This window comes from Hyla sarda, chromosome 7, assembly GCF_029499605.1.
Source record: "Hyla sarda isolate aHylSar1 chromosome 7, aHylSar1.hap1, whole genome shotgun sequence".
Taxonomy (NCBI): Eukaryota; Metazoa; Chordata; class Amphibia; order Anura; family Hylidae; genus Hyla; species Hyla sarda.
The window spans coordinates 207884727-207956815 of NC_079195.1; the positions used below are offsets into that span (position 1 = coordinate 207884727).

General features: G+C 42.3%; 1 long non-coding RNA gene across 1 annotated transcript; it reads left to right on the forward strand.

Annotated features, from left to right (window-relative positions):
- The first annotated feature begins 27628 nt into the window (after positions 1-27628).
- Positions 27629-30848, forward strand: LOC130282362 (uncharacterized). The gene is made up of 4 exons (XR_008846359.1): positions 27629-27761; positions 27942-28031; positions 30108-30196; positions 30359-30848. It is a non-coding gene; the product is annotated as an uncharacterized LOC130282362 (long non-coding RNA).
- Positions 30849-72089: the final 41241 nt, after the last annotated feature.

The following is a 72089-nucleotide window of genomic DNA, read 5'->3' on the forward strand; positions in this document are numbered from 1 at the left end:
ATTAAAAAAAACTGTGTGCTGCTTTAAAGCTGTACTCTGGTGGAAAACAAAAGTTTTGAACTCAACTGGTGCCAGAATGTTACACATATTTGTAAATTACTTGTAATTAAAAATCTTAATCCTTCCAGTATTTATCAGCTGCTGTATGCTCCATAAGAAGTTGTGTATTTCTTTCCAGTCTGACCACAGTGCTCTCTGCTGTCTGTGTCAGGAACTGTCCAGAGTAGGAGCAAATCCCCATAGCAAACCTCTCCTGCTCTGGACAGTTCCTGACACAGACAGCAGAGAGCACTGTGGTCGGACTGGAAAGAAATACACAACTTTCTATGGAGCATACAGCAGCTGATAAGTACCGGAAGGATTCATATTTTTTTTATTAGAAGTAATTTACAAGTCTGTATAACTTTCTGGCACCAGTTGATTTGAAAACTTTTGTTTTCCACCGGAGTACCCCTTTAACTGGCAGCCAAATTTTCTGCTCAGCCAGTTATTGTAGGTGTTATGAGAATGAGGGCAGTGAGAATAAAGCACAAAACCTTAACTCCTGCCAAAGCTTCATCACTTTTTTTTAACCCCCCCCCCCATGAGAAAATCCAATGTACACCCTTGAGTGCAATGCGTTATTTTTATCATAGCATTCTAAAATTATTAATGCAAAAACATGACTTAGATGGAGGTTCTCATTAGATTTTTGGTTTTCTTTTTAGGTTTAGTTCTATTATTATTATTATATATATTTTTTTTTTTTTGTAGATTGTGTGATTCTAAAGCCATATGCATAGTAAGCATTATCTTTAATTGGACTATACCATACATATTTTTTTTCTAATTTGCAAAGAAATAACAAAAAAAAGTTTTAAAATACATGAAATTGTTTTAAACTAGGCGTTTAAGCGGCCCAAGATGATCTATGTGTCTTTTTAATTCATTTCCACCCACAATTCCATTTTGCAGACTTGTGTTTTATTGCTATCAAAATCCTTTTGGCAGCTAAAGTACTTTTGGACCTTACATAACAATTAATCTTGACTCGCTCTATGTATGAAATAGTAATATGTAATATGCTCTATATTTAACCACATCCAATGCTTATACAGAATATACAGTATAGATATCGAAGACAGATGTAAAGAGCCATGCATGGTCAAATCAATCAATCCCATTGTATCTGCCAGTTGTACGAGCAGCTCGGTAGACTGTATATGGTGTCCGATGCCTTCATGCAGCCAATGTTGACTTTAAATTTTTAAAAGGCCTCAATGCACTTAAATGTGGAACCCAGTGGTTTGGAATGTTGGAATTAAAAAAATTCCCAACTGGACCAGTACTTAGTTTACAAAAATCATCTAAAATTTTAGAAACATCAAGTATGGTAGTGTTAGGCCAGTGCTAGAAGCATTACTCAAGCTTATGATGCAGTCAAGGTGACTTGCAACAGTGATGGACCATGTCCAGTGAACACGCGTAATATACACGATTGGGACAAAAGCATTGGCACACCTACACATTATACCTACAGAAACTTTTAGGAGGATCTTATTCTAATCCTTAGGCAAACAGAGTTGCTTGCGTTCTTTACAGGTAAACAGTTTCCACTCTTCTGGGAAGACCTTCTGTGAGATTTTGGAGGTGAATATGGGAATTTTTGCTGATCCAGAAGAACACTTGGGAGGTAAGATGCTAATATTGGTTTTCTCCATTCTAGCTCATCCCAAAGGTGTTGGATGGGGATGAGGTTAGGACTCTGTGTGGGCCAGTGAAGGTCTTCCACACCATATCTACCAACCATGTTTTTTTTATGGCCCTTGCTTTGTGCATTCGGCACTAGTCATGATGGAACAGAAAAGGGGTTTCTGACTACCAAGAAGTGATAGGGGAAAGGATTGGGCATGTTTAATTTCAACACCCCATCCTTTTATTCTCATAAAAGATAAGCCATCTGATGTGAGGTCAGGAAAAATTTCTGTCGGCTGAACAAGCATGTAACTGTACAGATACCTTCATCCAGGATGAAGAGCAGGAGCGAAAAGGCAGAGACGGCACTCCAATAGTGCAGTTATCTTAAGAGTTAAGGATTTGAGCTAGATTTGTGGGAAATTAACTTTATGATGCTCACCTTATAGTGTTGTGCGGGCAGGCACAACACTGATATGCGCTTTGGTAAAATTGTTGAGTCGGGAGGTAACTGGACATCGGTCCCACTGTGCAAGCAGTGAAGTTATAGATGTGTTGATGCAGAACCTGGATAGCCCAGCAGGGTTAACCAGATGTCTGGAGAAAAATTCCGACTTGTGGCTGGATAGGCACACACCCGAGAATTCACACAGTTGACGGTGAAGAAGTATCTCTTTATTAGAGTACAGAACATCACGTTTCGAGGGGTCAACCCTCTTCGACAGGTTTATTGAGAGAAGTATTCATGCTATATAGTAGTAATGCACTTTTGGCTTAGTAGAAAACTAGGAAGAATCCACCCACTCAGCAAGCACGAAAAAAGTGTATATGCATATTCAAAACGCAAGGGGAGGTGTGGGACAAGACCCAAACAGCAATATCATTAGGTGAAGAATTGGAAATAAAAACCAATGTGAGCTTGAGTTGCAATGAAATCTTTGTAATTTATAAATCCCCAATCAGAAAAAAACACAACTGAGGGGAAAAAGGGGTATTCCAGTTTTATCAAATTGCATTTAAATAAAACTATCACTCCAAGATACGCAACTTATTAATATAGTGTAATCACAAATTGTACTTGCTTCAGCATGCTTTTGCTTAAATTAGCCCAGACAGGAAGTTGTGTAGTCCATTTATTGTCAGTATGATGCAGCTTTCTAGTAATGAATCTTGTCTCTGAGCTCATTTGTTTGCATTCACTTGTAGAAGAAAAATAAAACTTTATTTGAAAATGTAGGAAAGAATGAGGTGTGTTTACACCATGCAGCTTTGTGCAGAGCAATGCCACAGGCAGAGGAGCGGACAGGGAATGAATACAGACAGCAGTTTCTGGCTATCTGACTGTGTAAAGGTGCGTTCTGCAACTAAAAACATGCGCTACAGATCAGTTGTATAAAATGTGTGAGTAAACATACTCTGAGAGGAAATCTGCAGCAACTACTTGTGGGACAAAAGCAGGATTGCTATGGGAGGGGAATAGGCAGGGTTGGCAGAGCTGATAAAAAGCAATATATGATGGATATTGTAGTACTGAGCAACTGCTCAACCGGGAAGAAGTGAATAGTAATACTGGATGAAAGAACTAAAAACAACAAAATCATTTTGCCGTTAAGACACAAGGGGAGGTAGCAACCTTTACAACGTAGAACCCATTCTAGGGGTTCTATGTTGTAACTGGATAAAATGAGGTACATATCCACAAATTTGGCGCAATGCTATATGCTTCTGCAGCTATTATTATTATTATTTTTTTTTTTTTACCTAACATGGGGTTACCTCTTTAAAGGGGTACTCCGGTGAAAACCTTTTTTCTTTTAAATCAACTGGGGGCAGAAAGTTAAACATATTTGTAAATTACCTCTATTAAAAATCTTAATCCTTCCAGTGCTTATTAGCTGCTGAATGCTACAGAGGAAATTCCTTTCTTCTTGGAACACTGATGACATCACGAACACAGTGCTCTCTGCTGACATCTCTGTCCATTTTAGCAACCATGCATAGCAGATGTATGCTAAGGACAGCATGGTGGCTCAGTGGTTAGCACTGCTACCTTGCAGTGCTGGGGACTTGGGTTCAAATCCCACTAAGGACAACAATAAATAAAGCGTTATTATTATTATAATAATTATGTCAGCAGAGAGAACTGTGGTCGTGATGTCATCAGAGAGCATTCCAAAAAGAAAATAATTTCCTCTGTAGTATTCAGCAGCTAATAAGTACAGGAAGGATTAAGATTTTTTAATAGAAGTAATTTACAAATATGTTTAACTTTCTGCCACCAGTTGATTTAAAAGAAAAAAAGTTTTCACCGGAGTACCCCTTTAACAAATCATTCAAAATTATAGAAAACAACCAGTGGGTAACATTTATTTATTTATTATTTAGTTATTTATTTATTTATTAAATATTTATTTATTGACTTTTTTTATTATTTAATATGCATTTGCTGTATTTTTATTTATTTAATATATATGTATTTACTTTTTATTTATTTATTTATTTATTTAATGCTTATCTATTAAATCTTAACTTATAACTTGCAAATTACATGAACAATTGGTTTGCTTTAAGTGAAAGGAATAAAAAAATGGCAGCAGACACTTAAAATAAATGACTTAATCCTTTCAAATAATGTATGTATTAAAATTTTCATATTTATCCTTTTGGAAAGTTTTGTTATTTAACCTGTGTAGAACTCATAAAATAGAGATCTTCAAATGTTTCTCCTTCTTCTTTTTCAGTAGATAAGCTGACCTCTCTGATTTGGAAACGTTTCGTTGTAATGAAACCCCAAAAATTCATAATTTACAGCTCTCCTGGATCCGGAAGACATATTTATTTTCAGTAATTTCCCCAATTATATATCTATACCGGCCGTATGATGAAGTGCCAAGTCTCATGAGTGTGTCTGGAAAGTCAGAAATGTTTGTACAATGCAAACCTATGTCATGTAGGGAATTACTCAGACTAATAGATCTTTAATTGAAACCTTGTGAGGTCTAAAGGGTAAGGTTTTTTAAGATTTCATTTACAAGCCAAACTAGTAAAATTAGCTCTTCATAAACTTTTAAATGCCAGAGACCAGAACCTTATTGAAAAGAAAGTTGTTTACTATATTGGTCAAAGCGCTTAAAAAAACACCAAATAACTAATGATGCCCAAAATTATTTCAAAAGTAAAATAAAAAAATATAAATAAATAAATAAATAAAAAATTAGAGGGATCTACTCTCCTGGGCCTATTTACCACGCTCTGCTACGGATAATTTATGTAAGTTTCCTCTCGGTGACTCTGTAGGTATTTATCTTGCTGAGAAGTGTCTTTATTTACAGTTCGGAATGCGTTAAGCAATATTTCCAAGACGTTTGGGACTTGACTTGTCTCTTCCCCAGGATTATCGCTCATGAAATTCTTCACTATAAATGGAGAGTATGAGGTGGGAGAATCGGCCAAATGTTCCGTACATATTCTGAAGTGGTTCGCAATCAAGGGAAATAAGACTTATTACACTGCAAACACAAAATTAAGTGGGTGACTAGGAAATTTAGTGTAAAGTGGTACACTAGGTTGCAGACAAACGCGGACTCTTTGCCCGGTTGAAGGAACATCTGTTGTCTTGACACAGACAGGCTATTATTGTGGAATAAATTGACACTTTACCAATTAAGTCACCAGAAACTATATGGTTAGAAACCAAAACAGTATGGAAATACTTAAATAAAGCTTCACTATCTAGTAAACAAAGTTTTTTTTCAGTATGAGAGTCTTTGACATGAAGACACATCACAAGGGTACATCAGTGTTGATCGAGGAGCTAACTCTACCACTAGAGCTCACTCTACCACGAAGTCCAGCTCCTTTGTAAAACCCAAGACGTTGTCGCAAAACTGAGGTCCTCCAAATGTTGCAAAACTACAACTTCCTGCATGCCCGGACAGCCGTTGGCTATCCGGGCATGCAAGAAGTTGTAGTTTTGCAACAACTTGAGATCCACAGTTTGGAGACCACTGGTCTACAGCTATCTTTCCTGTTCTTCCCTTAAAGGGGTACTCCTCTATAAAACATTTTTTTTTAAATCAACTTTGGAAATTACTTCTATTAAAAAAAAATCTTAATCCTTCCAGTACTTTTTAGGGGCTGTATACTACAGAGGAAATGCTTTTCTTTTTGGATTTCTCTTCTGTCATGACCACAATGCTCTCTGCTGACCTCTACTGTCCATAATAGGAACTGTCCAGAGCAGGAAAAAGTCCCCAGAGCAAACCATATGCTGCTCTGGACAGTTCCTAAAATGGACAGCAGAGGTCAGCAGAGAGCACTGTGGTCGTGACAGAAGAGAAATCCAAAAAGAAAATGTTCTGGTACCAGTTGATTTAAAAAAAAAAAAAGTTGAGTGCCCCTTTAAAGGGGTACTTAACTAGAGCCAGAAAGTTAAACAGATTTTTGAATTACATCTATTTAAAAATCTTAATCCTTCCAGTACTTCTCAGCTGCTGTATACTACAGAGGAAGTTGTGTAGTTCTTTGCTGTCTCAGTAGGAGGATTATGGCACTCTCTGTATAGGTGTGGGTGCACAGGGTCCCAATTGTATTATACAAAGAAATAACGTGTCACTCCACTTGCAGTGAGAAGTTGTGAGATATTTATTTGGCAATCCAAAATGAAAGGTAATGTTTCGGTCAATTTAGACCTCCATCAGACCAAATTGCTGTGGAGTAAGAAAAGGTTAAGGATGCAATACAGTCAAACACCGTGTCCACAGGTGTATGGTATAGACTTTGGTCGCTATACCATATACCTTTGGACACGATGCTTGACCATATTGCATCCTTAACCTCTTTCTCCACAGTAATCTGGTCTGATGATGGTCTATATTGACCGAAACTTTACCTTTAATTTGGGATTGCTAAATTAAAATCTTTTCACTGCAAGTGGAGTGCCACATTATTTCTTTATTTGTTCTTTCCAGTCTCACCACAGTGCTCTCTGATGCCATCTCTGTCTTTGTCAGGAACTGTCCAGAGCAGGAGAGGTTTGCTATGGGGATTTGCTCCTGCTCTGGACAGTTCCTGACATGGACAGAGGTGTCAGCAGAGAGCACTGTGGTCAGACTGGAAAAGAACTACACAACTTCCTCTGTAATATACAGCAGCTGATAAGTACTGTAAGGATTAAGATTTTTAAATTGAAGTAATTTACAAATCTGTATAACTTTCTGGCACCAGTTAATTTGTTTTTTTTTTTTCCACCAGAGTACCCCTTTAATTAGGGATATTAGAAATGGCCAAATGTGCATGTGTTTTCAATGTTTTCAATGGATGAGCAGTAGTTACTGGCTACCAGACAGCTATGATGGCTTATCTCTTTGAGAACCAAAGAGTCAGGAAGTTAAAATAGAATGTGCCCAACCCTTCTCTTCTGTAACATCTTGTGTCACCGGAAAGTATGCCAGTCCAACAGAAGTCTATAGGTTCAAAAGTTTAGGTACAACTCTTGACTCAAGTGCATGGGTATCATTACCTAAATGTGCCTGCAATCATCAGATTGACGACTGTTACACAGCTTAAGGCCCGACAAGTACCAGCATGGGATTCTAGCAGGCAATCCATTGAAAGTCATTGGTTTGACCTTATTGGCTTGGCTTCCACAAATGTGTAAGCCCATTGAGCGATGTTCCAAATACTTAATTTCCACCAAGAGAAACCTTCTGAGATGTTTAAAATCAGAACGCTTCATACATTTTCTGCAATAGACCTGAATAGATGTTCTGCTGCCTTAAACAATTTGGTCCTTGAGTTCCATTCCACAAAAGGACAACACCTTCATACAGATGTATGTTCCACACATGGTTGTTTGGGTTTCTTCAAATTCCCTTTCAAGCCAAATCATTTCAAGGTGGTTCCAAGGGTCAACATTAAGACTTATCCAGTATACCAGTGATCTCCAAACTGTAGCCCTCAAAATGTTGCAAAACCACAACTAGAAACACTGTAGTTTTGCCTTATCTCCATAAACAGAGCAGGCAGCTCCATAGACAGTGAATGGACAAGTGGGGCACATGCCCAACTCGCCGCTCCATTCAAAACAAATGGGCCCTTGTCTTGAAATCATGGGACTCCAGGTATCAAACCCCCTGTGATCTAACACTTATCCCATAAAAAGTGGTTTTAAAGCTTTGGTTAACTGGTGCCCCAGGGAACCCTGGATTATTAAAAGAATAGTTTAAAGACCTAAGCCATAGACTGAGGATAAGGGAGAAGTGTTGTAACACAGAATGCCATTTAAAGGTAGGCCAGCACAAGGTAGACCTCCTAGTTATAATCAGAATGATTGGTTTGGGATTAAGTATTGCAGTTCCCTCACTCTCCACAGTCCATACCACTGTTTCTGGTGCTTCAACCTGAGTCGTTCTTTGAGCAAGCTCCTTTGGATAGCGGATAAGATGTCTGATCGTGGGGGTCCCCCTGTTTAGAGCGTCAAGTACAACGCTGGAGGCTTGTGATGTCATAGCCATGTCCCCTCAATGCAAGTCTTTGGGAGGGGGCTTGACCCTCCCATAGGCTTGCATTGAGGGGGCATGGCCATGATGTAACGAGCCTCCGTCCAACATTGCCAGTCATCCGGCACGGACCCCCGTGATCAGACATCTTAGCCCCTATCCTTTGGATAGGGGATAAGATGTCCAAGGGCAGCATACCCCTTTAAGTCAAGAATTGCAGAGAAGGGACAATGAACACAGTTGCCCCTTGTGCCATGTATTGATGGGATCCTAAAGGTGGAGTTGGCTATCAAAATAAAATGCCAGTAAATCCCTTTACTAAATATTACACAAAAATATTACATCTGAAAGATTGCCTAACAACCAAAAATAGCTTTGTTTCCCTTATCTTATCGATGATCCAATGTTTTGTAAATGTCTCATAAATGTCCTACATTGGGTCTGTTGTAACATTCAGAGATTTGGGATGAGAAGTATTCAGCAGTTCAGAAAAAAGTTCAAAAGTTTAAGCAACGCACTCAGCATGTCTGACTTTATACATAAGCCCGGTACTCAATCATGTCATGGATGTGCAGATACCTCGGGTTAGTTCTGTTACTATCATTTATTTATTAAGAGACGTATATATTTGTGCAAGAGGATAAATAGTGAAAATTCCTAATCCTTACAAAACCTCATGCTGCAGAAGACAATGCATAGAATTTGGCAATCTAAATTTTTTTTTTACAAAATATACAATGTCAATCTAATGAGTGGGATGAGTGGACAGTAAATAATGGAATGGAATATAACACTGGCTCTGTAACTTGGGTCAGAGACAGAGCTAGGCATAATTTTACTAGGGAGAAAAAATATATAACAGCTGCCACTTCCACTACAATGTTATACTTAGTTGTAGTTCATCAATCAAGTCATCAGATTTTCCTGGCCTGTCACTGGCGCTGAGTGCTGGTTCTGCTCTCTTCCATCATGCAAATAGAATTGACAATGAAAATACTAAGGGCCATTTCTTTAAGACTAAGTATGAGTACCTACACTTGTTTTTAAGTACTTACCAATACCAATTACTGATACTTTTTTTTAATGTCATGTGACAGCAGATTAGGCTCTAAACTTTGTGAAGCCTTTAGGCGAAAGTCGATCATGAGCCCCTCACTGACACTCATAATTAAGATATACCACTGGTAGTTAGGTAGGAGCCACCTGTAGTTAAGTAGGGAATCCCTCCTATTATGTTCTGGCCCCCTGGTAGATAGGTAGGTAGGGAAACCACACCTTTTAGGTAAAAGCCCCCAGTAGTTAATCAAGTAGGTAGGTAACCTCCTATTAGGTATATGCCCCCATTAATTTTCCTCAATAAGTCTTCTCCAAAAGAAAATAATACAAATTTCACTCACCTTACCTTCATTCCTGCACTGAGGCCTTTGCATCCTCTGATCTGTTGGTGGTGCAGGACCTTCTCCTGCGCTCCATTATCTGGATTGGTGGAGGACCTGCAGCATGTCGAAATTATGTAATGTAAACCAATCCAGAGGACAAAGGGAATTCTGAAAAGAAGCAGCTATTGCTGGGTGATTCAATCATAAGAAGTGTGGAGCTTAAGGAAAATGGTTTTGTGAGCTGTCTCCCTCGTGCTACTGCTAGAAGAGATGGAAGACGTGGATGTTCTTGTCCATCTAGGGACAAATGACCTGGCTTGCAGTGAAGTTTCTGAGGTGAAGGAATCTTTTATCACACTTGGTAATGATATACAGTATTTAGCAGCCACTGTTTCATTTTCTGAAGTTCTGCCTTTGCGTAACATTCAGAATGATAGGCAGAGACGCATTAAGGAGTTCAACTTATGGCTTAGTAAATGGTGTCAAGAGCAAGGATTTGGCTTTGTGTCTCATGATAGCTCTACTTGGAATAGAAAGGAACTGTACAAAAAAGATGGTTTGCATCTTTCTCTCAAAGGAACGAATGTACTCAGTGAACAATTTCAAGAATTTGCTAAGGGGTATTTAAACTAGCAAAGGGGGGGGGGCAAAAGAGTGAAAATCCATGAATCCAATTGCCCCCCGAAACAATGCCAGAACAAATCAGTAGCACAGAGGTTAAGAAATGACAAGCTCGGAGTCCTGCACAATGAACTTGGGACAATAATGGCATCTGAGAATGTAGATTTAGCGGCTGTTACTGAGACATGGTTTAATGAAAGTAATGACTGGGACATAACCATACCAGGCTACTCTTTATACAGAAGAGACAGAGAAGGCAAGAAAGGAAGAGGAGTGGCCCTGTATGTGAAAGATAGCATAAAATCTAACCTAATACAAGTTAGAGAGGCCAACATAGAGTCAGTTTGGGTTACGTTGCCATTTGGTAATCATGCAGTAGCTCGTGTATTTGTGATATATAGACCACCTGGCCAAGTTAAAGAATTAGATGATCTACTAGTTGAGGAAATAGGTAAAATGACAATGAAAAGAGAGGTTATCATTATGGAAGACTTCAATCTTCCGGATATAAACTGGAAAACCAAAATACCTATTTCTGCCAGGAGTACATATATTTTAAATTCCCTACTGGGATTATCTCTACAAGAAGTGGTTAAGGCGCCAACCCAGAGGGAGGCCATTTTGTATTTTTTATTCACAAATGGGGATTTATTAAACCAACAAACACTTAATAGATAGGGGGAAAGAAATAGGGGGGCGACATATAAACCCTCATACACTATCTCTTTAATTACTGTAATGACCCCCAAAGTGTAGCAGCATGTACTAAGACTCCCACTGAAACTATACACATAAAAAGAAAATTGGAGTCATATCAAATTAATTATAAACTATATTGCAAAAATTCATAAAAACAGGCACATAATGTGCAAAGGAGGAACATAACAACACATGGGAAAAGCAAAACACTGCCCTGGAACCTGCGCTGTCACAAATGGGGATTTAGTACATGATGTTATTGTAGGCGAAAACTTGGGATCTATTGAACACCAGTATGGTTTAATATAAGAACAGTGAAGGAGTCACACCACACAAAAACAAAAGTTTTAGATTTTAGAAAAACATACTTTTCAAAAATGAGATTAGTCATAAATGAGTCCCTATCAGACTGGAACGGATTACAGGGAGTCCAGGAGAAATGGGACTACTTAAAAGATGCACTATTGAAGGCAACAGAAAATTACATTAGACTTGTCAGTAAAAGCAGAAAAAGGAAGGGACCACTGTGGTACTCAGCAGAAGTGGCCAAAATCACAAAAAAACTAAAAGCTAGCATTTAGTAATTATAAAAAAAAAAAACAGAGCAATGAATATAGGGAATCTACAAGATTAGACAGAAAGAGGCCAAGCAAGAACTTCTAAAGCGCAGGCAGAAGAATAACTAGCTCAGTCTGTGAAAAAAGGGGATAAGACATTCTTCAGATATATAAATGAAAAAAGGAAATTAAAGCAAGTAATAACTAAAGGTATGTAGAAGAGAAAAAAGGGCTAGCGGACTGCCTTAATGAATACTTCTGTTCAGTTTTTACAGATGAAAAAGAAGGAAAAGGACCTCCATTAGGGAGGAAGACTAATGAATCGTTTGATGCATAGGTCTTTACAGAGGAAGAGGTTCTACATTTTCTGTTTAAAAGTGAAGACAAATAAGTCACAGGGGCCTAATGGGACACACCCAAAATTATTAAAAGATCTTAGTAGTGAGCTAGCAAAACCGTTAACAGATTTAGTTAACCAATCACTGGTAAAATGAGTTGTCCTGGAAGATTGGAAATTCGCAAATGTACCCATTCACAAGAAAGGTAGTAGGGAGGAATCAAGCAACTATAGGCCAGTAAGTCTGACATCAATAGTGGGGAAATTAATGGAAACCCTACTAAAGGATAGGAATGTGGAACATCTAAAATCCCATGTTTGCAAGATTAAACAACATGGTTTTACTTCATGGAGATCATGTCAAACAAATCTTATTGATTTTTTTGACTGGGTGACTAAAATAATAGATGGCGGAGGGGCAGTAGACATCGCATATCTAGATTTTAGTAAGGCTTTTGACACTGTCCCACATAGAAGACTTATCAATAAACTACAGTCATTGAGCTTGGACTTCCATATTGTTGAGTGGATTAGGCAGTGGCTGAATGACAAACAGAGTTGTAGTTAATGGAGAATATTCAGAGCAAGTGGGGACCTCAAGCATCTGTACTTGGACCAATTTTGTTTAATATCTTCATTAGTGATATTGCAAAAGGTCTCAATGGTAAGGTGTGTCTTTTTGCTGATGACACAAAGATATGTAACAGGGTTGAGGCTATGCCAAATGGAAAAGGATTTAGGCAAACTAGAATAGTAAGAACTCTGGCAAATGAAATTTAATGTGGATAAGTGCAAGATAATGCACCTGGGGCGTAAAAACCCTCGGGCAGAATATAGAATATGTGACACAGTCCTGACCTCAGTATCTGAGGAAAGGGATTTAGGAGTAATTATTTCAGAAGACTTAAAGGTAAGAAGACAATGCAATAGAGCAGCAGAAAATGCTAGCAGAATGCTTGGATGTATAGGGAGAGGTATAAGTAGAAGAAAGAGAGAAGTTCTCATGCTGCTGTACAGAACACTGGTGAGACCTCACTTAGAGTATTGTGCGCAGTACTGGAGGCCGTATCTCCAAAAGGATATAGATACTCTAGAGAGAGTTTAGAGAAGATACTAAACTAGTACATGGATTGCAGGATAAAACTTACCAGGAAAGGTTAAAGGACCTTAACATGTATAGAAGAAAGAAGAGACAGAGGGGATATGATAGAGACTTTTAAATACATAAAGGGAATCAACACTGTAAAGGAGGAGAGGAGATTTAAAAGAAAAAAAACTACCACAAGAGGACATTGTTTTAAACTAGAGGGACAAAGGTGTAAAAATAATATCAGGAAGTATTACTTTACTGAGAGAGTAGTGGATTCATGGAATAGCCTTACTGCAGAAGTGGTCGCTGCAAATACAGTGAAGGAGTTTAAGCATGCATGGGATAGGCATAAGGCTATCCTTCATATAAGATAGGGCCAGGGACTATTGATAGTATTCAGATTATTAGGCAGACTAGATGGGCCAAATGGTTCTTATCTGCCGACACATTCTATGTTTCTACGCTTCTATCTCTAGAAAGAGTCCTGGTTGTTCAAACCCTCTTCCATTTAGGAATTCTGAAGACCAGTCACAAACTTTCTTGCCTCTGATCCAGTGGCAACCCCATCCTCTGTGCAGTGTTGCTGGGATCCTAGCTTTGTTGTCCCAATAATCAGCCCAGGTGATGTCAGGGCAGGAGGCTGGAAGGGCTGCCCAATCAGGCTCAGTGCCAGTGTCCCAGCCCTCCATTAAAATAGGCATCTGCTGACCATAGCTGGTATACCTGTCTTCACATGGTTTCCAGTGCCTTATTACTGTGATCTGGACTCTTCAGCTTGGACTTCTGTCCCATGCTTTTACCTACTTTGATGTGCCTTTCTGAAACTCTTCTGATTCTGACTGCTGACTCTCTCACTATTCTCCGGTCTACGAATCAGTCTTTCTGACTGTCCCAGAAAAGTGTAAGCCCCATGCCCTTAGTGAGTGTAGGGACCATCTACAGATGCCAGTTAATGCATATCATTCAAGTATTTAGGGACAGTGAGGTGCTTTCAGCCTAGGACTGCACTGCTTTCCACCCCAACCCCATTTATTACAAGGCCACTGTGCTCTTGGGAACTTTCACTGCCGCAGAATTCTTTTGTGTTTTCTCCAGATCTCAACTACCAGATAATCCTGTCTCAGTGCTCTACAGGCAGCTCTTTCCTTCTCAAGGCTTCATTATTGATTGCATATGGACAGGGCTATGTCTTTCCAAATCATTTCTAATCATCTGAATTTACCTCAGGTGACTCCAAGTAAGGTGCAGAAACATCTTATGAGATGATCAAGAGAAATGGGAGACCCCAGAGCTAAATTTCTGTTGTCATAGCAAAGGGTCTGTATACTTACGTCAATGCAAAATTTTGCCTTTTTCTTTTCGAAAATTTTGCCTTTTTCTTTTCGAAAATTTTGTAAATAAATTCTAAAATTACATTTTCACATTCTCATTGTGGGGTATTGAGTGCAGTATGATGGGGGAAAACAAGATATTTTATTGGATTTATAATCTCTTTTCCTAATGAAGTTTGGTTATAGTTTTGGCATGTGATTGTTACTTGGAATTTTTAAATTTTAGGTTTCGTTAGTATCCCCTGTGTTTCATTGTTACAATGTTTTGGAGCCAACTTTTGTAAGTAGAATATACTTTGTAACAGTGATGTAAAAACGAATGATCCAATAAAATGTTCCAGTTTCTAAGACTAAACAAAATTTAAACTTGACTAAGAAATATCTTTCAGTGCAAAGGTGGTAAAGTAAAAGTATTAGCCCCCCATCCTCTGGCAACATAAAGGGAAATTCAAAAGCTTTGTTTTTGGAAACATTAAAAGGGTGAATTGAAACCTTGCGGCTCATGAGGCAACCGAATATGACTTCTCTCTTGCTATGGACCCAAAACAAACATTTTCACAATAATTTTCCAGTATCAAAGTAATATTTTTTTTTGTGAAAGACAGATGAATACTTTACACCCCTGAAATAACTTTCCTGTGCCAAGCATGTGCACTGCACATAGTTTTAACACCTCCGATAATAATTTAGAAGTGCACGTCTCTCACGGTTTTCTCAGCTTTCCTCTGAAAACATTATCATGTCGATGCTACTATTTTGCTTTCATATTGTTACCAATCTGTGTTTAATTCTCCGCGCCAGCTTGACACTTTAACCTCCTTCATACGCCCGTTCCTCCGTTGAATTGATTAAGAAATTACTCTTTTAAGTTCTCAGAAAGAGCTAAAAACTGCCCAAAAAACACAGTCACACAATACGAAGGGGGAAAACCGATACGATCTTTAAAAAAAAAAAAAAAGAAAATAGTGAAAAAAAAATATTAAATCTCGGTCGGCCAGAAGACATCTGCTAGATACAAAAATAAATACAATATACTGGAAAAGAATCAGATAGCTCGTAAACGTCAACCTTCTATGGAGAAGAATTTGGTTTCTTCGCATTTTTGCTGTCACTCCGACTGAAGAAGAACTATCATTTTATCCAAGGTTTGGTTACCGCATCTGGAACGAATTGTGGAAGGGGAGAGGAGAGAGAAGTAAGATGGCTTACAGAAAGAAACATAACCTTAAAATAATTATTCCTTAAATCATTAATACAATGAATATGCCATGTGGACGGATCAAAAGTGAAATACGGCCCGGCTATCAATTAAACCCCTGTTGTACATCAACGTGTTTTCTCAGCTCATTTGTAAGTCCTGCCAGCTTACATCAATTTTTTTTCCGGCCTGTGTAAACCATTCAGCACTTTTCTCTCTCCGCTACTTTATGCAGGACTTGTCTGTTTTGTAATGGAAAGGAACATTTATGGTCGACTCCCCCCACCTCCTCAAATGAAAACCTCTGAATGAAAAAAGCAGAGAGAGAGAGAAAAAATGCTAAAAAAAAATACATATATAGTTTGGGCGGAATTGCTCATTTATTTTTGTTATGATTATCGATGGCCTGTTCAGCATTTTGGGGCAATTTTTTGTCACAACAGGTAAAAAAGTTAAATAAAATATAATGTAATGACTTTCTATATTACACATTCAATACCGCACAGGTTATAACTGCCAGGGGCCGTAGGCCTTAAAAAGTAATTGATTGATGACTTAAAAGGTTGAGCTTTATAGGTATTTTATGTTTTTCTTTTCTTTTTTTCTTTTAACCTTAAACACTTTTATTTTACAAGATGATGGGTGGTATATATGTTTCAGAAAGCACTTTACCTCACAGCTTGCTGGAGTGTTTTAATGGACTAACACAGATGTTTTTCTTCACCGCTTAACTCGCAGGAAAACAATGTAGCAAAAACAGACAGGGGTTTTGCAGAGGGAATAAGTCCACATTTTGTTATGAGCTACACATGGGTCTGATGTTAGTGCGTATAAATAGACGCTTACCAGTTTCTGGTTTAATAACAGGGGTTAGAGCATTTTATACAACTACAGGAAGTTAAGAGAAGAAGAAGGGACCTGAGATGCCACAATGCCCCAATAAACCTCCCTTAACTTGTTATCCGGTGTATTTACTTTGGAAGGCTCTAGCATTTAGCATGAACACCATATGTATGAAGGATCCAACCCTACAAAGTCTCCAAACATTTCCTTTATCTTCCTAGAAGAGTGAACAATGGTAGGTCAATCCAGTTGTTTAGTGATGAGAGCTTTACCAGTTTGTGTACATAACATTGAGGGAAGTCCTCAATACACTGCTTCCCAGCCAGTGGTTTACATAGAAGAAAAATGGCCTCCATTATGGTGTATGTTTAGCCATGGGATGGAGGGGCCTAGTTTCTTTATATCATACTCTTTCCATGACCCATTGATCATTTTCCCATTGCCGAGTCAATGTAGTTCATATGGATAAGAGAGTGAACCCCGGTTATCGCCAACTAATGAGGACTGAACCAATATGGGCCAGACACTGTCCTTACAAGAGCCCTGTAAGGCACCTGTAGTAGTGGTGGGTCCACTTTTTCTGTAACCCAAAGTTGCTGACTTAACCGAATGTGGGGTCTAAGGAATTATGCAGACTTTGTGTGTTAAGCCTTCCATAGAGGTGTGGACATAAAGAAGTTGTCTAGAGGTCAAATATTTTTACATATGTCTCTCCTGGTCCTCTTGGCTACTTCCTGGTTCCTGTTGTCCACAAAAACTGCCCACTGAGCCAATCAATGGTTGAGGTGGGACAATATTATGGCCATTTATTGGCTGAGCGGGGCAGATCCTGTCTGGACAGTGGCTTGTTACGAACCAGAAGTAGCTAAGAGGGCTTGGACTCTTAAGGTGGTAGTTGAAGGGGATAGGGGTAGGTGAGTATACTTTCTTTTTTATTTTTAAACCACCAGACACATGTAAAAAAATGTTGGTCCCTGGACAACACCCTGAACTGCAGTAAACTCTCAGGTTTGTGGCATATGGATTAGTGTTGAGCGGCATAGGCCATATTCGAATTCGCGAATATTCGCGAATATATGGACGAATATTCGTCATATTCGCGAATATTCGCATATTTGTAATATACGCGTTTTATTTTCGTATATGCGAATATTCACGTATGTGAAAATTAACATATACGAAAATTCGCATATCCAAAAGATTAGCATAAGCAAAAATTCGCATATGCGAAACTTTGCGCACCGGTCTCACACAGTAGTATTAGAGCCTTCTTACACCACATAGGCTGGAAGCAGAGAGGGATGATCACTGTGATGTGTACTGTGAAAAAAATAAAAATAAAAAAAAATAAAAAAACGAATATTCGTAATTACGAATATATAGCGCTATATTCGCGAATATTCGCGAATTTGCGAATATGCGACATTCGCGAATAAAATTCGAATTGCGAATATTCGCGAGCAACACTAATATGGATTAGCCTGGGCTGGTGGGATTGATGGAGAAAACAAAGTGTAGTCAATAGGCATGGGTTGGCAACGTGAAGCCAGCAGAGGTAACAGTGAAGTATGCACGAGTAGTGTTGAGCGGCATAGGCCATATTCGAATTCGCGAATATTCGCGAATATATGGACGAATATTCGTCATATATTCGCGAATATTCGTATTTTCGTAATAACCTCATTTTATTTTCGCATATGCGAATATTCGTCCATTCGGAAATTAGCATAGGAGAAAATTCGCATATGTGAAAATTAGCATTTACAGATTTTCGCATATGCGAAAAGTCGCGCGCCAGTCTCACAGTAGTATTAGAGCCTTCTTTACACCACATAAGCTGGAAGCAGAGAGGGATGATCACTCTGATGTGTACTGTGGAAAAAAAAAGAAAAAAAAAAAAAAAAAACAATATTCGTAATTACGAATACATAGTGCTATATTCGCGAATTCGCGAATATGCGATATTCGCGAATTTTATTCGCATTGCGAATATTCGTGAGCAACACTATGCACGAGCAGTATTCAAGCCAAGGGCAATTCATAGTTCTGGAATTTGCAGCAATCCAGACTTTTTTCATTGTTTGGTAAAATACCCAGTAGTGTTGAGCGGCATAGGCCATATTCGAGTTTGCGATATTTCGCGAATTTATGGATGAATATTCGTCATATATTCGCTAAATTCGCATATCCGTAATATTCATGTTGTATTTTCGCATATGCAAACATTCGCATATGCGAAAATTAGCATAAACCATAATTAAAATAAGCAAAAGTTCGTATGTGCGAATATTCGCAAATGCGAAAATCAGCGTACACCAATATTCACATATACAAAAATTAGCTACTGCAGCCAAAATTCGCATATACGAAAATTAGCTGATGCAACCAAAATTCGTATATGCGAAAATTAGCGTAAACCATAATTAACATAAGCAAAATTAGCAAATGCGAAAATCAGCATAAACCAATATTCGCATATTCGAAAATTAGCAAATGCGAAAATTAACATTAGCCAATATTCGCATATTCAAAAAAAATTGCAAATGCGAAAATTCGCACGCCAGTCTCACACAGTAGTATTAGAATCTTCTTTACACCACACAAGCTGGAAGCAGAGAGGAATGATCAATGTGATGTTTACTGTGAAAAAAAAAAAATTAAAAATAATAATAATATTCATAATTACGAATAAATAGTGCTATATTCGCGAATTCGCGAATATGCGATATTCGCGAATAAAATTTGCATTGCGAATATTCGCGAGCAACACTAATACCCAGGAGTTTCTGCAGGGACGACACATCACAAGTACTATAAAGCAGTCTAGAGCAGTGGGGAGCAGAACAGCACTGTAGGGGGATCGGGACAGGTGGGCTGGCTTCCTTATCATTTTCACAGCACCCAGAGTCAATTAGAAATATGTTTGTGCCATCGAAATACTTCTTTAATAAAGATGATGTGACCTATTTATACTAAGTTTATGTGCCTTTACGTTTTCAGTCTATGAATAGTTTTTAAAACAAGTATTTTTAGTTTATTCCCTAGTTTTTTAACCCATCAATGTTTTTACTGCAGACCATAAACCTAATACATGCTTTCTACAGATATGAACCCTGAGCTTTGCCACAAGCATGACATAATAGACCAATTTACAACCCCCCCCCCCCCCAAAAAAAAAATAAAGAAGAAGAAAAAAAAAAAAAAGACCCCCTACAGGTAATCGGACACACAAGTCTGCATAGCTGGTAACCCTGTATATTATGTTTCTCAAGGAAACTGTCTAACAATTCTTTCTTAAATCTATCCGTAATTTCAACCATTACTGATTCCTATGGGAGGAGGTTCTGTAACGTTACAGTTCAGACACTAAAGTAACACTTTTGCTTTTTTGAAATGAGATCTCCCCTCTTTGAGTTCCAAGGATTGACCCTGTGCGGGGTCAACAAATAAGTTATCACATTTGTTCTGATAGGAACCATTTAGATATTTATATAAAGATATTCTATCAGCCCTCAGCCATCTCTTCCATAGAATAAATAAATTCACTTTGACAACTTTTCTATATAGATATTGGTCAGTGCTTCTCTGAAAAATAAATAAATAGAATTTACTGATAAAATAAAAAAACATAGTCATACTTCATTCTTAAAGGGGTACTCCCGTGGAAAACTGAAAAAAAAAAAAAAAAAAAAAACTGGTGCCAGAAAGTTAAACAGATTTGTAAATCCCTTCTATTAAAAAATCTTAATCCTTCCAGTACTTTTTAGGGGCAGTATACTACAGAGGAAATGTTTATCTTTTTAGATTTCTCTGATGTCATGACCACAGTGCTCTCTGCTGACCTCTGCTGTCCATTTTAGGAACTGTCCAGAGCAGGAGAAAATCCCCATAGCAAACATATGCTGCTTTGGACAGTTCCTAAAATGTACAGCAGAGGCCAGCAGAGAGCACTGTGGTCGTGACATCAGAGAAATCTTAAAAGATAAGCATTTATTCTGTAGTCTACAGCCCCTAAAAAGTACTGGAAGGATTAAGATTTTTTTTTAACAGAAGTAATTTACAAATCTGTTTAACTTTCTGGCACCAGTTGATTTAAAAAAAAAAAGTTTTCCACTGGAGTACCCCTTTAACTATTTATTCTCCATCAATTGTATTTGACCCTAAAATTGTCTGTTAGAACAAACTGTTGGTTGTTCAAAATGTTTAAGTGAAAACGGGAATTGGATTCACCTTACAGATTATAGAATCAGGTTTTTAATTAAATATTAACTTTCTTAATTGAATATTTTTCCCAGATTTTTCAGGTTATTGGATATTATTGTTCTCCAAAGGTTTACTCGGTGCTACAGAAAACTTTTTATCCCGCTCCAACATTTTAAATAACTTCTTATTTTTTTTAAACACAGCAGTTTTTTCAGAGACAAAACTAGAAGACGGTCCAGTAAAAAATAAATCATTCCATCATATTCAGATTAACCCCAGGCTTTCACACAGGTTTTTTTTTTTTTTATGAGTGTGAAACCACCCTTTAGGATTTTTTCACACATTTTTTAGCTTCTAAAAATTGTGTTTTCTTTCTTTTCCTGTGCTTTTTTCATGTTATTTGTTATTTTTGTCTATTTATTTATTTTGCTGCATTTTTGACTCCCAGATAACTTCTGGCCGCAGTATTTTTTTACAAAAACCCTGTATCTGTTTTTAGCCTCAAAGTCAAGAAATTTTTTCTTGTAGTGTACTTTTTTTTTCCTTTTGACATCCAACTAACATCTGACCATGGTGTTTTTAGATAAAAAGAAAAACACATATAGAAGTCTATGGAAGAAAATAAAAACACCATACCGTTAGTGTGCTGTGATTTTGAAAAGCTAACACGGAACCTAACAAAAGGCCAATAGTAAGAAGAAAAAAACATAAAATGTGATGTGGGTATGGCTTTTTTCTATTGAATCTGTCCGCAGAGCTTTTAGTCCAAAAACCACCACTTGGAGGTTTGTTTATAAAAATTCAATGTTTGCTTTCAGCCTTAAAGCGTACCTGTCATAGTGCAAAAAAAAAAAAGAAAAAAAGTGATATGTTACTCAGGACCCAATCCCAATCATGTGCATATAATTTTTATGTTTCTCAGACCTATATATCCAGAGATATAAGCATTTATCTGCTGGTGAGTTACTTTTTCATTGTGCAGGCTGGAGGGGGCGTGTCAGTCGGTCTCCCTCACAGGAGCAAGCCTGGGCAGTCAGCCAATCAGTACTCTCTACTCTGTAACCCTTTCCTCTCTGGTTTTATGCTGTGTCATGTGTCAGAGGAAGATACTTGGAGCTTGCCTGCAGTAATCAGAAGACATTATGGTGAATTCATAACAGGATAAAATGTATAAATATAAGAATAGATCTTTATAAAATTAGTGCAAGGATTTTTTAGATAAAAGTACAGCATTTTTATGAATACATGTTCTATCTGTTTTATCTTCTCCTAGTAAAGCTGGATGCTAATCAGCATAGTTGTCACTATGTGTGTCATTCATCTTTCACAGACTCCTGAATGTCTGATCAACTTCTTTGTCATTCAGGAGTCCGAGAAAGCTTTGACTATTTCAGCATGCTGGGAGTTGTAGTTTAGTAACAACTGAAGCTGCAATGTTTGTAAATAACTGTGTTAGAGCAGTGTTGCCTCCAGCTGTTTTAAAACTACAGCTCCCAGCATGTCCACACATCCTTTATCATGGTTTTGCATACACAATAGAAATCTCCTATACTGGATACCGGTATGCTTTACGGCCGGTATCCAGTATGCTGTAAAATCTAGACTAGTCTGTCTGGCTAAAAGACAGGCGACCCCTAGTGGTGGCTATTTTGAGCTTGAATTTCAGGTGAAAATAAAAAAATTTTTAACAGGTGTATGTTGTGAAATGTCATATTATAATGAGTCCTGCAATATATGAAAGTTTTTAACAATGACAGTGCCTCTTTAAAGTAAAGAAAAACGTCCCCAAAAATTTGACAGAACAGTACCTGTCATCAAACCATATTTTCTAAACTAACTTAGATTATATTCCCTAATTACTCCTCTCACCCCTCCAGCCCTAGAAAAAAAAATTTTCAGAGCTTTAAAAAGCGGTGTATCATACCTTTCCCCTTAATCACATTGTGTGAGCTCCCGGCAGGCGAAAGTGGGCGTTCCCCAGCAGACGCAACATCAATGAAGCCTGCAAGAGCTGTGCCTCACCATGCCCCACACACACTTCCTGAGTTTGGTCTCCTTCCAGGCCGGAAGGAGACCAAACTAACTGTTTGACTTGTGCAGGGAACAGAACAGAGCCACCTAATGGCTGTTTTTTCAATTAAATTAAAAACATATAAAGGTTGAGAATATTAACAGCAGGTAAATAGCAAAGTGTCTTATAATTACATAAGGAACAATATATGTGTTTCCTTTTGACCATAGTGTTTTTAGAGCCAAATAAAAAGCCGGTAAAAATGCCAATGGAAAAAAAAGCCAATAAGTGTTAAACTAGGAATACAACCCCAAATGAACCATACCTTAGAAATAAAAATGGCTAATGTAACGGTATAAACAAAAAAAATATGACAAAATCTTTTGGAACTGTTTAGAATAGCGAAAGGCCCTGGTGATGTCCTGACAGTGACAGACTTGGTAGTTGGGATTGAAATCTGCAGAAAATGATTCTAAATTACGACTTGTGACATAACAATGTGCGTTTCATTACCGTAGGAAAGCTACTCATTGGCTTTTGTTTGGAACTCCGAAATGGAAAAAAAAAAAAGATACAATGTCATTTACAGCATATATATTGCAATTCTATGAGTAAAAGTGCCCCGGGCCGTCATCATTTTCAAATGTTTACAACCAATAGCACAACATGAAATACTACAGTGTCACTTTAACTGGTAACAAGTGATTGTGGCCATTAAGCATGTGGTGGCCATGTGTGTAGGACCATTTATAACCCGCACCATGTGGTGAATGTCACACAATGTGTCGCATGTGAGGAGGGAGCCATTAACAGACGATGCTTCTGCTAACATAGCTAATGATGGTTCAATAAACATAAAGTTACGAAAGCCGTCAAATAGTGTGATGTCATATGATGTGAAACTAAGTCTGTATATAATTTATTATCTATATATTTATCTTGTGCTTTGTTTTCTATGTGATTGTGTGCTTTTCAATTGTTTCTACATAGTTTTGCACTACTGTTACACAGGACTGTTTTTGCCATTAGTCACCCATAGGCCTGGGAGTAGAGCCGCAGCACTAACCGTATATACTCGAGTATAAGCCAACCTGAATATAAGCCGAGGCCCCTAATTTCACCCCAAAAACCCAGGAAAATTTATTGACTCGACTATAAGCCTAGGGTGGGAAATACATCATCGGGGGGGATGATGTATTTCCCACCCTAGGCTTATAGTCGAGTCAATAAATTTGACCAGACCCCCGTCATTAACAGCCTCATCATCATCACCTGTCATCATCCCCCCCTTCATCATTACCCTGTCATCATCCCACACCACCCCCTTCATCATCACCGCTTGTCAATGTCTGATTTAACAGTGGTCTTCAACCTGCGGATCTCCAGATGTTCCAAAACTACAACTCCCAGCATGCCTGGACAGCCATCGGCTGTTCGGGCATGCTGGGAGATGTAATTTTGAAACATCTGGAGGTCCGCAGGTTGAAGACCCCTGCCCGGGCCTTCGTCATCATCCAGCCCCCCCTCCCCCCTTTAGTTTAGTACTCACCTCCACTCGCTGGAACGTTCGGGTGAGCTGGTCCGGGCCATCTGTGCTACAGGACCGTCCGGTGGGGATGTATAGTCGTTCCGGGCTGTCCAACTTCACTGGGTGGGCCTCTTCTCCGCGCTTCACGCCCGGCTCCGGAATAATTACGTTGCCTGTCCGGGCTTGCTGGGAGTTGTAGTTTTGAAACATCTGGAGGTCCGCAGGTTGAAGACCACTGAAGACGGAGAGTTCACTCGAGTATAAGCCGAGGGGGGTGTTTTCAGCACGAAAAATCGTGCTGAAAAACTCGGCTTATACTCGAGTATATATGGTACATCAGTAAAAAAAAAAGAAAAATCCTTTTAATGTATCTGTGGCCGCATGTTATTCTGTTGATTCATTATTGATTTTACCACTTTCTGAGTATAGGGGGTGAGATCAAGTGGGAATCTGCGACATGTATTACAAACAGTTCATTTTGCGTTTTTTGTGACAGATCTGAATGAAAAAGCCAACCCACCTCTATTACGGAGAGAGAAACTAGCTTAGACTAGTTATGCCTCTCTCTTTGGTAAGCCTCAATGTAAGCCTTAAAGGGGTACTCCGCCCCTAGACATCTTATGATAAGATGTCTGATCATGGGGGTCCCCAGCAGTGTGACCGCCGCGATCAGAAATCTCCCTGCTGCACCCAGCGTTTGTTTAGAGCATCACATGCATGGCCGAAGGCTCGTGACGTCACGGCAGTGCCCCACTTGTGATGTCATGGCCACGCCCCCTCAATGCAAGTCTATAGATTTGCAATGAGGAGGCGTGGCTGTGACGTAACGAGCCTCCGCCCCGCCCCGCGAAGTTCACTCCGTGCACCGGATGTCTGGGATGCCGTAGCCGAGCAGCACCCCAGCGGCGGAACCCCCGCAGTCAGACATCTTATCCCCTATCCTTTGGATAGGGGATAAGATGTCTAGGGGTGGAGTACCCCTTTAAGCCTAGGAATGCATGGGCTGAAAAGCTCTAGTGAAGAACCTACTTTGTCTTAGTAAGCCTACCTAGTCCACTCCTGAAAAAGAAAGTGAGGAGAAAAAGTATAATACAAAGTCTGTGTGGATAAATTGTGCATGTGCCCCATAGCTTACCCTACGACCTTCCAGAGCTTCAAGCTGGACTTGGGAACCAAGTGTCTGCCAAAACTAAGATCATCTAGAAACCTGCACCCTGCAGTGGGCATTGCAGCTCAAAGTGAGTAAACACTTTTGGGCTTTTATGGCAGCCAAACAGATATCCAATATACCTCAGGAAAGAGGGACTAGTACTACTGTGTAGGCTAGAGCAAACCATACAAGCTTCAGTGACCCCAGTGTTAAACTTTACATCAAAAAGGGTGACCCTTGCTTCAGCCATACCTGCCATTTGTAGTCTAAAGAAACTGTTTCTTTGTTTCTGTGTAAGTTACTTGTAAGTTAAGACTAAAGATTATACTGTTTTTCACCACCTTCATGTTTGGCCTATTGTCTGCACCAAAACATTAAGGGCATCCCATGTAAGTCCAGACATTAGACACGATGTGGCTCAAAAGAACCATTTTTACCATCATCTTCTGTGCATCCCCCCATTCCCTGCACCAGCCCACAGAGCATGGGACGACCCTGTGAAAGCCAATGTGCCAGCGTGACCCCCATCCTGAAGGCATAGGGTTTACCTGCCCCTGCCATCTTACAAGTGTACTCCCCTTAGCAATAGTGTTGCTCGCGAATATTCGCAATGCAAATTTTATTCGCGAATTCGCGAATATAGCACTATATATTCGTAATGACGAATATATATAATTTTTTTTTCACAGTACACATCACAGTGATCATCCCTCTCTGCTTCCAGATTGTGTGGTGTAAAGAAGGCTCTAATACTACTGTGTGAGACTGGCGTGCAAATTTTTTGCATATGCGAATTTTCATTTATGCTAATTTTTGCATATGCAAATTTTCGCATATGCGAAGATAAAACTCGAATATTACAAATATGCAAATTTAGCGAATATATGGCGAATATTCGTCCATATATTTGCGAAATATCACAAATTCGAATATGGCCTATGCCGCTCAACACTACTTAGCAATACTTTCACACCCTCTGGGCTCTCCACAGTGTCTTTCTACTGTATCTAACATGAATGGGTTTTTCTCAACTCACATCCGAAACTAGAGTGAAAAAAAAATTACATCCTAAAACAGGTTATGTGCAGCTCGAAAACATTCACTTCAATAGAACTCAGCTGGGGGCACAAGAGGGGGAATACTATCTTTTGAAGGGTACGAAGGGTAAATATTACTAAGGGGCAACCATTTCTTTGTTAAGGGCGCAAAGTAGGTAATAAAACTTTATGGGGGCACCAAGGAGGGCACTATTGCACTATTGTGGGGCACAAACAAGAATTATTACTGTGCAGGGGCACAAGAGGGGACACAAAGGAGAAAATATATATTTTTTTTTTTTGGGGGGGGGGGGGGGGCAAAATGGGTAAATTATGATTGCATTGGGGAATTATTACTCTGTATGGCTCATAATGGGCACCAATAGTGTGTAATGGATATTGGGGGGTATTTATCAATTTTGCCTGTTGACAGTTTCTTTTTACCCTTTTTTTTTCACTTTGGTTTTCGTGGACATGCACCAAATTTATCATTTGGTGCAAGTTGTTAGTAATTTTGGCTCAAATGTTGAAATCCGCTGTTCACAGCGCCTTTTACACAGAACTTACCACCACAGAGGACGCGTATTTTACCCTGTAGAGCAGCCATTTCGGAGTCCCTCCTGCAGTATATCAGCAAGCGACATGAGTAATTTTCTTTTGTGGGGTTTATAGCCACCATGTGAAATGGATTTTATTTTCAACTTGGGTATTTTTTTTTTTTTGTTACTTTAGTGCAATGGTGTCCAACCTGCGGACCTCCAGATGTTGCAAAACTACAACTCCCAGCCTGCCCGGACAGCCAACGGCTGTCCGGGCATGCTGGGAGTTGTAGTTTTGCAACATCTGGAGGTCCGCAGGTTGGAGACCACTGCTTTAGTGCTTACCTTTCCTGAACCTGTGCGGCCATGTCCAATGCTGGCTCAACGGAGGGTGAAGGTTCCTCAGAGACAACTATGTCTCAGGATAGTATTGAGCAGCCCTGGAGGCGTCGCTGCTTTCCCCCCCCAAAAATTTTTTTAATGTATTTTGACGTCTTTACATTTTCTGCCATTGCTAAGTGTGTTTTCCATGTGCAAAATTTCTTGGCGGGGATTTGCGCCAAAATTGCGCCAAAGATCGATTGGCGCAAATGATGAATTACTGACTAAAGTTAAAATCACACACAGGACCGCGTGATTTGGAGAAAGTTGTAAAAATGACAGTGGAGAAGATGCACCAAACTTTGCCGCAAAAAGACACTGCGCCAAAGTATTGTGCCAAACTTACTTGAAAAAAACACCCACATAAATCCTTTGATAAATACCCCCCATTGAGAGGGACATGTGGGGAGATTTATCAAAACCTGTGCAGAGGAAGAGTGGTGTGGTTGCCCATAGCAACCAATCAGATTGCTTCTTTCATTTTCCACAGGCCTCTTTAGAGGCCTGTGGAAAATGAAAGAAGCAATCTGATTGGTTGCTATGGGCAACTGCACCACTCTTCCTCTGCACAGGTTTTGATAAATCTCCCCCATGGTGTTCAAGTGAGTGACTACCATCAAAGAAGTCATCACCCATGAGTCAATGTGTTTGTACTGTATTTATTTTTTAACTATGAAGAACTGGTATGTGACAATTATTTGGTTAATTTTGGGACTTCACTGCTTAGTGATACAATCCCCTGTGTAGAGCGGACATCTGTAAATGAAGCCTGGCGTTGTCTTATACATATGTTGTCTCCAATAAATATTTTTTTTGGAAGGAAAGCAAAACATATGCCTCGGAACTTTTTTTTGTTCTTTTAGACCCTGGAATTGCTCCTGTATTGAATTATCTTGTGGCTGCCGAAGTTCAAGGCCCCAGATGGTGAAATTGTAACATCAGGCTGTTTTCATGTAAGTATTGTAAAGTATTTGACCGATTCCGTTATTACTGATCCCAAGAAGAAAACCCCCATGTTCTATGACCACCTCTTCACTGCAAACAGAAAACATAGGACATTAAAGGGGTTCTTTCAGTAGAAAAACATTTTTTTTTCCAAATCAACTGGGAAAGTTAAACAAATATGTAAATAACTTCTATTAAAAAATCTCAATCCTTCCAGTACTTATCAGCTGCTGTTGTTCTTTTGAGTCTGACCACAATGCTCTCTACTGACACCTCTGTCCATGTCAGGAACTGTCCTGAGCAGGACTGGTTTGCTATGGGGATTTGCTTCTACTCTGGACAGTTCCTGACATGGACAGAGGTGTCAGCAGAGAGCACTGTGGCCAGACAGAAAATGCATTCAAAAAAGAAGAGAACTTCCTGTGGAGCATACAGCAGCTGATAAGTACTGGAAGGATTAAGATTTTTTTAATTGAAGTGTTTTACAAATCTGTTTAACTTTCTGGAGCCAGTTTGTATGAAGAAAAAAAAAATTCCCATCGGAGTACCCCTTTAAATGTCTTTCGACAGGAGTCCCTGTTCCTGTACAAATCCAAAACGAGCGAACCCTCCTAAAATTCATTTTGGAAGGTTTTCTCATTTCTAACTGTATCTCTATCAAGCAATCTCCAGGTAGCAGAGTGGGATCAATGGAAGCGCTGAGACCAGATAAGAAGTTAAAAGGATATATTTCCCATAATGCAACGCGTTTCACGGTCACCCGCTTCCTCAGGCAGTAGAAGCAGCTGTATACTACAGAGGAAATTCTTTTCTATTTGGATTTCTTTTCTGTGACGACCACAGTGCTCTCTGCTGACACCTCTGTCCATGTCAGGAACTGTCCAGAGCAGGAGAAAATCCCCATAGCAAACATATGCTGCTCTGGACAGTTCCTAAAACGGACAGAGGTGTCAGCAGAGAGCACTGTGCTCGTGACAGAAAATAAATCCAAAAAGAAAAGTACTTTCTCTGTAGTATACAGCCACTAATAAGTACTGGAAGGATTAAGAATTTTTAATAGAAGTAATTTACAAATCTGTTTAACTTTCTGGCACCAGTTGATTTTAAAAAAAAGTTTTTATACCGGAGTACCCCTTTAAAGAGTTTTCAGTTCAATTCAGTTATTAAGAGGGTATCCACTATCCACAGGAAAGGGAATAAGTATCTGATCGTGGGGGTCGGACCGTTGGGACCCCTCGCAATCCGCAGAACGGGGCTCAGTGCTTCCTGCTGAACGCTCCGACCCCCAACTTTTGAGACAAATCAGTCTTGGCAGTGTTAGATGGCATCAAGGCCAGACGAAGCACGTAACTCGTGCGAAACAATGGCTGCTGTCGCCTTCCACCCCCCCCCCCCCCCCCACTGTGTCCCTCCCCGCTGTATCTTCAATAAAGAAGAGTGAGAAGCACCGGTGAGTTGACGACTATTTTTCATCTTTCAAAGCAGTGTTAGGTGTCACAACCGAGATTCTCAGAAGGTGTTGGCTGAAGCACTCTGCAGTGAGAGCCAAGTCCCATTCTGGAGATTGCAGGTGGGGGCCTAGCAGTTTGACCACCGTGATCAGACACTTATCCACTATCCTGTGAATAGGGGTTATCTTTTTAATAACTGGATACCACTTTAATGGAGTTTTCCAGGCAAAAACTATTGATAACCTATCCTATATAGGATATATAGGTATAACCAACAGGGAAAAGTCACAGCAAGTGCTTGGCTTCCCTGCAGTGCCTCCGCAAGTTTAATGAAGCATTACATGATGCCCATAGAAGCAAGTGCTGGGCTTCCCTGCAGTGCCTCCGCAGGTTTAATGAAGCATTACATGATGCCCATAGAAATCGATGATCTCACCATGTAATGTGCGGACAAGCTTGGTCCTCCAGAGACAAATTTATGGAGGTCCCTTTTGAAGGAATCTGCTCAATGAACTCAGAATGCCCTAATAGGATATAGAAAAATTAGTAATCTATACTCGCCAACTTTTCAAATAGATAAAGTTAGAAATTTTAACAGCGTTATTTTTATTACAATTACTATTTTTGATTAAGGTGGAAATACTCCTCAAGCAAGTGACACTCAATGCTCTGCTCTGGCATCCATACATACAACATGTTTCGGGTCAACATTTCTCTGAAGAGTAAGAGAAAACCTCTTGTATGTTTTCATAAGTAGACATAACACCAGGATGAAAAGGAGTAGGAGCCGTACATGTTAGAAAGCCAAGCTTGTATATAACACATTCCTAGACATGGTGTGTTTGAGATAAGTGACAGGCCTTTCACTTTTTTCCTCTGTTTAGACATTAATGCGTTGAGTGAAAATGTCAGATTTTCAATTAAACCAAACAGTGAACGGGCGAAGAACGGCGAAGAATTCAAACAAGAATTAATTATTCCTCTTCTCTCTCTGACATTTTCTGTAAGTTAATAAACTGCGGCAGATTTCTGGTGACATCATATCAGGTTTAGTATAATCCGCTGCAGACTTTCTGTTTCATAAATGTGCCAACGTCGGGTCGCCAACCCCATTGTAAGCCAAACTTTCATCTAGTTGGTGTGAGTGTGGGTGTCTGTACAGGGGCCCTTACTAAGCATTTTATGGTCTTTATTAATGGTTTGTTGACTTAAACAACACAACCTATGGAGGACGGGGCAATCGTCTCACTGTGATTTATTAGGACAAATACCAATTGTTATTCTTCAGGAAGGACACATTGGGGTGATGATCATTAGTTAACTCATTGCTTGTCCGACCTACTAATGAGATGTCAAGCAAGTAAAACTTGTTTAGTCAACATAGCGGTAATGACAGGGGTGTAGCTGTAGGGGGTGTAGTGGTAGCGTTTACATCTAGGCTATGTTATAGAAGGGTATACAAAGGCCACTCTGCCAGGTATATAGACACCAGTATTATAGATGACAAAATGTAGGAGGGGGGCCCTTTAAAGACTTCTGGGGTCATTTATCATAGACCAAATTGGTCTAAAGTTTTTGTGAACTCTTGATGTGACTTTTACTGTGGTAAATGGTATCTTTTGCAGGGGAATACAATTTGTGTTGCTTGTACGTGATGATGTATGCACAGTTTTGCACAATGGCCTCTCCAGCTGAGATCAGGTGCAGACATTTGCACTGGGGTGACGGAAAAGTGCGGTCCTCATTAGCTCCATAAACATTGGCTGGCATTTATTAAAAGTCATAGATTATCTTCCTAAAGGGGTACTCCGGTGGAAAACTATATATATATATACATATATAATTTTTTTTTTTTTTTTTTTTTTTTTCACATCAACTGGCTCCAGAAAGTTAAACAGATTTGTTAATTATTTCTATTAAAAATTCTTAATCCTTCCATGACTTATCAGCTCCTGTATGCTCCAGAGGAAGTTGAGTTGTTCTTTCCAGTCTGACCACAGTGCTCTCTGCTGACACCTCTGTCCATGTCAGGAGCTGTCCAGAGTAGGAGCAAATCCCCACAGCAAACCTCTCTTGCTCTGGGCAGTTCCTGACATGCACAGAGGTGGCAGCAGAGAGCACTGTGGTCATACAGAAAAGAAGTTCAAAAAGAAAAGAACTTCCTGTGGAGCATACCGCAGCTGATAAGTACTGGAAGGATTAAGATTTTTTTTTATAGAAGTAAATTTACAAATCGTTTTTTTTCACTGGAGTACTCCTTTAAAGGGTACCTGTAAAGTTGAACTTCGACCCGTTCTTCAGATCGGCATGGAAAGACACAGGTCCACATTGGGAAGTTGAGTTGCACATAGAATACATTTATCAAGTTATGCATGGTGAACTTTAACCTTAAAGTACAAGGACGAAATTGCTGTATTTTTCCCTCCTTCAAGAAAAAATTAATAAAAGACAATACATTATATGCACCTAAAATTGTGCACTCATACATGTTGAAAAAGATATAAAATGTACAGATCTGAAAAAACAATGACAATGAAAAGCAAAATAAAAATAAGTGGGCCACAATAGTGAGGTCATTAACAAATTAAAGGGCTTGTCTGGTGATGACAACCCTTTTCCCTTTGTCTTGATTAGGATGCAGGCATACAGTGCCAATGGGCTGCTCAACCACCAGTAAAGTTGGGTTTTACCAGTGAAATCGTGCTGCCATTGGCAAATGCATGTAACCACCACTTCATGGGACTATAGCCTACAATCTAAATTACCTAATGCAAATGTTAGGTTTCATATGTTAGTTAGATTACTTGGGTTTTCATATGTTAATGTTAACCAAAACTACCTTAAGGCAGTCATACGCTTTCAATGATGAACATTCGTCAGCAGTTATCTCTCCTAACCTCCACATAATGTACACATGAATATTCATGCCCTAATGTTGTATTCTCTATGGGCAGTGTTAGGGGTGAGCTGCAGTCAGACATCTCTGGTGGTAGCGTATCTCCCACAGTATAATATGGATGGTAAAAATCCAACATGGCTGACCCCTCTTTCCACTAATGTTATCTGTAAGGGGATTGATGGGAGGCTGCCATACACTTTATATAGTTGGCGCCTTTGCGCAACTTTAGTTGTATGGGCACCTTTAGGTGTTAACACCTGCATAAACCTAGCTAAATAAGGGGCATGTATGCCAAGTTGGCAAAAACCAATGCTGATTAGATGAAGATATTTAGATTCATTGAATGGAATATTTCTCCCATATGATGGAAAACCTAGCTACGCCATTGTACAAGCTATCAGAAGGCTAAAAATAAGTTCATAATGAAATACATCGGGGTAATTGTCAATGGTTCACAGACAGACACAAAGTAAAAACTGAATAAAAGCAAAAAAATTAAAAGATACTCTATAATTTACATATATTTACTATATAGCCTGGTTGGAGCATTCATAGGCCACAATTCCAAGTAGGTTAGAATAATGATCTCAACATGTCCATATCAAGTGGGACAACACAGTCACTCTACAGCACCATGCATTATGTATTTATTAAATAAGTATGTGTTTTGGTCATAATAATCTTTAACATACATCAAGATACCGTGTTCAAAAAAGAATTAAATATAAATTAAAGAACAGCTCTTGTTGGGCGTTTTCAATGGCGTTGGTCCCCATTGTCTACTTTCTCTCTTTTTTTTAACAATAAATAACCCTTCTTTGCTCAGAGGGTTCTTCAAGCCAAGCCCCAGTTTATAGCAAATACACAGCTGCTATAGGTGGTCTGATACATCAAACACAAAAGTAGGTTCTATAGGCAAGATTGATCCATTACGTCCCTCATTTGCCTTTCAGAATAATGTTTTGGGACCCGGTTCTCAGGCACTTGCAATTTCAGTACTTGAACTCCACCGAAGGGACCATCACTTGACTGACATTTCCACCTCTAGTGTCTATACCAACCTCTGTGTTTCCACCAAACCTATTGTAGGCAGACATTGTACCTTCATAAAGCAAAGTGTTGGGAGAAGCTTTGTTTCGTTGAAGGACTCTGCAATTGCCAGCATCATTGCATACCATCCCATCTAAACCCCCCAGTACTTCTCCTTATCATAAGAGCCCATTCAGGGAGAAATTATACCAGACTTCAACTAGGGTGAAAGAGACCTTGTGTTTCCAAACAAATTGATTGCTCGAGCCACAAAAGGTGAGAAACGCGGTGGAAGCCTCTTCTGCTGCCATTGTGAACGACTTCGACCAACCAGCAGACACCTATGAAATCAGGTGGTCGTATTCCTTGCAAACAAACAAGTTCAATAATGTAGTGGTCAACAGAGTTACCCTATCGTCCGTGAGCTTTTGTTGCATGAAAAAAGCCCTAAAATAACCACTTGGCGATGTTAAACCAAGGCATAGCATTTCAATATGAAAGTAGAGGTCTTGTATGTCCTGCGTCTTCACTGCGATTATCATCCTCAATTAGATCTCTCAAGTGCCCGGCAAATTAGTCCCGGAAAGAGTTCTTTCTGATAAAAAATAATTCATAATATTTATTCCCATCTACCGGAGCGAGACGAACGTTCCCAGAGCAATGTATAGAAACATAAAATATTATTGGTTCTAGAATTCTCTGCCAGAAACGTTGTATGATGGTGATTTAATGACTTTAGGCCAAAATGTTCATATGTGTTTAGAAAGAAAAAAAATGTATCTTAATGGATTGTAGGAGCAAACATTGAGCCCTTTTTTAAAACGAATTGACTGACCTTATAAAGGGGAAAAGAGAAGCACCTGCCGCTGCCCATTGAGTGAATCATGTACATAAATACGCTATTATTAATAAAATCATAAATCCATTAAGGGAGCGATTCAACTTTCCCTTACGACCTTGAAGCAGCTATGGCGGTAAAAAGAAGGATGTCCTGTATTTAACACAGAGTATTTTATACAATGCAGAACACATTTAGAGCAGGAGGCTGATAAGTGACCAGAATACCGAGCCTCAGCGCGCACAATATGGAATCATTGACTGGCTGCCGGTAGAGTCATTTTATGTCTATTATACTGCACCGGCTAATGTAAAAAGGCAAAATCCTCTATATGACATTTATAGATGATTCGATTTAACATAAATATAAATTATAATACTTATATTATGCTATTATATCATTGTAATTAGTAATGTAGTATTTGTGCAATAATATATATATATATATATATATATATATATATATATATAACACCGGTATATATATATATATATATATATATTAAAGGACATACTATGTATTGAAGGAACACCACAATAAGACATTATTCCAACCAGGGATGGCGGGTAATTGGGTACACAGTCCATTTGCCTGGTGGGCTGGGCCATCCTTAGGGACATGCATTTGCTCCGGCCTTTTTTTTTATAATAATTTTTTATTATAAAACAAATGCGGCTCTGGCTGCTTTACTCCCACGAGGCCCCTTCTCTGGTTGCGCTGAAGGGGGCCTCACTTGTGGCTGTACCCTGGTCCCAAAGTACAGCAAGCCAAGGCAGGGACACTGCTACTTTAAGAGCAGACATCTATGCACAGGCAAGCCCCTGACTTTAAGGATGTGTCCCTGTACCTGCTGCTCCACCCCGAGCATGAAGACAACCCTCACTCACCCCAGTCAAGAGATGCAGCCCATCGCGCCTATAGAGAACCAAGATTCTTTTACAAGATGAGGAGGACAGAGGGGTCAGAGGGGGTGTTCAGAAAAGGGTGGAAGAGAAGGGCAAGAGGGGTCTGGGAAACTTAGAGGTCTGGAGGAGACAGAGTGATCTGGGGGAACTTAGGGGTCTGGAGAAGGAGGAAAAGGGTCTGGAGGAGGAGGCTATGGGGTCTGAAGGAGGACAGAGGGGTCGGGTGGGGGCAGAGAAGTGTGGAGGAGAAGGGACAGAGTCACAGAGAGGTCTGGGGGACTTAGTGTTCTGGAGGAGGAGGACAGGGGTCTGAAGGAGGGCAGAGGGGTCTGAAGGAGGGAGAGGGTTCTGGAGGAAACAGGGGGTCCTGGGGAGACAGAGGGGTCTAGGAGAACTTAGAGGTCTGAGTAGGATGACAGGGATCTAAAGGAGGGTAGCAGGGTTTGGAGGAGACAGAGAAGTTTGGAGGATTAGGTAAATTTTTGCACAAACAATCACATTTTTGTCAAATCTCACACCAGCCCGGACCACAAATTTGCTTACATCTACACTATTTAGCTATTTATGAAGAATGTGCACCTCACAGGAGCTGATCTTCTTCTGAAGAGAACACAAAAATAACAAATGAAGCTGGCTCTATCCTGTGTGTGGAGGCCGCAGAGGCTGGCTAGATTTAAGTCACAATTGCAGTACAAGGGAAGGTGTATAACTACAATATAACCTAATCCCATAGGGATATTGGCAGTATAAAGATAGAGCTGGAGGGGAGGTCTATAACTACTATATATACTAATCCCATAGAAATGTCAGCAGCAGTATACAGATAGAGCTGGGAAGGAAGGTCTATAACTACTATATTTACTGATCCCATAGAGATAGCAGCAGCAGTAAACAGATAGAGCTGGAGGGAAGGTGAATAACTACTATATATCCTGATCCCATAGAAAAAAGCAGCAACAGTATACAGATAGAGCTGGGAGGGGAAGTCTATAACCAATATATATAGTAATACCATAGAGATAGCAGCAGTATACAAATAGAGATGGACGGAATGTAATAACTACTATATATCCTTATCCCATAGAGATAGGCTGGAGGGGAGGTGTGTAACTAATTTATATCATGATCCCATAGAGAAGTAACTTTCTGAGAGCTGGACTGGTGATCACATGACTCAGTTACAGTAATTTGGTAATTTTTCTTGAAAAATGGAAAACATTCATACATGTCATTTTGTAGCATTGTTTCCCAACCAGTGTGCCTCCAGCTGTTGCAAAAGTACAACTCCAACATGCTGGGAGTTGTACTTTTGCAACAGCTGTAGGCACACTGGTTGGGAAACACTGTTCCATAGCATTAAAGCAGCTGTTTTTTTCCCAGTTGTTTAGAGGGTCTCTATGTGTGGCGCTGTGTGTAATGCAGCATTTGGACGTCAATCTTATCTGTAATTATCCAGGGCTATGGAATGACATTCCCGGCCATGCCCAAATCAATTATACTGGGCCTCCAAGTCCAAGCCCGGTTGGAGAGCATCTAAAAGAATGGAACTTTTTGTCTTCTTATTCAGTCTCCCACGTAGTCCACGAAAGCAAAGAATATTATCTGTGGAAGCATGAAAATGCTAAATAAATATCGCTCCGTAGGAATCAGCGTTCTCTTGGCCAAAACCTTCTCCAAATACAAACACTGGACGTGTGACAGACTGATATAATGCACCGATGCTAAAGAGATTTACAGAGTATCATTGGCTCAAATTAGCCTAAGCCAAACACAAGCAACTCCGTGCCAAGTCTTCACAGCATAGTGAGACAACAGCAATTTACACCGAAAAATACATCCCCCCCGTCCGACCTCCTATCCCACTTAATCAACACATATGTACAAATAATAAACACAATTTAATCCAGGTAAGTCTGGGACCACATTAATTAAATTAATTATTCACAATTGCTCCAGAGTACAAGGACCGGAGCACTAAGGTCCCATTTGGGACTGACTACCTAAAATTTAACTTTTATTGTATATGAATTAAAATTAAACCTGGTGATTAGTACTATTAAAATAGACTACCCTATATCTTGTACAGTACTGTATCATTAATAGCTGGCAGTACCTTCCTAGGTGGGGCCCTCTCTATTGTGCTCCAAAGGAATACCACATACAGTGTTGCATCAATTATTGGCAGTGTGTGTGTTAATTCCACTGTCCTTATCACACATGGGGAGGCATCAATCCTCTCTTTAGCAATATAGTCTTAGGTCTCTACCACCTCTTATTGTGTATTGGCAAAAAGTTTTGCCAAATTTACCCTCCTGATGATGTTGTCAAGTGGCAGTGTTTCTGACAGTAATAGGTGGAAGAGCCGGTAGGCCCCACTGTAAAAACATTAGTGGGGTGGCCAACAGGCACTGCTAATGATATCTACCAATACACAATAAGAGGTGGTAGAGCCCTAAGACTATATTGCTAAAGCGAGGATAAAGCTCCAGTTTGGGGGACCTCACCTGGAAAGTGTTGGCCTGGGCTGATCCTGTCACCTATATTTCCAGTTCCTTGGAAACTCCAGTCTACTCTTTCCCAGTCACCCCAACATCAGGGCCTTGAGGACCTCCTCTTGGAACATCAGGAATGTCCCTGTATCTCAAAAAATAGTGTCAGTAAAAGTAAAAGACCGGTTTTTGACCCAGGAGCAATTATTCACAATTGCTCCTGGGTACAAGGACCGGAGCACTAAGGTCTCATTCGGGACTGACTACCTAAAATGTAACTTTTATTGTATATGAATTAAAATATAAACCTGGTGATTAGTACTATTAAAATAGACGACCTTATATCTTGTACAGTACCTACCTAGGTGGGGCCCTCTCTATTGTGCTCCAAAGGAATACCACATACAGTGTTGCATCAATTATTGGCAGTGTGTGTGTTAATTCCACTGTCCTTATCACACATGGGGAGGCATCAATCCTCTCTTTAGCAATATAGTCTTAGGTCTCTACCACCTCTTATTGTGTATTGGTAGATATCATTAGCAGTGCCTGTTGGCCACCCCACTAATGTTTTTACAGTGGGGCCTACCGGCTCTTCCACCTATTACTGTCAGAAACACTGCCACTTGACAACATCATCAGGAGGGTGACTGGGAAAGAGTAGACTGGAGTTTCCAAGGAACTGGAAATATAGGTGACAGGATCAGCCCAGGCCAACACTTTCCAGGTGAGGTCCCCCAAACTGGAAAGAAGGGACAGTCCCAGAAAAAATGCAGAGTGTGTTGCAGGAAGGACACCACCACTCAATGTCAAACTTGCCCCGATCATCTGCATTAAGGATTGCTTCCATGGAGTAATAAATGTATAATCCTCTTACCCCAATTTAATTTCCCATAATTTGACCCCAATGTACCTATAATTTTTACTTTTTGCTATTCTCTGGGTCATCATTCTGGGAACATAATTGGCAAATTAGTAGGAAAATTGCAATTTTCATTTTCCCCAAACTACACTTCATCCATTCCTGGAAAATAAGTTTAGGAAACATCCGTGCGTTCAAAATGTCCACTTTACCTTTATACCCATTCCTCATGGGAGATACTGTCTGTAATGGGGTCACATGTGGGGGCTTCTTTTTTCTATTTTCCTCTGAATGTATGTAACCGTCAGCTACTGATATGCCATAGGCCTCAAATGCGAACATAGCTCTATGACTATTGAGACCTGAGACGTGTGCGTCCACACAGCACATTATGTCCACATATGGGCCATACTCAGAAACAATGGGGTCACAAATTTTGGGGGTATTTTCTTCTATTATCTCTTGTGCAAATCAAGAAATTGGGGTAACACCAGCATTTTTGTGAAAAAAATGAATGTTTTTGTAAAAAAAAAATAAAGGTGTAAAGACTCACTTGTTACGTTCCTTGAGTAGTGTAGTTTCCAAAATGATGGCGCATTTGGGGGGTTCCACTGTTATAGCAGCATGGGTAACTTTGTAAGCACACATGACCCTCGACTTCAATTCCGGCAAAATAGTTTCTCCGAAAGCCAAATGATGCTCCTTCTCTTCTGAGCATTGCTGTGCACCTGAAGGGCCGTTTACGTCCAAATATGAGGTATGTCCACACTCAGAAGAGATGGAATTACAAATTTTGATGGGCATTTTCTCCTATTACCCCTTGTGAAAATTAAAAATTTTGGGGAAAAAAACAGCATTTTAGTGAAATATTTTTTTTCATTTTCATCTCCCACTTTAACGAAAATTTGTCAAACACTTGTGGGTGTTAAGGCTCACTGTACCCCTTGTAACGTTCCTTAACCCCTTAAGGACCGGGGGTTTTTCCGTTTTTGCATTTTCGTTTTTTGCTCCTTGCCTTTAAAAAATCATAACTCTTTCAATTTTGCACCTAAAAATCCATATGATGGCTTATTTTTTGCACCACCAATTCTACTTTGTAATGACGTCAGTCATTGTGCCCAAAAATCTACGGTGAAACGGGAAAAAAAATCATTGTGAGACAAAATTGAAAAAAAAAAACGCCATTTTGTAACTTTTGGGGGCTTCCGTTTCTACGTAGTACATTTTTCGGTAAAAATGACACCTTACCTTTATTCTGTAGGTCCATATGATTAAAATGATACCCTACTTATACAGGTTTGAATTTGTCGCACTTCTGGAAAAAATCATAACTTCATGCAGAAAAATTTATACGTTTAAAATTGTCATCTTCTGACCCCTATAACTTTTTTATTTTTCCGTGTATGGGGCGGTATGAGGGCTCATTTTTTGCGCCGTGATCTGAAGTTTTTAACTGTACCATATTTGCATTGATAGGACTTATTGATCGCTTTTTATTCATTTTTTCATGATATAAAAAGTGACCAAAAATGCACTATTTTGGACTTTGGAATTTTTTTGCGCGCACGCCATTGACCGTGCGGTTTAATTAACGATATATTTTTATAATTCAGACATTTCCGCACGCGGCGATACCATTTATGTTTATTTTTATTTTTATTTACACTGTGTTTTTTCTTTTATGGGAAAAGGGGGGTGATTCAAACTTTTAATAGGGAAGGGGTTAAATGATGTTTATTCACTTTTTTTTTGCAGTGTTATAGGTCCCATAGGGACCTATAACACTGCACACACTGATCTTTTACATTGATCACTGGTTTCTCATAAGAAACCAGTGATCGATGATTCTGCCGCATGACTGCTCATGCCTGGATCTCAGGCACTGAGCAGTCATTCGGCGATCGGACAGCGAGGAGGCAGGTAGGGGCCCTCCCGCTGTCCTGTCAGCTGTTCGGGATGCCGCGATTTCACCGCGGCTATCCCGAACAGCCCACTGAGCTAGCCGGCATGCTTTCGGTTTCACTTTAGACGCGGCGTTCAACTTTGAACGCCGCGTCTAAAGGGTTAATAGCGCGCGGCACAGCGATCAATGCCGCGCGCTATTAGCCACGGGTCCCGGCCTCTATGAGGCCGGGCCCGAACCGCTATGACGCGGGGCCACGCCGTGGCCCCGCGTTATAGATCGGGAGTGGACACATGACGTTCCAGTACGTCATGTGTCCTTAAGGGGTTAAGGAGTGTAGTTTTCAAAATTGTATGCCATGAGTTTTTTTTTTTTGCTGTTCTGGCACAGTAGGTCATTCCTAAATGAGACATGCCTCCCAACAACCATTTCAGCAAAATTTGCTTTCCAAAATGCCATTGTTGCTCCTTCCCTTCAGAGCCCTGTAGTGTGCTCGCAGAGTGCTTAACATCCACATATGAAGCATTTCCTTACTCGAGAGAAATTGGGTTATAAATTTTGTTTTTTTTCTCCTTTTGGGGCTACATGAACATGTTAGTGTAAAAAATGAAGATTTTGAAACACCTAAAGGGTGAACAAACTTTTGGTATGCCATTTTGAATACTTTGAAAGGTACAGTTTTCATAATTGGGTCCATTATAGGGGATTTCAAACATAAAGACCCTCAAATTCACTTCAAAACTGAACTGGTCCCTGAAAAATTCTGATTTTGAAATTGTGAAAAATTGAAAAATTGCTGCTATACTTTGAAACCTCTAATGCAGGGGTCTCAAACTCCCGGCCCGCGGGCCATTTGCGGCCCGCAGAATGAAAGTTTGTGGCCCGCACCAGGTATGTAGTGAAGAAAACTGTCTTGAAGCAGTTCTGTGTCATGAGCAGAGCAGAGACTGCACACCCCCCCCCCCCCCCCCCCCCCCCCCATCAACCAATCACAGTGTCCGAGCACTCAGCAAAGTGACTCAGCACTTTCCTCAGCTATTCGGGACACAGAACGCTTCAAGACACAGTTTTCTTCACTACTTCCGGAGAGGAGAAGCTCAGTGCAGGACAGGTAAGGTTGTCTATGTGTGTGTGTGTCTGTCTGTGTGCATGTGTGTGTCTGTCTGTCTGTCTATGTGTGTGTGCATGTGTGGGTGTCTGTCTGTCTGCTTGTGTGTGTGTGTGTGTGTGTGTGTGTCTGTCTGTCTATGTGTGTGTGCATGTGTGTGTCTGTCTGTGTGTGTGTGTGTGTGTGTGTGCATGTGTGTGTGTCTGTCTGTCTATGTGTGTGTGTGTGTGTGCATGTGTGTGTGTCTGTCTGTCTGTGTGTGTGTGTGTGTGTGCGTGTGTGTGTGCATGTGTGTGTGTCTGTCTGTCTGTGTGTGTGTGTGTGTGTGTGTGTGTGCGTGTCTGTCTGTCTATGTGTGTGTGTGTGTGTGTGTGCATGTGTGTGTGTCTGTCTGTGTGTGTGTGTGTGTGCATGTGTGTGTGTGTCTGTCTGTGTGTGTGTGTGTGTGTGTATGTGTGTGTGTCTGTCTGTGTGTGTGTGTGTGCATGTGTGTGTGTGTCTGTCTGTCTGTGTGTGTGTGTGTATGTGTGTGTGTCTGTCTGTCTGTGTGTGTGTGCGCATGTGTGTGTGTTTCTGTCTGTCTATGTGTCTGTGCATGTGTGTGTGTCTGTCTATGTGTGTGTGCATGTGTCTGTCTGTCTATGTGTGTGCATGTGTGTGTCTGTCTGTCTATGTGTGTGTGTGTGTGTGTCTATGTGTGTGCAAAACTATCTCAGAGTCAATTTGACACGTTTTTACTAGCGTTCTAGAGTTATTAACGCATAAAGTGACACAGGTCAGAATTGCAAAAAATGCTGTGGTCCTTAAGGTCAAAATGGGCTTCGTCCTTAAAGCGGTACTTCGCTAAAAACATTTTTTTTTTTTTAAATCAACTGAAGCCAGAAAGTTAAACATTTTTGTTAATTACTTCTATTTAAAAAATCTCAATCCTTCCAGTACTTATCAGCTGCTGTTTTCCACAGAGGAAGTTATTTTCCTTTTGAATTTCCTTTCTGTCTGACCACAGTGCTCTCTGCTGACACCTCTGTCCATGTCAGGAACTGTCAGGGGATTTTTTCCTGCTCTGGACGGTTCCTAAAATGGACAGAGGTCAGCAGAGAGCACTGTGGTCAGACAGAAAGGAAATTTAGAAAGGAAAAAACTTCATCTGGAGCATACAGCAGTAGGTACTGGAAGGATTAAGATATTTTAATAGAAGTAATTTTGAAATCTGTTTAACTTCCTAGCACCGGATGATTAAAAAAAAAAACAAAAAAAAAACAAATCTCCAGCAGAGTTTAAGGGGTTAAATCAGCATAGGGGGTCTGTGAGGCCATAGGGACAAGTTGCGGGGAAGGGGCTGAGCAGGAGTAAAGGGGTCTCAAGTAATAGTCTATATTATATTACACAGAGGAGCCATGAGTTTCAGTATGTTAGATGGGGGGGGGGGGGGGGGGGGGCATAGGGGGCAGTGTATGGGGGTCTTTTTTCACCTCCAGAACTGCACTTATTATTCTGCTGTTACATGATGGCTTACACTCCAGTCACTCCAGCCACCTCCAGAGCTGCAGTCGCTATTCTGCTGTTATATCATGTCTTATGCACAACCAGAGCCGCTGCACAGAGACAAATTTGTAAAAGCACCTTTTCACCCCTTAAAGGGGTACTCCAGTGGAATATTTTTTTAATCAACTGGTGCCAAAAAGTTAAACAGATTTGTAAATGATTTGTATTAAAAAAATCTTAATCCTTCCAGTACTTATCAGCTGCTGTATGATCCACAGGAAGTTCTTTTCTCTTTAAATTTCCTTTCTGTCACGACCACAGTGCTCTCTGCTGACACCTCTGTCCATGTCAGGAACTGTGCAGAGCAGGATAAGTTTTCTATGGGGATTTGCTCCTACTCCGGACAGTTCCTGACATGGACAGAAGCGTCAGCAGAGAGCACTGTGATCAGAAATTCAAAAAGAAAAGAACTTTCTGTGGTTCATACAGCAGCTGATAAGTACTGGAAGGATTAAGATGTTTTAATAGAAGTAATTTACAGATCTGTTTAACTTTCTGGCACCAGTTAATTAAAAAAAATAAAAATAAAGAGGTTTTTCATTGGAGTACCCCTTTAACCCCTTAAGGACTGAGCCCTTTTTCACCTTAAGGACCAGAGCGTTTTTTGCAATTCTGACCACTGTCACTTTAAACATTAATAACTCTGGAATGCTTTTAGTTATCATTCTGATTCCGAGATTGTTTTTTCATGACATATTCTACTTTAACTTAGTGGCAACATTTTATGGGAACTTGCATCCTTTCTTGGTGAAAAATCCCAAAATTTGATGAAAAAAATGAAAATTTAGCATTTTTCTAACTTTGAAGCTCTCTGCTTGTAAGGAAAATGGATATTCAAAATAATTTTTTTTTGGGTTCACATATACAATATGTCTACTTTATGTTTGCATCATAAAATTTATGAGTTTTTACTTTTGGAAGACACCAGAGGGCTTCAAAGTTCAGCAGCAATTTTGAAATTTTTCACAAAATTTTCAAACTCGCTATTTTTTATGGACCAGTTCAGGTTTGAAGTGGATTTGAAGGGTCTTCATATTAGAAATACCCCATAAAAGACCCCATTATAAAAACTACACCCCCCAAAGTATTCAAAATGACATTCAATAAGTGTATTAACCCTTTAGGTGTTTCACAGGAATAGCAGCAAAGTGAAGGAGAAAATTCAAAATCTTCATTTTTTACACTCGCATGTTCTTGTAGACCCAATTTTTGAATTTTTGCAAGGGGTAAAAAGGAGAAAATTTTTACTTGTATTTGAAACCCAATTTCTCTCGAGTAAGCACATACCTCATATGTCTATGTTAATTGTTCGGCGGGCGCAGTAGAGGGCTCAGAAGGGAAGGAGCGACAAATGTTTTTTGGGGGGCATGTCACCTTTAGGAAGCCCCTATGGTGCCAGGACAGCAAAAAAACACACATGGCATACCATTTTGGAAACTAGACCCCTCAGGGAACGTAACAAGGGGTAAAGTGAACCTTAATACCCCACAGGTGTTTCACGACTTTTTTTTTTACCTAAAATGCTTGATTTCCCAAAAATTTTACATTTTTAAAAAGTGTAATAGCAGAAAATACCCCCCAAATTTTGAAGCCCAATTTCTCCCGATTCAGAAAACACCCCATATGGGGGTGAAAATTGCTCTGCTGGCGCACTACAGGTCTCAGAAGAGAAGGAGTCACATTTGGCTTTTTGAAAGCAAATTTTGCTCTGGGGGCATGCCGCATTTAGGAAGCCCCTATGGTGCCAGGACAGCAAAAATACACTCATGGCATACCATTTTGGAAACTAGACCCCTCAGGGAACGTAACAAGGGGTAAAGTGAACCTTAATACCCCACAGGTGTTTCACGACTTTTGCATATGTAAAAAAAATTATTATTTTTTTACCTAAAATGCTTGGTTTCTCAAAAATTTTACATTTTTAAAAAGGGTAATAGCAGAAAATACCCCCCAAAATTTGAAGCCCAATTTCTCCCGATTCAGAAAACACCCCATATGGGGGTGAAAAGTGCTCTGCTGGCGCACTACAGGTATCAGAAGAGAAGGAGTCATATTTGGCTTTTTGAAAGCAAATTTTGCTATGGGGGCATGCCGCATTTAGGAAGCCCCTATGGTGCCAGGACAGCAAAAAAAAAAACACATGGCATACCATTTTGGAAACTAGACCCCTCGGGGAACGTAACAAGGGGTTAAGTGAACCTTTATACCCCACAGGTGTTTCATGACTTTTGTATATGTAAAAAAAAAAAATAATTTTTACCTAAAATGCCTGTTTTCCCAAAAATTTTGCATTTTTAAAAAGGGTAATAGCAGAAAATATCTGCCAAAATTTGAAGCTCAATTTCTCCCGAGTACGGTGATACCCCATATGTGTCCCTAAACTGTTGCCTTGAAATACGACAGGGCTCCAAAGTGAGAGCGCCATGCGCATTTGAGGCCTAAATTAGGGACTTGCATAGGGGTGGACATAGGGGTATTCTACGCCAGTGATTCCCAAACAGGGTGCCTCCAGCTGTTGTAAAACTCCCAGCATGCCTGGACAGTCAGTGGCTATCTGGCAATACTGGGAGTAGTTGTTTTGCAACAGCTGGAGGCTCCTCTCTGGAAACAGTGGCGTACCAGACGTTTTTCATTTTTATTGGGGAGGGGAGGGGGGCTGTGTAGGGGTATGTGTATATGTAGTGTTTTTTACTTTTTATTTTATTGTGTGTTAGTGTAGTGTAGTGTTTTTAGGGTACAGTCGCACGGGCGGGGGGTTCACAGTAGTTTCTCGCTGGCAGTTTGAGCAGCGGCAGAAAATTTGCTGCAGCTCAAACTTGCAGCCGGAGACTTAATGTAATCCTCCGCCCATGTGAGTGTACCCTGTACATTCACATTGGGGGGGGACATCCAGCTGTTGCAAAACTACAACTCCCAGCATGGACGGTCTATCAGTGCATGCTGGGAGTTGTAGTTTTGCAACAGCTGGAGACACACAGGTTGTGAAACACCGAGTTTGGTAACAAACTCAGTGTTTTGCAACCAGTGTGCCTTCAACTGTTGCAAAAGCTACAACCCCCAGCATGTACGGACAGCGGAAGGGCATGCTGGGTCTTGTAGTTATGCAACAGCCGGAGGCATACTACATTGGCTGGGGATGCTGGGGATTGTAGTTATGCAACAGCTGGAGACACACTGGTTTACTACTTAACTCAGTGTGCCTTCAGCTGTTGCAAAACTACAACTCTCAGCAGTCACCGACAGCCAACGGGCATACTGGGAGTTGTAGTTATGCAACCACCAGATGCACCACTACAACTCCCAGCATGCACTTTAGCTGATTGTGCAAGCTGGGAGTTGTAGTTACACAACAGCTGAAGGTACACTTTTCCATAGAAAGAATGTGCCTCCAGCTGTTGCAAAACTACAAGTCCCAGCATGCCCATGAGGGCATGCTGGGAGTTGTGGTGGTCTGCCTCCTGCTGTTGCATAACTACAGCTCCCAGCATGCCCTTGTTGCATGCTGGGAGCTGTTGCTAAGCAAAAGCAGGAGGCTGTCACTCACCTCCAACGATCCACACAGGACTGTCCCTCGCCGCCGCCGCCGTCGCTCCTGGGGCCCCGATCCCAACAGGGACGCAGGGGATCGGGGTTCCCAGCACCCGGGGTCGTCTTCCCGCACCCGCTCACGTCCTCCGGAAGAGGGGCGGAGCGGGTTGCGGCAGTGACACCCGCAGCAGGCTCCCTGATTGGTCGGCCGGTAATCCGGCCGACGAAACAGGGCGATCGTGAGGTGGCACCAGTGCCACCTCACTCCTGCAGGCTCTGGCTGTTCGGGGCCATCTCTGACGGCCCCGATCAGCCAGTAATTCCGGGTCATCGGGTCGCTGGAGACCCGATTGACCCGGAATCCGCCGCAGATCGCTGGACTGAATTGTCCAGCGATCTGCGGCAATGGCCGACATGGGGGGACATAATGACCCCCCTGGGCGATATGCCGGGATGCCTGCTGAACGATTTCAGCAGGCATCCGGCTCCGCTCCGGCTAGCGGTGGGGGCCGGAAATGCTCAGGGCGTATCCATACGCCCTCGGTCCTTAAGGACTTGGAAACGGGGGCATATGGATACGCCCTATGTCCTTATGGGGTTAAGATAAGCAGGTTTACAGTGTTGCCCAGATCAGCACTAGTGCTGTAGACAGATCATCAATGGGTTTTAAAACTAGGTCTAACTCAGTCTTTAAAAGGGTACTTAGCCCCTAGACATCTTATCACGGACCCCCCGAGATATCCGTGCAGCACCCGGCATTCTAAACAGTATGTTTAGAACGCTCGGTTCCCACATTGGGAGATGTAACATCACGCCCACTCCCATAGACATGAATGAGAGGGTGTGGCGTGACGTCACGTCTCCCACCTCTCTAAACATACAGTTTAGGATGCCGGGTGCTGCATAGAGATTGCGGGGGATCCCACAATCAGACATCTTATCCGCTATCCTTTGGATAGGGGATAAGATGTCTAGGGAGAGATATGAGATAGATAGATATGAGATAGATAGGAGATAGATAGATAAGAGATAGATAGATAGATAATTAGATAGATAGATAGATGATAGATTTTGAAGCTAATAGACAGATATATCCTAATGATTCATGAGCAGGTAGGAGGGTCTTCATTCATTCCCCCCAAGTGTCAGTCACTCCAGTGTTCGCCTTTCATCTACACGTTGTTATTGTGTCTGGTTTATGTGACAATGATGGAGGTTCCCGGTCCTCTGTTTATTTAGTTGTGAACATTACATAAACTCCACAGCTTCTCTTATTTCACTTTCAAAGTGAGCAGACACCGGTCATGGAGTTTCCATAAATCTTACACAAACAATAATAAACTCAGAGCAACATATGTAGCATGGACTACTGGAGTATGTGTGATGGCGAGCCCAGATAGACGCCCGCTTGGTTCCCTGCTGACAACATTTTTGCATTCATTAGAAATATCAATTCATTCACCTCCATGTACAAGAAAAGGAATATGGGGGGCTCCACCTGACAAAATACTAAGTTGGTTAGGAGGAGGACTGTCACAGCGAGCGCTCCGGCCTCCACCTCCGGACCGGAGCGCCCGCTGCCTGTGTTTCCCCTTCTGGGGTCCCGGCGTCTCCCGGTCAAACACACTAACCGGGAGCGCGGGTCTCAGCCTGGCAGGGACGTGGCTAGCGTGGCGGCTGGTTCCCGCTCACGCGCCGCGTCCCCGTTAAGCTTACCTGCTCCCCGTGCGGCGTCCCTGGTTCCTGGCGCGCGCGGCCACGCTCTCTAGGGCGCACGCGCGCCGGCTTCAGTAAATTTAAAGGGCCAGCGCACCAGTAATTGGTGCACTGGTTCCACACCTCCCTTGTCAATTCCCAATAAAAGACACCTGCCCCTTCCTGCCCTTGCCGGATCTTTGTGCCTTGTGCCTCTGAGAAAGCGTTCCCTACAGTGTTATTGCCTAACCAGTTGCCGAACCCTTTTCAACTCCAGTTGAAGAGGAAGACAAAGGAAGAGGTGGGCGAGGGTGAAGACCAGGAGGCTTGGCACGAGGAATCTTGTCCCGGGCACAAACCGAACAAGAGCGGATGAAGTCAAAGACATCTTTTCTCAGAGTTGGCCACTAATACTGTCAGGAGATGAGTTGCAAGGATTTACATATTCCGGCATGGCCGGCCAAAAGAGAGGAATGACCCCATTTCAAGATTCGGAGTCTTAGGCCGGGGGGGGGGGGGGGGGTAACGTAGGTCTTCCCAGGAGGCAGGTGCTGAAGAGTTTCTGGCGCTGCAGTAATGAGACGATCGGGAAGTATAATATGTTGAGGATGTGGTTCTTGGTCTTGGACCTCAGAGGATCTGGATAGCGCGTCAGCCCGACGATTCTTCTCTGCAGGCCAAAAATGAATAAAAAATTCAAATCTAGAGAAAAACAGGGACCAACGGGCCTGATGAGGATTGAGGCAATGAGCAGTCTGCAGATATAGCAAGTTCTTGTGGTCAGTATAAATGGTAAGTGGATGTACAGAGCCCTCCAAGAGATGGCGCCATTCTTCCAAGGCCAACTTAATAGCGAAAAGCTCACGATCTCCAATTGTATAGTCATCTCTGCTGGTGAGACGGTTTAGAGAAGAAACCGCAGGTTACCGTTTTTCCCTTGGAAGATTTTTGAGACAAAATAGCGCCTGCACCGACTGAAGAAGCGTCCACTTCTAAAATAAATGGCTTGGCTGAGTCTGGTCTTGACAACACAGGAGCAGAAGCGAAGGCAGATTTTAACTGTTTAAAGGCTTCTTCGGCCTCTGGAGTCCAGACCTTAGGATTAACCGCTTTCCTAGTAAGAGACACGATGGGAGCAACCAAGGTGGAATAATGCGGAATAAATTGTCGATAATAATTGGCAAATCTGAGAAAGCGCTGAATCGCTTTCAAGCCAGAAGGTCGAGGCCAAGCCAGTACTGCGGACAACTTGTTAAGATCCATTTGCAGACCTTGACTGGAGACAATATACCCTAGGAATGGAACACTGGTCTTCTCAAAAGTACATTTTTCAAGTGTAGCATAGAGATGATTGTCTTGGAGGCGCTGTAAAACTTGACAGAGGTGGGAACGATGAGAATGGAGATCAGGCGAGTAGATTAGAATGTCATCTAAGTAGACAACAAGACAGGAATATAGGAGATCACGAAAAATGTCATTGACAAACTCCTGGAAGACCGCCGGAGCATTACAGAGTCCAAAAGGCATCACCAGATATTCAAAATGACCGTCACGAGTATTAAATGCAGTCTTCCATTTGTCCCCTTTTCGTATACGAATTAAATTATAGGCCCCACGAAGATCCAAAATCAGTGATCAAAGGAAGTGGGTAGCGGTTCTTAACAGTGATCTTATTCAGGCCACGGTAGTCTATGCAAGGTCATAGGGATCCGTCCTTCTTTTCTACGAAGAAGAAACAGGGTCCGGTAGCAGAGGAGGACTTCCTGATGAATCCCTTCTGTAGGTTTTCCAGTATATACTTAGACATGGCCTCAGTTTCGGGTACAGATAAGAGGTAGATTCTGCCCCTGTGAGGTGTGGTGCTGGGCAGCAGATCAATGAAACAATCGTAGGGGTGATGTGGAGGTAACACTTCGGCTTGCTTTTCACTGAAGACATCAGCTTAATTCAGTAGAAAGGAAGGCAAACCGAGCAGTGGGGGAGACGATGGTTCCAATTTGGTCACCCGTACGTTAATACAATGATTGTTGCAGTGCGGACTCCAGCAAAGGACATCTCCAGTCTTTCAATCCATCTGTGGAGCATGGAGCTGCAACCAGGGTAGACCCAGTAAGAGAGGAGAAGTACAGTGTGAAAGCACGTAGAAGGACAAGTTCTCTCTGTGTGAGACTCCGACCTGAATTAACAGGGGTTCAGTGCGGTATAGCACATTACAGTCCGTTTTTTTTCCATTGACCGTGGAGATGAACAGCGGTTTCGGGAGGCGTAGAACTGGCAGAAGATACTTGTGCACTAGAGAGGCATCCATGAAGTTACCAGCGGAGCCAGAGTCCAGGAAGGCCAAGAGTGAGAGGTTCACTTTAGAAGGAAGAAGAAGCTGAACCGTCATATTTAAGCATGGAGAGGAGGAATTCTAGGGAGGCCTCTCCCACAAACCCTACAGGACAATCTTTGAGGAAATGATCGGCACTAGCGCAGTAGAGACAGCTTGGCGGCGAGTTCTTTCTTGCAGAGACAGGTGAGTCCGATCCACCTGCATAGCCTCCACCGCGGGAGGCAAAGTAGCGGGTTGCTGTGGTTGTTGGAAGACAGGTGCCAAGTGAGGAAAGCACCGAGGTCGTGCTGATTCTCTTTCTTTGCGTAGTTCCTCATGTCTCTCAGAGAAACGGATATCAATCCGGGATGCCAATTGTATCAGTTCATTCAGATTAGATGGCAACTCCCAGGGAGGGAGGACATCCTTTATTTGGCTACATAATCCCCTCTTGAAAGTAGCACAGAGAGCTTCATTATTCCAAGACAACTCCGACGGCTTATTCGCCCACAGTGGAGTTGCCCTGGGAAAGACTCACCAAAGCAGTCTCAGCAGAGGAAGCTCGGACGGGTTCTCCAAAAACTGTGCGTAATTCCATCAGGAAGGCCTGGAGATTAGTAGTGATAGCATCACTGCGATCCCACAGTGGAGTAGCTCAGGCCAAGGCCCTACCAGACAGGAGACTGATGATGAAGGCAACCTTTGCTCGTTCAGTGGAGAACTGGTCCGCCATGAGTTCTATGTGCATGGAGCACTGTGTCACGAAACCCCGACAAGACTTGGGATCCCCCTCAAACTTCTCAGGAAGTGACATACGGAGTTTCGAACCGGTGGCAACACCTGAAGCGGGAGGCTGTACTGGAGCTGGAGGAGGCTGTGGCTGTGGAGGATTCTGCTGGGCGGATAACAACTGCTGCATCATGGCGGATAGCTGGTTAAGCTGCTGTGTCTGCTGGGCCAACTGCTCGGACTGAAGCGCCACGACAGATGCAAGATCTGAATCAGGCAGAGGAACCCCAGTTGGATCCATGGCCGGATCTTGCTATCACGTACCTGGATGCGGATGTCACGGAGCAGGTAGTAGATCCTCTACCTGTGTGGCTGATGACTCGGACCGTATCAGGGAGCGGAGTCTAAGATGCCGCTGGTCTTCACCAGAGCCCGCCGCAAAGCAGGATGGATTTGCTGTGGCCGGCGACACCCAGGTCACTACCCCCAATACGGCTCGACCACACAGGTAACCAGGCAAGGCGAGGTACAGGAGGATGAGACAGAGGTGTATTCAACGTAGCAAAAGGTCAGGACAGGCGGCAAAGGTTCGTAGTCAAAAAACGTAGCGGGAAGGTCTGGATACGCGGGTATGGCAAACAGGCTATAGGGTACACTTTCTCTCAGGCAATGGGCACTGAAGATCCGGCAGGGGGTGTGGGAGGTGCAGGAACTTATAATGTGTTGTCAGGTGCACATACTAATTAAGAGCGCACTGGCCCTTTAAATTATAGAGCTAAGTGCCCGAAGCCGCAGAGCGGGGTAAGTGACGGGCTGGGGTTCACATGCGGGCAAGTCCCGTGATGCGAATCCCAGCCCCGCCGACAGACAGGGACCCCGGGACACTGCGCTCACGGCCGGAGCTAGCGGCCAGAGCGCAGCGAGTGACAACCTGCTTTAATTGGTGTTCTTTGACAAATGACAAACGTCCTGCACGGTGTTGGTCTGTAAGTCCAACCCCCACCTGTGGACGTTGGGCCCTTGTTACGCCGAGCGCTCCGGGTCCCCGCTCCTCCCCGGAGCGCTCGCTTCACTCCCTCCGCTGCAGCGCTCCGGTCACGTCCTCTGACCCGGGGCGCTGCGATCCCGCTGCCAGCCGGGATGCGATTCGCGATGCGGGTAGCGCCCGCTCGCGATGCGCACCCCGGCTCCCCTACCTGACTCGCTCCCCGTCTGTTCTGTCCCGGCGCGCGCGGCCCCGCTCCCTAGGGCGCGCGCGCGCCGGGTCTCTGCGATTTAAAGGGCCACTGCGCCGCTGATTGGCGCAGTGGTTCCAATTAGGGTTTTCACCTGTGCACTTCCCTATATTACCTCACTTCCCTTGCACTCCCTTGCCGGATCTTGTTGCCTTAGTGCCAGTGAAAGCGTTCCTTGTGTGTTCCTTGCCTGTGTTTCCAGACCTTCTGCCGTTGCCCCTGACTACGATCCTTGCTGCCTGCCCCGACCTTCTGCTACGTCCGACCTTGCTTCTGCCTACTCCCTTGTACCGCGCCTATCTTCAGCAGCCAGAGAGGTGAGCCGTTGCTAGTGGATACGACCTGGTCACTACCGCCGCAGCAAGACCATCCCGCTTTGCGGCGGGCTCTGGTGAAAACCAGTAGTGGCTTAGAACCGGTCCACTAGCACGGTCCACGCCAATCCCTCTCTGGCACAGAGGGTCCACTACCTGCCAGCCGGCATCGTGACAGCCCTCATACCACCCTCATGGAGTCTGTTTCTGACCGTTTGAATGGACACATGCACATTTGTTGCCTTCTGGAGGTCATTTTGCAGGGCTCTGGCAGTGCTCCTCCTGCTCCTCCTTGCACAAAGGCAGAGTTAGTGGTCCTGCTGCTGGGTTGTTGCCCTCCTACGGCCTCCTCCACGTGTCCTGATGTACTGGCCTGTCTCCTGGTAGCGCCTCCATGCTCTGGACACTACGCTGACAGACACAGCAAACCTTCTTGCCACAGCTCGCACTGATGTGCCATCCTGGATCACCTGCACTACCTCAGCCACTTGTGTGGGTTGTAGATTCCGTCTCATGCTACCACTACAGTGAAAGCACCGACAGCATTTAAAAGTGACCAAAACAACAGCCAAGAAGCATAGGAACTGAGAAGTGGTCTGTGGTCACCACCTGCAGAACCACTCCTTTATTGGGGGTGTCTTGCTAATTGCCTATAATTTCCACCTGTTGTCTGTTCCATTCGCACAACAGCATGTGAAATTGATTGTCAATCAGTGCTGCTTCCTGAGTGGACAGTGCGTGCGATTTCCCAGAAGTGCGATTGACTTGGAGTTACATTGTGTTGTTTAAGTGTTCCCTTTATTTTGATTTTTTTTTTGAACAGTGTAGTTTAGGCAAGAGAACTTGGTCATGGACCTGAAGCTGCTAAATGATTGTTAAAGGACCTATAAAAAAAAAAAAAACACAAAGAAACTGGATCTATGGCGTATTGGGTTTACAATGATGAAGGTGGCGCAGGTGGTTTACAGAGGTCCCCGGGTCTTTAGAGCTGCGTCAATGCATTTACTGTAAAGAATTCCGCTCTCTATTCTATCACATTGGATCAACAGGCTTTTTGAAGTATCTGAAGCTTTCAGTGTCAGCTACATTGAAGAGCAGGATTGTAATATCTCTGACTGTACAAAGAGCAATATTACTAATCCAACAAAGACAAGTTGCCAGAGTGATTCCGCAGGTATGTCGTATCGCTAATAAACATCACTATTTAATTGGTTTCAGATCCTCGGGCCCATTGTCCCGCTTCTATCCCTGACAATGCCTCTGTTAATATGAAGGTCTATAGTTCATAAACATAAACGAAACAAAACTTTCACTTTTCTACCAACATCTTTGTAAAATAATGGAAATCCGATGGCTTTTGTTATTAGTGGTATGTGACCTTGATAAATTGCAGAATGAGAAGAATAGTACGATTTCTATTGAAACGATGCGATGGTCTCATCCTCTCGCCGAAGAAGAACATACATTTTATACAATCAGTCGATGTGCTTAAACACTAGTGTGACAGTAAGGTTGGTTTTGTGCTAAATATATATTTTCAATGCTTCCACTGTTTGAAGTTCTAAAGCTTTTTCTTCATCAAATGTGTAGAGATCCTGAAGGATTTTTATGATCTACTGCACTGTTTCCCAACCAGGGTGCCTCCAGCTGTTTCAAAACTACAGTGGTCCCTCAACAGGCGATGGTAATCCGTTCCAGATGGACCATCGTTTGTTGAGGGATCCGTGCAATGTAAAGTATAGGACAGTGGTCTTCAACCTGCGGACCTCCAGATGTTCCAAAACTACAACTCCCAGCATGCCCGGACAGCCGTTGGCTGTCCGGGCATGCTGGGAGTTGTAGTTTTGCAACATCTGGAGGTCCGCAGGTTGAAGACCACTGGTATTGGAGGTTGTACTCACCTGTCCCCGACGTTCCGAACCGTTACCGCTCGTCACCGCTGCCCTGGATGTCGCCTTCCATCGCTGTCGCCGCGTCCCCGTCGCCGGCGAGGCCTCTGCTTCCCCGGCATCCTCGCTCTCCGTCGACGCCATCACGTCGCTACGCACGCCGCTCCTATTGCATGATGGGACGGCATGCGCAGCGACGTGATGATGACGATGGAGAGCGCCGACGGTGCAGGGGATCCTGAAGAGGACGCGCTGGGGCCCCGAGGACAGGTAAGTGATCCTCAGCGGACCACACGGGGCACCGTAAGTGGCTATCCGGTGGCAGCTGAAGCAGTCTGCGCTGCAGGATAGCCGTTTATGCGATGGCCCCGACATACAAAAGCATTGTATGTTGATGCTGCCTCTGAGAGGCCATCGTATGTTGAAATGATTGTATGTCGGGGCCATCGTAGGTCGGGGGTCACTGTACAACTCCCAGGATGCCTGGACAGCCTTCGGCTGTCCAGGCATCCTGGGAGTTGTAGTTTTGAAACAGCTGGAGGCACCCTGTTTGGGAAACAGTGATCTGCTGTCTGCCCATTAGGACACCATGGACACTTATAAGCAATAATTAGCTGAGAGGTGGCTTCCAGACCATCGGGACCCCCAGCGATCATGAGAATAGAGGTTCACCTGAGTCAATGGAGAAGCAGCATGCATCCTTAAAGGGGTACTCCATTTGAATTTATTTTTTATCAACTGGTGCCAGAAAGTTAAACAGATTTGTAAGTGACTTCTATAAAAAATGTTTTAATACTTCCAGTACTTAACAGCTGCTGTATGATCCACAGGAAGTTCATTTCCTTTTGAATTTCCTTTCTGCCTGAGCACAGTGCTCTCTGCTGACACCTCTGTCCATATTAGGAACTGTCCAGAGTAGGAGCAAATCCCCATAGAAAACCTATCCTACATTGGACAATTCCTAAAATGGACAGAGGTGTCAGCAGAGCGCATTGTGGTCAGTAGTGATGAGCGGCATATGCCATATTCGAATTCGCGATATTTCGCGAATATGAGGACGAATATTCGCCCCATATTCGTGAAATTCGAATATTCGTTATATTCGTGACTTTTTTTGAATTGCAAAATTTCGCTATTGCGAATGCGAAATTAATAGCGAAATTTCGCTCGTCTGCGCATGCGCGCTATAACCTCATGCGAGGGACGTTGCTAGGGACGTTGCTAAGCTCTGACAACTGTGTTTGCTGAACTCTCATTGGCTCACAGGCATAAGTAGGGCGGAATTTCCACAAATATTCGCATTGCGAATATTCGTAATGCGAATATTCGCAAGCATAAGCCTTTCGCCTCACAGTCTCATCCCTGGGTCTTTAATGAAATGATACAAGCATTGCATTTATCAGTCGAAGGAGATCCCTACAATGTGCTCAGTTTTTAAAACAGTTTGAAAAAAAGATGAATATTCGTAATAGCGAATTTTAATCGCGAAATTGGTAATATTCGCGAATTCGCGAATATGCGATATTCGTGACGAATATTCGAATTGCAAATATTCGTGAGCAACACTAGTGGTCAGTCAGAAAGGAATTAAAAAAGAAAGTAACTTCCTGTGGATCATACAGCAGTTGATAAGTACTGGAAGGATTTAGAATTTTAAATAGAAGTAATTTACAAATCTGTTTAACTTTCTGGCACCAGTTGAATAAAAAAAAAAAAAAGTTTTCCAGTGGGGTACCCCTTTAACCTCTGCTCAATTTCCTCTTTATGGGGCTTATAAACATAGCCAAGTGCTGCTCCATTCACTTGAGGTTTCCAGTAACCGTATCCACCACCGGTCATCTAGTTATCATTATCTATCCTATGGGAAAGGTATTGGCCACTAGGTGTCTCCCTTCTTTGCAAGTTGCTCTCCATTGCCTTTTGTTAGAGGAAATCTGGGTTTAGTAACAGAGAGACCAGGACAAAATACAGAAAGTGTGGGCAGGGCTTAGCATGTAATCTGTGCAGGAGAAAGAAAACAAAAGGCCTAAGAAAGCCTGGGCTGTGTACTTATAGTGTTGAGCGCGAATAATCAAAATGCTAATTTTTACCACGAATATCCGCACTTTTTGCGAATATTTAGAATATAGTAATATATATTCGTAATGACAAATATATATATATTTTTTTTGTGGCAAATATACGAATATATGCAAATATTCGCGAATATCAGCACTTCCAGTCAGAGGACACTGATCCATCCCTTCTTTTAGGTGAAAGATATAATTGCGCATGCACATTATGCGAATTTCATCACGAGTTTTCCCATGAAAAAAAAAAAGAGAATGAATATAGCGAATATGCAAATTTCGCGAACATAGGACAAATATTTCGCAAATGCCGCTCATCACTACTGTTGAAGAAGATGATCCACAAAGGTAAATCAAGGTTTCTCTCTCATCTCTGACCGCCCATATAAAGCTCATGGCAGCTGTACCTTGTGTAAATACCATTGTATCTACTGCCTTACAGTATGTCCATAGTGCTGCAGTGTAATCTTCCCTCCCGGCTAGTGTAAACCCCTTCATTTGTGCTGCTGCCCCTTGCATTTCTGCTCACACAGCACTGTGCAAACCTAATGCATCAGAAACCCCTATTCCACCCGTATTCTATCCATAGTGCTGTATTGTGTAAAACATCTCCCAGCGCGAAATAAGCCTGTTCATTGTATTTTCACCAGCACAATGTGCTGTGGTTGGCTAGACAACTAAGGGAGTAAGTCCCTGTATATGTGTACTATTGGCATACAGCTCTGCCCTTGTCCCGTCCCCTCAAATAGGGAGAATAAAAGATAGCTGTGCACCATTAGGGGGCTTTTAGGGGCTCAATAACAGCAGTGAGAGCATTATAATAACCTTGTCATCACTCTGAAGTGTTGATATAACAAAACCAGGCAGGTTTATAAAACAACAGGTACACTTTAATGGATTGAATTGGGAATCTTTCTGTAGATCCTCGATCCTTACAAGGAATCTCAAAGGGACACCCCATTGGAAAATAGATAGAAAGCAAATGTTTTAAAATAAACTGACATCAGGAAGTTATGCAGATTTGTAAATTACTTAAAAATAAAAAAATAAAAATCTTAATCCTCCCAGTACTTAGCTGCTGTATGCTCCAGAGAAAGTTGTGAAGTTCTTTCCAGTCTGACCACAGTGCTCTCTGCTGACACCTCTGTCCATGTCAGGAACTGTCCAGAAAAGGAGCAAATCCCCATAGAAAACCTCTCCTACTCTGGAAAGTTCCTACCAGAGGTGTCAGCAGAGAGCGCTGTGGTCAGGCTGGAAAGAACTACACAACTTGCTCTGGAGCATACAGCAGCTGATAAGTACTGGAAAGGTAAACATTTTTAAAAATAAGTAATTTACAAATCTGTATAACTTCCTGGCACCGTTTTTTTCCCACCGGAGTACCCCTTAAACATATTTTATTGTAACTGTCCAAAAACCCATGATAATCTGGCAACGCTCAGGTCCTGCTAATACCAGATTAAAGTAATATATATATAAGATATCTGATATGTTTACCCCTTCGGATCACCAATTAGCAGCAGGAAGATGATACTACCAACATCGATGCTATCTTTACAGTCCAGCTGCAGCGATTCTTTAGCTCTGAGAAGATTTCCCGGCTCATATTCATTTCATTTTGTATTCTCTCCAGTTGCGCTAACAATAACGTTGACCACACACAAGCGCAGCGAACCCCAGCTGGAAACTCTGAGCAACAGAACCTAGAACTGGGAATCCACGTCCCAAGGCTGATTCTGCAGAAAGGCAGCAAATGGGTCTGAGCACAACGACTGGAATTAGGAATCTGGCACCAGAACGCTTCAATGTTGTGATAATAAATAGAATGCGAATACTTCAAAATCTCATCCTATTAAATCTGTCATTGTGCATTAGAATTAAACAATCCTCCACCCACCCCTTATAAAAGGCTCATTTACCTCAGTATATGAGGGGAAACTACATGATAATCTTCTTGTTCCCACTGGAGTTTTAGTTGCTTTTACTTGACGTAACCATTTTTAGGGAGGTTTTAAAAAGCAAATGAACAACAAACCGAATGAACAAGCAGAGATGCAGTGTAAAGCATGGTGCGGGACAGAGGAGCAGCTTTAAAGAGGTACTCCGATGCTCCAGCTCAGAGCCGGATGCTGTAATCATATTGTCATGCCCCCTCATGACGTCATGCCACACCCCTCTATTCATGTTTATGGGAGGGGGCGTGTTGGCTGACAGCCCCCTCCCATAGACATGAATGGAGGGGATGTTATGTGACATCACGAGGGGGTGTGGCTATGACGTCACAACACTGCCGTAGGAACCTAGTGCTGCGGGAGATTGCAGGGGGCCCCAGCAGCGGGACCCCCCGCAATCAGACATCCCATCCCCTATCCTTTGTTTATTAGGAATGGAGTCAGAATTCAGACACTGTAGACCACCAGTAGACAAAGCAGCATTCTGGAAGCCCAACCAACGGCCATGTTCACATGGCATTAAATGTATGGAATGTCCTCACGGAAAACATAGGCTGACATTTTGCACATTTGAATTGTGGTGTCCCGGTACAGGACATGGTCCTGTACCATCTCTTGGTCCCCTCCGGAAGAGTCCCTGCAGTCCATAGGGCTCTCCTGCGGGGCTCACCCCTTGCTCCCCTTCTGTTAATGCGTTGTAAATGTGTTGTGTACATATTGTTCATTATACATAAACTTGTGCAAATGTATTGAGGTTAGTCATGTGAACCACTGTCATGTGACACTACCCAGAATGCCATGGGCACAGGAACCACAGGCTTAGCAACCAATGAGCTTTAGTCCAGCTCGCTTAGTGCTTTCTTAGTTCCTGGATTTCAGCCAAGCACAATCTCTGCATCTACCAAATTCATCTCAATTAGGCCAAAGCCTAAAGAACCTGCAGCCACTTCAAGCTCTATCTACAATTCTAGTGACTACTACTCAACTCAAGAATAATATTAATAGCACAGGGGCCTGCATAAATCATCTCAATACTACAAGTCCCAGCAAGCCTGCGAGGTATCCTGCATCGCGGTTGCCTCTAGAGAAACTGCATATTTGTAAAGACTGTTTAACCCCTTAAGGACTCAGGGTTTTTCCGTTTTTGCACTTTCGTTTTTTCCTCCTTACCTTTTAAAAATCATAACCCTTTCAATTTTCCACCTAAAAATCCATATTATGGCTTATTTTTTGCGTCGCCAATTCTACTTTGCAGAGACATTAGTCATTTTACCCAAAAATGCACAGCGAAACGGAAAAAAAAATCATTGTGCGACAAAATCGAAAAAAAAACGCCATTTTGTAACTTTTGGGGGCTTTCGTTTCTACCCAGTGCATATTTAGGTAAAAATTACACCTTATCATTATTCTGTAGGTCCATACGGTTAAAATGATACCCTACTTATATAGGTTTGATTTTGTCGCACTTCTGGAAAAAATCATAACTACATGCAGGAAAATTTATACGTTTAAAAATGTCATCTTCTGACCCCTATAACTTTTTTATTTTTCCATGTACGGGGCGGTATGAGGACTCATTTTTTGCGCCGTGATCTGAAGTTTTTATCGGTATGATTTTTGTTTTGATCTGACTTTTTGATCACTTTTTATTCATTTTTGAATGATATAAAAAGTGACCAAAATACGCTTTTTTGGACTTTGGAATTTTTTTGCGCGTACGCCATTGACCGTACGGCTTAATTAATGATATATTTTTATAGTTCGGACATTTACGCACGCGGCGATACCACATATGTTTATTTTTTATTTTTTTTACACTGTTTTATTTTTGTTATGGGAAAAGGGGGGTGATTCAAACTTTTATTAGGGAAGGGGTTAAATGACCTTTATTAACACTTTTTTTTTACATTTTTTTTGCAGTGTTATAGGTCCCATAGGGACCTATAACACTGCACACACTGATCTCCTATGCTGATCACTGGCGTGCATTAACACGCTTGTGATCAGCATTATCGGCGCTTGATTGCTCCTGCCTGGATCTCAGGCACGGAGCAGTCATTCGTCGATCGGACACCGGGGAGGCAGGTAAGAGCCCTCCCGGTGTCCGATCAGCTGTTCGGGACGCCGCGATTTCACCGCGGCGGTCCCGAACAGCCCGACTGAGCAGCCGGGTCACTTTCACTTTCACTTTAGAAGCGGCGGTCAGCTTTGACCGCCGCTTCTAAAGGGTTAATGCCGCACATCGCCGCGATCGGCGATGTGTGGTATTAGCCGCGGGTCCCGGCCGTTGATTAGCGCCGGGACCGACGCGATATGATGCGGGATCGCGGCGCGATCCCGCTTCATATCGCGGGAGCCGGCGCAGGACGTAAATATACGTCCTGCGTCGTTAAGGGGTTAATAAGAATTCCAAGGAAAAGTTCCAGTTATTTTCACAATTCCTGCCGTTTCTGGGTTGGTTGTCAGCAGGGCCTTATACTGAAACAACCACATCCTGGCGTCACGACTAATCAGGGGTTAATAACACCTTACCCCACAGGGTTAATACCACCAGACCCTGCTACACCATTGCAACACCCCGGCACCACAGAATGATCCGGCAGGCGCTAGGACCGCTCGGAAATGTGCCATCTCATAGACAGCAATGCGTTTCCAAGCGAGATTCAGCAAAAAGAATAGACAAGTCTATTCTTTTTGCGGACACAAATCGGGATTCCCACGGCAATTCCACAGTGTGAACAGTGCAGCAGAATCCCATCGAAATAAATAGGATTCTGCTGCAGCAGAATGTCTGTGCGGAATATTCCTGCAGAATTCCGCATGGACATTGTGCTGTTTGAACATACCCTAATTTTCCAATAGGAATGGAGGTGGAACCACCAGTAGGCACTGTAGACCACCAGTAGACAATGCAGCATTCTGAAAGCCCAACCAAACAGTATGGTGCCAATTTTTCAAGCAATTAGAAATTGACATTATATGGCCGCATAATCTACTGGAATGGCAGTCACTGCCAGGCAGTGCGTGACTTTATGTAGTGGCTGAATAAATGCAATGGGGACTATAACCCCCCCCCCCCCCCCTTTCCATAAGGTCAGTCTGAGCCTGTGACCTCTACTTAAAACATATCGTACAATTGCTTTGTAATAAAGGGGTACTCCGGTGGAAAACATATATTTTTTTTAAATCAACTGGTGCCAGAGCAGATAAACAGATTTATAAATTACTTCTGTTTAAAAAAATCTTAATAATTCCAGTACTTATCAGCTGCTGAATACTACAGAGGAAATTCATTTCTTTTTTAGTTTCTTTTCTGTCTGACCACAGTGCTCTCTGCTGACACCTCTGTCCGTGTCAGGAACTGTCCAGAGCAAATTTGGGGATTTGCTTTTAATCTGGACAGTTCCTGACACGGACAGAGGTGTCAGCAGTGAGCACTGTGGTCAGACAGAAAGGAAAATCAAAAAGAAAAAAAACTTCTTCTGGAGCATACAGCAGCTGATAAGTACTAAAAAGATTAAGATTTCTAAACAGAAGTAATTTACAAATCTGTTTAACTTTCTGGCACCAGTTGAGTACCTCTTTAACAAGGAAAATCTAAATGTCTAAGGGTGCGTTCACACTGAGGAATTCAAGAGGAATTCACGAGGAATAATTTCTGTAAGGAAATTGTTGCCTTCTGTCATTTTATCCATCAAGCAGAATTCGAGCGGAATTTCCATGCGCAAATGAAGAGGAATGAAGGAGGAGGCTATTTAGGTTATGTTCACACTACGGATTATGAACAAAATCAGTGAGCGGAGATTCCATTCTGGCGGCCGCCGCCGCAATACTTCGGAAGTGGGACCGCACAGCACTGCGCCATCACCATTGATGGCTATGCAGTGTTCGTGGACTTCCGCGCAAAGAATCAACATGTTCTTTCTTTGCGCGGAACAACTTCAGCTGATTCCACCGCAGTGTGAACAGGTCTCGCAGAAACACATTCACGCTGATGTTTATGTTCACAGCACGTAATTCCATTTGCAGAATTCTGCTCTCGGAATTACGTAGTGTGAACATACCCTTAATCTACTTTTCTGAATTCCGCTTGAAAACGATGTCAGGCAGATTTTTTTTTTTACCATTGACTTCTATTGGATTCTGCTTGCGGATTCCGCTTGAAGAATGAACATGTTCTTTCTTCGGGTATGTTCACACTACAGATTGTGAACGGAATCTCCACTTGCAGAATTCCGCAAGCGGAGATTCCATTCTGGCGGCCGCCGCCGAAATACGTCCGCGACCGCACGGCACTGCGCCATCACCATTGACGGCTATGCAGTGTTCGCGGACTTCCGCGCAAAGAATGAACATGTTCTTTCTTTGCACAGAACAATTTCAGCGGCAGAATTATTCACCGCTGAAATTCCGCAGTGTAAACGGGTCTCGCGGAAACCCATTCACACTGTTGTTTATGTTCTCAGCGCTTAATTCCGTTTGCGGAATTCCGCTCACGGAATTCCTCGGGAACTATGTAGTGTGAATGTACCCTTCAAGTGTTTAGGAATTCAGTGGTGGAATTCTGCTAGCAGAATTTCCGCAGTGTGAACAGGACAGAAGAAAAAACATTGGGCAGAGGAGATGTGCATTCATTTACAGAGGAGAATTCAAGAGGAAATACCCGAGTAATTTCCTCTTGAATTACTCAGTGTGAACACACCCTAATGCAGCGTTTCCCAACCAGGGTGCCTCCAGCTGTTACAAAACTACAACTCCCAGCATGCCCGGTCCGGGCATGTTGGGAGTTGTAGTTTTGCAACGGCTTGAGGCACGCTAGTTGGGAAACACTGGTCTAAAGGGCCTACACCACAGGGCCATTCTCAGCTGAATAGGCTGACTATTGCTTTGTGTAAGTGATCACCGATGATCGAGCAAACACTTGCTCACTGGCTGATAACTCAGCAGCACATTTACCCATGTAAGGAAGTGAATTGTGGCATGAACGAGTCAATGATCATTAGTGGCGGCCATTCACTCCCAATAATTTTCCTGCAAAAAAATTGCAAAAAAATTGTGTATGTGTTAGGGTATGTTCACACTATGAAATTCCCCACAGAATTCCGCGGTGTGAACTTAACATTAGTGTGAATGGGTCTCCGCGAGACTCGTTCATACTGCAGAATTTCAGCGGCGGACAATTCCGCCGCTGAAATTGTTCCGCACAAAGAAAGAACATGTTCATTCTTTGCGCGGAAGTCCGCGAGTACTGCATAGCCGTCAATGGTGACAGCGCAGTGCCGCTTGGTCCTACCGCCGCCGCCAGCTGCCAGTCTGAATCTCCGCTCGCTGAATTCACACACTGTAGTGTGAACATACCCTAAGAGTGAGTTATTCTGTAGAAAAAGGTTGTATCAATTTTTTTATTTAGTTTTATTTATTTTTTATTCCCAATTTGTGGCTCTTCAAATATTGCAAAACTTCCACCCCAGCAAGTCCTGACAGCCTTTAACTGTAATGGTATGCTGGGAGTGTCTCAGTTTGTAGACCACGGCTTGGTGAAAATATAAGAGATCTCTTAAAATGATATGATAGAGGTTTCAGTTTTTCTATGCGTTGCTTGTTGAATGAATTTGGGAGGGGAAATAAAAATAAAAATAAAACTCCTACTCAAATTTACCCCATTTCACTAGTAAATGATAAGTAGTGTTGAGCGGCATAGGCCATATTCGAATTCGCGAATATTCGCGAATATATGGACGAACATTCGTCATATTCGCGAATATTCGCATATTCGTAATGTTCCCGTTTTATTTTCGTATATGCGAATATTAGCGTGTGCTAAAATTAACATATGCGAAAATTTGCACATACAAAAATTAGCATAAGCGAATTTCGCATATACGAAAATTAGTATATGTAGATTTTCGCATATGCGAAACTTCGCACACCAGTCTCACACAGTAGTATTAGAACCTTCTTACACCACATAAGCTGGAAGCAGAGAGGGATGATCACTGTGATGTGTACTGTGGAAAAAAAAATAATAATAAAAAAAAAAAAAAAAGAATATTCGTAATTACGAATATATAGCGCTATATTCGCGAATATTCGCGAATTCGCGAATATGTGATGTTCGCGAATAAAATTCGAATTGCGAATATTCGCGAGCAACACTAATGATAAGTAGTGTTGAGCGGCATAGGCCATATTCGAATTCGCGAATATTCGCGAATATATGGACGAATATTCGTCATATATATCCGCGAATATTCGCGTTTTATTTTCGCTTATACAAATATTCGCGTATACAAAAATTAAGATATGCGAAAATTTGCATATACGAAACCCGAATAAGCAAAAATTAGCATATACGAAAAGTAGCATATGCTAATTTTCGCATATGCGCAAATTCGCACACCAGTCTCACACAGTAGTATTAGAGCCTTCTTTACACCACACAAGCTGGAAGCAGAGAGGGGTGATCACTGTGATGTGTACTGTGAAAAAAAAAACGAATATTCGTAATTACGAATATATAGTGCTATATTCGCGAATATTCGCGAATTCGCGAATATGCCACATTCGCGAATAAAATTCGTATTGTGAATATTCGCGAGCAACACTAATGATAAGGAGGTTATCCATATTTTTTAAACGGAGACCATGAAGGTTAGATGGGAGGGCAACTCTTGGAACCCTAACAATCAGCTGTTCAGAGGAAGCTGTGGTGTAGCGCCATGCATCTGGACTGGGATCCCGCGGATCCGGTGAGACCCAATATAAAAACTTTCGGGCACTTTTGTGGTAATGAGGTTGTTGCGGACGGAAGCGGGTGGTCACAGAACATACATAGGGTCCTGCAAAATCCCGCAGAGAAATGCCACAGGGTGCTGACGAAATGGCACAAGAGGGTGATAAAATGGCACAGGGGGCTGACGAAATGGCACAAGAGGGTGATAAAATGGCACAGGGGGCTGATGATATGGCACAAGGGGGCAATTAAATAGCATGAGAGGTACTATCTCCAAAAGCTGTAACAAAAGTGTTAGTTGAAGTGGGCGGGATTGGACACATGTTGCAAGAGCGGGTGGGAGTGGAACACATACCTTGCGCAAGGTGGCAGTAATGGTCAAAAATCCAGCGGGAGCGGGCAGAAGTGGGATTTAAAAAAAAAAAAAAAAAACAGTCCCGCACAGGGCTCTGCTTCGGTGCTCAGGTAAGTGCTGGAGCCTCTTTTTGTCTATGTTGGTTGGCACCACAACCTACTTTCAGTGCAGATTGTGCTTAATATTGCAGGATTTCCAATTTAAAGAGTACCTGTCATGATCTTGTTACATTTTATAACCCTCCCAGTTCACTGCCCCCATCATGAGAAACCGCCCCCTGCCTTTATTTTTATTATTGTTTAGTTTTCTACCTTGATATTTTTCTGTATTTTCTGCTCAGTCTCAGTCAGATTCACAGACAGGGAAGTGGCGTTCCCCAGCAGGCGTGACATCATCTGAAGCCATACAGGGGAGAACTTCCTCCTTCACTCTGCTACACACAGCCCAGAGCAGTTCTGTGTGAGATGAGCTGTGGCTAAGACTGCACACGCACACCCACACCCCCTACCCCCCTCCTTAGCACTCTTGACTGCATTTCCTGATTTTGGACTTCTGCCAGGCCAGCAGGAGTCCAAAGTCAATGCAAGAGATGGGGGGGGGGGGGGGGCGGATGTGCTCTGGACAAGTAGGGAGACACCTAGTTGCAGCTTTTTTAAACACACATAAAACATGGAAAACATAGTTTTTTTTTAAACAAAGTACATTAGAAAGATGTTTTATTTACCATAATGAGTGCAATAGCAAAAATTAGTTTTAATGAGAGTGACCATTTAAGTGCTAAGAGTTGGACCCCAGCCAATCTAATATTGGTGGCCATTGATAAGGATAGGACATTAGTTTTGATAACTTTTCAGCATTATCAGAAATCCACTTAAAAGGTCGTCAAGTACATGCGGCTGCCATTTGGCCCTTAGAGAGATGAGACCCAGCCCTGGTATATCCTATCACCATTGTTGCTGAATGGCAAGAATTTTTGTAGGACTCTCATCTCAAGAGAAATAGCTTTGTTAGCTGGAGGTACCGGTTGTATAAACCAACACTAAGATCTTCTGTTTTTGGTGGCAAAACCAAAGACCATTTCGATCCTTGCTAGTGGCTTTTTCTCGTGGCTGAATTGAAAATTTGAAATAGATTGACAAAAAGTTGCTTTGTTCTGTTTTTTCTTGGGTTTTCATAAGTTTTGTGCCTTGTTTAGCAACATGACATCTAGCTGGATGAGGGAGTTTGGGAGGATTAGCAGGCAGAGGTGTGCTCGGGGCTTTGATATTCTAGAACATAGTCCTACATGCCCTGTAATCTTACCATGTACTTCAAGAGACGCTGACACTTTGGGTATATACTTTTTCGCCCTGTCTACCACCTTCAAACTCATGAGTAGTATTGAATTAAAAGCACTTAATTCGGTCGGCTTAAAATTACTCAGAAATGTGCTTAAGAGCTAAGCTGAAGGGACCACCCCTTACGATAATTCTAGAGGTTAATTCCTGCGCTAATTCAACTCTTGACCTTAGTTTCACAGTCTGCCAAGGTTGCCGTCAATTGTGATTTATCTTCTTCAAGACACCTGTGCATTGGAAATATCATTGCATACATGAGAAAAAAATGCAAGGCAGCTGGAGTAGACTAAGAGTTAATTCCGGGATGTAAATATCAAATACTTATTACTTGAGCCGCTTATGTGTGATCTTTAGGTAGTAATATGCCATATTTCTCTATCGTACATGTCTAGATGCTAACTGAATGCAGCTGTTCTGAGAAGCTTGAAAAAACCCATATATTGAATTATGGCATGCATAGACAACAGGAGGGGTAGGAGACATCGCCTGGAACCTCTCTACCCCGTTCCCCGAAAATAAGGCAGTGTCCTATATTAATTTTTGCTCCCAAAGGTGCGCTAGGTCTTATTTTCAGGGGGTGTCTAATCCTCATGTGCCTTTTTTATTGATTCCCCCCTCTGATCTCCCCTGTATGATTTTAAGTGATCCCCCCTCCTGTGCCATTTTATGGAAAGTGATCCCCCTACCCCACTCCTGTGCCAGTGCACTATGGATCATCCCTGTGCCAGTGGGTTGGATCCACTGGCACAGAACAGGGTGAGGCTGGGGATTCTCTAGTCCACCCCCACCTAACCTCACCAGACATTCCCCCAACGAATACCCCACCCCCACCCCAAGTGTGTGGTGTTTTTTTTCCCACAGCCTGCTGCCGCTACTCACTCTAACTTACCTTCACAGAGCAAGCAGCAGACAGCAGCTTTTACTAGTGTGGCGGTAGCAGCTGTGCTGACGAGTGACGTCCCCCTGCGCAATGTCAGGGATGTCACTTGTCAAACAGAGAGAGCTGGCCGCAGCTGACTGCTGACTCTCGCTGTGGCTGCATCTCCCTGCCGGTAATCACTGCCGGCAATCTCTGATCTGCGCAGCGGCGCCCGTCGCTACACTCCAGTAAAAACCGACGCATACCAGTACTGAATTTTCGGGGTAGAGGTCTTATTTTCGGAGGAGTCCTTATACTTAGCCTTGATTCAAAAGACACAATAGGCCTTATTTTCGGGGGATGTCTAATTTTCGGGGAAAGACGGTAGTAGCTCAAATGTGATGTCCCACATGTTCTGATGGTTCCGATGATCTTCGTTGGAAATTGTATGTCCATCGGTTTTCTCCAAGTCTTGTTACTAAATAAACTCAAGAAATATGTCCAGTAGATCCAAAATGATCTCGTGAGACCCAATGTTTCTTCATTCTAGCAATTGGTATCCTAGCTCATAAAAGCCCATACTGGCCCACTTGGAAATGTTGAAAGCCAAACCTTAGCTTAAAGGGGTACTACACTGGCCAGCATTCGGAAGTAAATGTTCCGAACACTGTTTTCGTGCTGCAGGGGTCGATCACGCCCCTTGTGACATCATGGCCATGCCCCCTCAATGCAAGTCTATGGGAGAGGGCGTGACGGCCATTACACCCCCTCCCATTGACTTGCATTGAGGGGGCATGACCATGACATCATGGGGGGTGTGGCTGACCCCCGCAGTGTGAAAACGGCATTCGGAACATTTACTTCCGAACACTGGCCAGTGGAGTACCCCTTTAAAGTCGGCCATAACTGTTGGGTAAGCAACCCCTGATTCTGAAAACCCATCCTCTGTCTATGCTCTATCTTTGCACTCTTTGCTGTCATCATTGTAGACATGGGACTTATCGTTAATAAGATCGAATAGGTTATTACTAAACCATGCCTTAAAAAGTAGACCTGAGGGGTCAGTTATTGGCTTCATAGTTGGCTCCAAATAGGGTTGTCTTCTGATGGATATTTGGTGTCCATTATTATGTCCATTGGAGGGGTCATAGCCACAGTTGAGGAGCATTCTTCCAACTCCTCGGCCCAAGCCACAGTAGACTTTAAAACAGGAAACTCTTCCATCCAGTGGACCTGACTGATTTTGAAAAAATAACTTGCCTTTTATTGCTTCTCTTTAAGAAAGTCATCTTGATCAGTAAGTGTTGACCAAGTGAAACCAGTTGGATGCCATATTACGGTAACTAATATGCTGTTGTTAAAGTTTTTTATTCTGTGCAATAAAGTACACCATCGAGGTGAAGACTTTCATCCCTGCAAGTACATCTTTGTGAGGACAGCAGGTTTATGAATCCTTAGGAAGTCTAAGGCATATGACCAGAGGAAGAACCATGAGAGCACCAAGTCAACCGCACAAAAAGAGACATGTGGATACTCCAGTGAGGACATTAGAACTCCAAGCCAGCTGCACCACTGATAGGTCGACAAGTTCCGTTGACTAGCATAATACACTGCTCAAAAAACACTTAAACAACACAATGTAACTCCAAGTCAATCACACTTACACACTGTACACTCAGGAAGCAACACTGATTGACAATCAATTTCACATGCTGGTGTGCAAATGAAACAGACAACATGTGGAAATTATAGGCAATTAGCAAGAAACCCCCTATAAAGGAGTAGTTCTGCAGGTGGTGACCACAGATTACTTTTCAGTTCCTATGCTTCTTGGCTGATGTTTTGGTCACTTTTGAATGCTGGTGGTGCTTTCACTCTAGTGGTAGCATGAGACGGAGTCTACAACCCACACAAGTGGCTCAGGTAGTGCAGCTCATCCAGGAGGGCACATCAATGCGAGAAGGTTTGCTGTGTATGTTAGCGTAGTGTCCAGAGCATGGAGGCACTACCAGGAGACAGGCCAGTACATCAGGAGACGTGGCTACTAAAACGGTCAGAAACAGACTACATGAGGGTGGTATGAGGGCCTGACGTCCACAGGTGGGGGTTGTGCTTACAGCAGGATGTTTGGCATTTGCCAGAGAAAATCAAGATTGTCAAATTCACCACTGGTGCCCTGTGCTCTTCACAGATTAAAGCAGGTTCACACTAAGCACATGTGACAGACGTGACAGAGTCTGGAGATGCCGTGGAGAACTTTCTGCTGCCTGCAACATCCTCCAGCATGACCAGTTTGGCGGTGGGTCAGTAATGAAGTGGGTGGCATTTCTTTGGGGGGCCGCACAGCCCTCCATGTGCTTGCCAGAGGTAACCTGACTGTCATTAGGTACCGAGATCCTCAGACCCCTTGTGAGACCCTATGCTGGTGTGGTTGGCCCTGGGTTTCTCCTAATACAAGACAATACTAGACCTCATTTGACTGGAGTGTGTCAGCAGTTCCTGCAAGAGGAAGGCATTGATGCTATGGACTGGCCCGCCTGTTCCCCAGACCTGAATCCGATTGAGCACATCTGGGACATCATATCTCGCAATTCTATAGGATTTCCACCAAATTGGGCTTTGAATACTTGGGCAACAACATGAAAATGTATAAACATATCTCTCCGGCTGAGCCATCACTGGATGTACTGTTTATTAGTTCACAATAATTCACACTTCAGCACATTTTTCATAATGGTCGTGATAGATTTTGCATGTGATTTTTGATGGGATGGGCTTCATCACATGCTTCTATCAATATGATGCCTTGTGATTGGTTTTAAAGGCAATAGGGAAGTTTAAAAGTAATTTGACCATTCCTATTGTCCATATAGTTATTACATTTTTTTTCCCTAACATGTTCCAGTGGAACGTTATAATTATTGTTTCTATTTTCTGATTGTTATTTTTTTTTTGTTTTTTTTAGTACACTATTTTAGAGGCGGCACTGTCAGATTCAAAAACTTTTTATATGTTGTACTTCTTGGCAAAACATCAATCTTTCTAATATCCTCTACTTTATATACTCTAATATACTTCATAGCAAAATATTATCTCCTTTTAACAGAAATCATGACTTATAAAAAAAAAAGACCACTAGGGGTCACCATACCATCCAGACAGTAATCCTGTCCGACTGCAGCATCACCTTTGTCACAGCTGAAGCACAAACTGGGACCAAGTCCAAGAAGTGAGGGTGGGACTGCTCATTCCTCTTCTGCGGTATGAAACAGAGAGGAGGGGGTTACAGAGCAGCCTGCACTGATTGAATGAAGATACCCAGCACAGCAGACTCAGGGAGGAAGTGAATGCATGGAGAGTAAGGGCAGGTTCAGTGCTTGCCTCCGACACACCCCTTTCTGAGCAGTGAATGTCTGAATAAGTGAGCAGCAGAAGAGAAGGATTTGTGAGATTTTTAAGTGCACTTTGTGACCAGTGCAGAGGTCCTTCTACGGGGAGGTGTTACACCTAGTACTCTGGCCGCATACGCTGGCCGTAAGCGCTCCCCTGCTTTGTCTTCTTTTGCTGGCAGGCCCAGGATTCACATGGCGGGATGCGCCCACATGCGAATCTCGGGCCGTCACTCACCTTTCCTATCTGCTGTTCCTCCTGTAGCCTTGCATTGCCGCCACGCGTGTCCCCAGCTCCTAGTGCGAGCGCGCGCCAGTGCTTTTAGATGTAAAGGGCCAGCGTGCCTTTAATTGTTGCTTTCACCTGTGCCTTGTCTATAAGTGTGATCACCTCCCACATCCCCTTGCCGGATCTTTGCGCCTAGTGCCTCCGAGAAAGCAGTCATTGTGTTTGCCTTTCAGTGTTCCTGACTTCTCCTCTTGTGACCTGACTATGCTCCTGTGCCACCAGCCTACTGACCTTGCTATGTGCTGACTACACTTCTGTACCTCCTGTCCTGCCTTCCTGCCAGCCTCTCTACGTGTCATCTCTCCTGAGTGTGTTACACCTAGCAGCCTGTGTGGTCAAGTCGTGCCAGG